Source organism: Arachis hypogaea, chromosome 4 (genome assembly GCF_003086295.3).
Source record: "Arachis hypogaea cultivar Tifrunner chromosome 4, arahy.Tifrunner.gnm2.J5K5, whole genome shotgun sequence".
NCBI classification, from domain to species: domain Eukaryota; kingdom Viridiplantae; phylum Streptophyta; class Magnoliopsida; order Fabales; family Fabaceae; genus Arachis; species Arachis hypogaea.
The window spans coordinates 14,803,193-14,875,281 of NC_092039.1; the positions used below are offsets into that span (position 1 = coordinate 14,803,193).

Consider the following 72,089-nt stretch of genomic DNA (forward strand, 5'->3'; position numbering starts at 1 on the left):
AGAATGGCTGCTGATTTTTTCATTGCCATCATCAGCGAAACTTTACAAAATTAAAATTTGAAGACTAGAGATAATAATTTCATATGTCAGTCTATTAATTCAGTAAATTCTCATATTAAAAAATTTAATTATTATATATGTCAATTTTATTACTAATATAAAAAATAGAGGATAATCTCTTTCTAAATACACTTTTTTAATAATTTACTAACAAATCTGTCATGCAATGGGGAGCATGATCCTCTCAAAGATTTTGTAAAAAAATTAGTATTTTTTCTTCACATAAAATAAGATTAGTTTAGATGGTTAAGTTCACATATTTTTATCTTATGTATCTATATTTATCATTCACTTAACTTTTTATTTTTGTGTGATACTTGGCTGATAATCTCATATATTTTTATATATTATTTTATTTTTAGAACACTAAAAACTGTAGTATAAATGTATAACTAGTAGTATGTTACATGCTAATAAATAGTCATTATTTTATTTTTTAAATCAACATTGCAAACTACATGTCATTGTAGTATTAGCATTATATACATTAATAGATTTTAATATTTTATTTTATTAGAAAGTTAAAATTTTATTTTAGTGTAATATATTATTTGATTGTAATAGAAATAACAATAAAGATAACTAGTTTTGAGACTTTTGAAAAATATTTTTTTCAAAAGAAAAATTAGTTTTTAGATTAAAAATATTTTTTATGTGCAAAAATTAGTTTTTTTTTGTAAAAAAACCTATTATTTTTTAAAATTTAATGTTTATTTTTAAAACTAATGTATTAATTTTATAATTAATTAATAATTAATTTTATCATTTAAAATCAGTTTGGTTTATTAACTTAAATTAAATTTTTAGTTAACCAAAATCAGCTTTAATTTTTTAGTTAACCTTAATTATATATAGTTGGACATATTAATAACAAATTTAAAAACTAATTATATTTACAAATTTTTAATAAATATTATTATATAATTTTTTAATTGTTTTTGTTAAATTTGTTGGCCCTCCAAAAATTTCTTTAAAGTTCCGCCACTGCTGTCATGTCAACCTAACTAATTACAAACTACAATTAATCTACCTTCTTATAATTAGCCTTTATCATCAGTCTCAATACCTACGATTAATTATTCAGTAAATAAAGTAGAATCTTTCTCATGTAACATTTAAATTATAATTAAAAAAACATAATTAATTATATATTTAAGTAAGACCCTCACTCTTAAAACACTCTAGCAATATTGTGGTATTATATACCTACATTAGTTAAGGCGACGAAATCTAAATTCGTCCAATCCGAAAGGATGAAGTCGAAAAATAGAGAGTAGATACATACACTGACACACGTACATCTCTGCATTAAATAGCTTCCAATTACCATAGAGCCAATTGTTGTCATTTGTCAATGTCTCTGGTCATCATCACTAATATAAAGAGAATTTCTTTTCTTATATATACAATTGTAATTTCAGGAATTAATTTATAAATAGAAGTAAAAATAAAGATATACAATTATATTGTGGTTTGGTGTATATTCCATAAATGTGAATATGTTAAAGTAGTAACCTGTAAAATATAGATTACATTTTGACTTAATCTAAAATCAGAAAGTTGAGTAACCTGCAAAATACAGGATACATTTTATATAAATTAAAAATAAAAAAGTTGTAATAAACTGCAAAACGCAGCTTTTAATTGGCAAGAAAGGAAATAGAGAGCTCGAAACGTGTTTCTGTCTCCTACATGCAAACAGGACCTACTTTGTTAACCATCTTAAAAGTACAAAAAAAAGGTTGTGTTTGACAGCTGGCCAGACCAAAACGCAGATTGCGTTTGGCAGTCTCTCTAGTTGCATGATTGCCACGTATTGGAAGAGAGTGTTGAGGGTGATGTTTAAAACGCAAAACGCAACAAAGAGTTGAAAGTTGCTTAAGAATGTTGTGTGAGGGTTGTGCAGAGAGGGGTTTGGAAGTAGCGGTGGCAATATATACCGTACTCGCAGATACCTAATCCGACCCCAACCGGTCGGATAGGGTTGCCAATTCGATCCGTAGTGGGTAGGGTAGTGTGCGGGTAGGGTTTTCGTGTGGGTCGGGTTGGGTGCGGGTTGAACTTCAACCCTACCCGACCAACCCGCACCCTATATATGTATATATTATATACTTATATAAAAAGATGTTTCAAGTGGATGTTGAACTAAAGATCTCTCACTAAATGCAAAAAATCCTTAGCCACTAAAAGAAGATTATTAATTGATAATTTAATATTTTTTTTTTACATAAAAGTCAGTTCTATTTTAAATTATTATCAAGTTATATAATAATGTTATATTTTTTTTTTGTAACCCATGGGTAGGATCGGGTACCTGCGGGTTAAGAACGGATAGGATTAGGGTTGAGATATTCTCAACCCGCGAGTAGGGTTAGGGTTGGCTCCAAACCCTATCCTACCCTACTCATTGCCACCCCTATTTGGAAGGGTCTGAAGAAGCTTGTGGGAGAAAAAAGAATAGTAGAAAGTTTACGTTCATTTGGTTCTTAAACAAAAAAAAGTTCATGATTTTACTAGACTTAAAAAATCACATTATTGAATACTTAGATCATCTTAAATGGGTAAGTAATTTTTTTTATTTTATGATAAATGAATATATTTATTTGAATTTTATTTATTTATCTTTTAACAAACAATTTTATTATTATTTTCGTTATTATTAATAAAAGTGGAATGAAGCATTTTAAATGAATCATACTTCGTATTTATAGATTGAATTCTTGCTTAAAATATATTTTTTTAAATAAAACGCAACTTACATTTTAGATTTTTCAAAAAAAATTTTTGACGCACAAAAAATACAACCTACATTTTATTTGTTCGAAAAAAAGCTTTCAAAATAATAAAAATACAAGTTGTGTTTTATTATTTTAAAAAAAGATAAAATATAATCTTCAATAAACGCCCGCAGGTTGTGTTTGGACTCAAATAAAATTAAAAAAAATTTAAAAACCTTCAAAAACATAAAACGCAACCTGCGTTTATTTAAATTGCTGAACAAAAAACAAATAACAACAAGATTAAAATGTAGTTTGCATTTTTTTCTGACACCATATACCAGTAAAATTTCTCTGCATATGTCCATTTAATTACCCTACCCCAATATCTTTTTCATAAAAAAAAATGAGCCGTGTAATATATATATATATATATATATATATATATATATATATATATATCATAGTAATTTGGACCAAGTCAAAGATTTTTAGATAATGAAGCAGTGAAACCAAAGCTACGTACCTTTAGTGAAACCTAAAAACAAGGGAACCCAAAGGAAGAATAATGTCGGATCCTCGAGATTTTTTAGACATTCATAATGAGCATGTGAGAATGGGTATAAATTTTAATTTTTAAAATTTATTATATTAATTTTTAAGATTCGATTTTAAGTATTATATTAATTTTTTGACTGTTTTATACTAAGCCAGTAAATAGAGTGCTAAACTTATTCTAATTTATATTGTGTTAGCTATATGATTAAACAATATTATTTTATTTTAACATTTAAATATGGTAAAAATAATGTTATTTAGAGAATAAAATAAAATAAAACAATTTACATATTATGTAATTTTTTTTATTTTTATCTTTTTATTTTTGTCTTATTACAATAATATTTAACTTTATATCCAACATGACAAATCAAAATATGTTCAGCACTCCATTAATCAAATTAGTGCCAAAAACTTTAAACAGTGTGGACAAACATATAACATATAAAAATAATAAAAAATTTTATAAATATTTTAAAACATATAAAAATAAATAATATAAAAATATTAAATATTAAATAATTTTTTATTATATTAAACAATATCATAGATAAATATGGTTATTAATTTTTCTTTTTAAATAATAATAATAATAATAATAATAATAATAATAATAATAAAAATAAATGACATTAATCAAGATAATAAACAAATTATTTTCTAATCAATAATAAAAGTAAAACACATCTTTTTATGAATTATGTATGACAAATTATATTTTAAGAAAAAAATTATGCGCTAAATTTTTCATATCTTCATTATATATTTTATAAATTATTTAATATTTATTTAATTATTTAATAAAAATATCAAAAGTTAATTTCAAATAATAATAATAATAATAATAATAATAATAATAAATTAGTTATTTAAATAGATAAAAGTACAAAATACGGTATTATTATAATTGATTTTAATTTAATTTATACTCGAAAATTAATAATCGAAATACATGTTTAGCTAATACAAAATTTTTCAATTTACTAGTAAATATTAAAGTTGATTAGAAAACAAATTCGAAGATAGAAACTTCAACTAAATAAATTTATTAATTAAATAATGTTATTATAATATTTTTTATTTAATTAATTTAATATATATTTTTATCTTATACTTTTAGATACAAATTAGAGTTTAATTTTGATATATTAATAATGTAAAATATTTTATATAATTATTCAATTACGTCTACTCTTTTAAATGATCATTCACGTAAATACAATCAATGTAAAATACTAGCAGAAGACCCGTGCAATGCACGGGTTAAAAATTTCTGTTTTCTATTTTGATCTTTTCACGTTACTAAAAGTAGCCTAATGTATTGAATTTTTAATTAAGTGTAATAGATTTATTTACTCTATTACAACAAATACACAAGTATTCTTTTCTAATTTTTCATAGTTTGCATAAGTATCTATGTTTTTCGAAACATTCATTTTGACGAGCACTTCTTAAAATGGCTATACAGATTTTGCCTCACGGTACATTGTATCTTGTTCAATTTCATAAATTATACGAATACAACTTAAAAATATAAACAATACAATTCAAAAGATAAACATGAATAAGAATCATAACCAATATAATTTATGTATATTAAAAAAATTATTTGAATTATCGTGTTAAAATAATTTATATCTTGGATAAAAAATTTATTTTACAAAAATATAAGTTGTCATTTTTGAATGCTAATAGAGGTCTATCGGAAAGAGTATCAGAAAGAGAATTCCAAATGCGTAAAAAGACGAAGAATTTAAGGATTTGAAAAAAAAATACTACTTTGACCTTTTATTCTGTTTAAATGTTGATCAAAGAAAGAGAAAAAAAAGAATAGATATTTGGAATATCTCATCAAACTTGTTATTTTTCAAGATCAAAGAAAGAAGAAGAACGATAAGTGTAAAGCTTCTTTTGCCCAATTTCAACTTGTTCCTACAAATCTCTCAACAATCTTTTAATCAAAATCCTAACTTAGACGAGAGAGAGTGCATTATAGAGGACGTTTTTTGGTTTATCTTTTTTTTTTTGCTTTCTCTTCTATTCTTCATTGGAATATGTGCAATGCACGGACAAAAAAATATGCATTGCCAAAATTTACTATGATGATCTTTTTTACCCACAGACCCAATTTATACCCTTCCTTGATACAACAAATAATATTTTACTGTAATTACCACACTCTAATATCCAACTATCAATACATATGATCAAAAACTAATAAATGTTTGTTATTTATTAACCGAAACAGCAGCAGCTGCAGGCAGTGACGGACCCAGAAAATTTTAGGAGTGGGGACAAAAATATATATATATTAAATAAATTTTGTTAAATATTATTAATTATACGGAGATATAAAAATTAGAAAGAGTTAGAAAATACTTTTATTCTTAAAATACTATTCATTATATATAATTTATAAAAAAATATTTTTTTATTTCTAAAACTTAAAATTAAAATATTTTTATTAAACTATAAATAACTTATTATTCTAACTAATTTTTTTATACACATTTAATAAAAAAAGACTGAATTAAGTCAATTAACTGGCATATTAACGCTTAATGATACATTAGTATTTATAATTTGAAATTAGAATTATATATAAATATTAGAAAAATTAAATCTTTATATAAAAAGTATGTTTATATAAAATAATATAAACATAATTTATAATTTTTTTATTTCTTTTTAAAATAATTAAATTTGTTATATATTTTTTAATTTAATTTTGATATAATGTTAGATGAAAGATTTTATACATCTATTTAGTTATATATTATAATTAAAATATTTTTTATTATTATTTTTAAAAATAAAAAATATTTTAAATTGGTAAATTAATCAGTTTATTTTAAAATTTTATATGCAACATAGGTACATATAATAGAACAAAAGATAAAAAAAATAAGTAATAAGGATGAATAGATCGAGAATAAAATAAAATATATAAAGTCACGAAAAAAATATTAAATTAATACCTAAATTATAATTGTTTGAATTAAAAATTATAATTAAAAATATAAAAAAGAGAAATAATAAAAATGAAAGATACATAGAGTCATGGAGAGCTATATAAAAAAAATTGGAGAATTTAAAATTTATCTTTTGATGAAAAGAAGATGACCACTAAATAAGAAATAGAAAAAGAAGGTTGAAAATATAAAAATAAGAAAAGGGTTTAAGAGAATAAAGGAGTAACGGTACAATAATTAAATTTGATTAGGTTAAATAATAATCAAAATGATAGAAAAATAAAAAAATAAATTTAAAACTTTAGCTAATTGAATTTATTTTATTTGTAGTGTGGTCATTTAAAATTTAAAGTGGGGGCATATTATATATAACTATATTTTTAAAACAAAAATTAATAACACCGTGGGGGCAAGTGCCCCCTCATTGCTGTGCTTGGGTCCGTCCCTGGCTGCAGGATTAAGTTTTCAACAACGAAATCTTCAGAGAAACTTCGTAGATCTACAGACATTCGTCTTGGGCAAAAACAATCATTTCACCCGAAACAGCAAACTCAAGTACTATAAAACATGTAGAATAGTGAACGTAAAAAAAAGAATATAAGAAACAATAAAAATTATAAAATTATAGCTCACTCAGCCCGTATTAAGTTAAAGATTATTTAAAATTAAAATGATAACAAAAAAAATTTTCACTGTTAAAAATTTTTATTCTAAATTATTGTTGCGTTGAATTGGGACTACATAAGTTACAATCGCAAAAGTTCAACTACTATTTCTTATATTCTTTTTTAACCTTAATCATTGTGTATGACAACAAAAATAAATTTAGATAGAAGTTCAGTGTATAAATTTTCATAAAAATGGGTTAAAAAATTTTAATGAATTGTTACTCAAAACACACGAGTAAATTTGAAACTTAATTTGGCTGTGACAGAAAAAAAGACAAATGTGAACAGCAGCAGTTGAAATTGAAACATTAAATTTTATAAGTTTTCTCACTTTTTACAACAAAAATATTTTATTATTCCAAAGGCATAAAATTATATCTTTTAAAAATCGAGAAATAGAAGAATCAAAATTAAGAAAAATGGCATGAGTAATCCAAAGATTAAAAAAGTTATCTAATAAAAAAAAGTTATTTTATATATTACACTTTTCAAACACATCTAGATGTCTCAAAATTGAAGTTTTCTAATAATTAATATTTTTTTCAAGAAAAACAGATTTCTTTTTTTTTTTAAATATTAAATAATAAAAAAAATTATCACCTCCTATTGATAAACCCCAATTTGACAGTTTATCTTGTATTGAATTTAGAGTATTTTGTAGACCTTTTCTCACATTTACCCAATGAATTAGCATGGTTTTGTATATTCTCCTTTAATTGTGCTTAAGAGTGAAAACATGCTTTTTAGGTCTTAAAATAAATAAATTTAATTCACCTTGATTCCATTAGATGCCTTGATATGTTTGTTAAGTGATTTAAGATTTATGAGGCAAAGATTGGATCAAAGGAATGAAGAAAGAAAGTGTGAAAAGTTGGAGAACTCATGAAGAAATGAAAGAACCGGAAAGCTGTCAAGCCGACCTCTTCGCACTTAATCGGCCATAACTTGAGCTACAGAGGTCCAAATGATGTGGTTCCAGTTGGGTTAGAAAGCTAACATCCGGGGCTTCGAAACAATATAAGATTTGCCATAGTTGCTATACGTATAAGGATGCGTACGTGCACTGTACGCGCACGCGCTGTTGGTGCACGCGATCACTTCATGCAAACTCATGGCTAGCGAATTTACAAGCCTTGTGGGCCCAATCCAACTCATTTCTAATGCTATTTAAGCCAAGGATTGAAGAGGGATGAACATGTTAGTTACCATTAGTCATAGTTTAGTTTTAGAAGTAGTTTCTAGAGAGAGAAGCTCCCACTTCTCTCTAGGATTAGGATTAGGATTAGGTTTAGTTCTTAGATCTAGATTTTAATTCATCTTCTTCTACTTCTATCTTCTCAATTCTTTGTTATTACATTCATCTTCTTCTATTCTTTTGTTGTAATTTTCTTTATGTTGTTCTTATGTTTTGTTGTAGATCTACTATTGTTCCTTCCATTTTCTTTCAATTCAATAAGAGGTAATTCATGTAGATCTTATTTCCTTTAATTGTTGATGTTAATTCTTTACATTTGATTGTTGTTAGAATCAATTCTTGTTGTTGATTTACTATGCTTTTCTTTTGTGCCTTCCAAGTGTTTGATAAAATGCTTGGTTGGATTTTAGAGTAGAATTTTATACTCTTGACTTGAAAAGGTAACTTAGGAACTCTTGAGTTGCTAATATCCAAGTAATTGATGATTGGGATCCATTAACTCTAGTTCTTACTAATTGAATTAGTGGAGAGTTAGGACTTGTGGACTATGATTGATATAGCTCATTTGACTTTCCTTTACTGCTAGTTAGAAGATGATTTAATGAGATTAATCCTTGCCAATTCTCATATTGTGGTTAGTGATTAGGATAGAGATCCTTGAACACCAACCCTTGCCAAGACCTTTTTAGGCCTTAGTTTACTTTCTTGCCATTTATCTTTCATGTTTCTTATCAAAATCCCAAAAATGACTCACAACCAATAACAAGACACTTTATTGTAAATCCTAGGGAGAACGACCCGATGTTTAAATACTTCGGTTTATAGATTTTAGGGGTTTGTACTTGTGACAAACAAATTTTTGTATGAGAGAATTATTGTTGGTTTAGAGACTATACTTCGACGAGATTTCATTTGAAAAATTCTAAATCGTCAAAAATCCAAATCATCACCTATCAATCCAACAACTAATGGTGTCTCACTGTAATACAAATACATAAACATATTATATAAATACAAACCTAGTTGCTATAGAATGCATTGTGTGCTTCAAAATACAAAAATACGTCTCAAAACACAGAAGATTGTGTTTCAGAAAGACAGAAGAGAGTGTTTCAGATTGCATGTCTCTTCTCCATAACATTTGGGGCAAACCATGCAGCCTTGTATTCAACTTCAACCTATAGAAATCATCAATTCAATCTGATCTCAAAAATAACCAGAACAATCATAATATGTAATTTATCATTTATATATAAAAATTACCTCCTCTTTTGTCTTATAGATCAATTCATGGTTACTTTTTTTTCTCTCATTATCTGGCAACTGATATGATGTCTTCATGTTTGTTCTTTTCTTATTTTTCTTGTTCTTAAATTTCTGATCTCGTCTTTCTTTTCAGACTTTCCAAGATCTTTTAAAAGATTGTCAATAAACATAGTCTCATTAAACATCACTGCGAATTTGGGTATATTTTTTAAGATTTTTAATTCATAAGCCATGGCAATGTGATCACTATCCCATTTCTATGTATAGAATGAAAGGTAGAAAAAATATTAAAAGTCAAGGTATACATTTCAAGCCACAATATGCAATATCAGGACAATCAATTAAGTATATTGTGTGCCTTTTAAGTAAATATGTATATTTTTCTCAACTATAACTTGCAATCCAGTACCTATTATATGGTGCCTTTTAAATTGCAAATGGATATATTTTTCTCAACTATAACTTACAATCCAGTTCTACTTATATATACCCTTAGAGAGAAGTTCTTTCAACTTATAAATCATAGTCCTCCGAACAGTAGTTTGTATCTTGCACCCCTACCAATCAACACAAATTATAACAAATATCTGATAAATGACAAATGGAATAAAGAAAAAAATAAATTTAAATGAAACAAAATTTGAGACCTCGATATAAAAAAAGTAAGAAAAAATACATCTAAATACAAAAAATAAATAGCCAAAAAAATTAATAGATTTAGACTACTATAACTCACAGATTGATCAACCAAAATCATCTCCATAAAATTTGGGAGAAGCTGACCAGTAAAAGTAGGAATAGTCCAAAGTCTAATCACCCTAACTTTGAAGTTCCATACTTCCTTTTCAGGATTAATCTTATTAATCATATCCATGGCAGTTCTCATCTTAAAATGCAATTAAAGGGATGAAAGAGAAAATAGATTTCAGTCAATAAAACAATAACTAAAACACATACAATAGCAACATGAATGTGAGAAAAATGTGACATGATCAAGGGATTCTGCCTTTATTTATAAATACACATCAATTGAGTAATTTGAATTTTGAAATATATAGAATCCTTATTTTTGGAAGGGAAAAAAGAAGCAAGATAAAAATTTGAAAGATATTGATTGACCTTAGATATCAATCGAAAGATATTTGCGGGCCCACTAAATAATCCTATATATAGGCCCTAAGCTAATAACAATTGATACACAAATAAAGTGTATAAATAGTAAGCTATATTAATCCTAAGTTATCCTCTATATAAATTGAGAGGATGAAAGAGAAGAGAAAGATAACAAAAAGAACATAAAGTAAGACAAAGAGAAAAGGGAGAACCAAAATAAAATGAAAATCTATGCATAGATCCAAGAGTAGACTTAGATGAACACACCTTCTAGTATAGACATCATTATTTTATTAGACTTCCTATATTATTAGATTTTCAATGAAAATTATATCATATTCCCAATGAAGATACACACAAGCTAATTATCTATGTAGTTAAATACTAAAAAACAAAGTGGCCATCAATAAAGTTCAAAAATTGTGCTCAAGAAAAAAAGAAATACAATCAAGGAATGAAGATATAAACAAAAGAGAGTAATAAATAGGGATAAATTTCTTATTAATTTTATTTACAAAGATATGACAACAGAATCAAATACTTAAACTTCTCAGAAAAAAAAATAACATAAACTTGATAGTTAAATAGTCCAACTGCTCAGGCCATTCTCTAGATAGCTCCAAGATTACGAATCTCATTAGCTCCATCGGTTTATAAGTTTAAAGCTGCTTGAAAAGTAGCATGACCAACCCAACAAATTGATCAATCCAATAATCTCAACCTCAGAAAACTTTAAAAAAATCATCTGACTAATCTGAGAAATTGTAATATTTGATTCTCATAACACAATGTTCATTACTCAATAAACAAAGACAACAAAAAGAAATTAAAAAAAAGTTTGAATTAATCTTCTGACAACTATAACAAAATCTCCAGCCAAAAGTATTTATGGATTAAAAATTAAATAAATAAAGAGTACTTCTAAAAGTAAAAACCAAGCAAATAAAAACTTAAAAATGAGTGGATCAAACAAAGAACAAAATGCAGAATAGTAAGAAAATACACAACGACTTTTCATAAAACAACTTAAGAAAGCTAACATCTGAAATTGGACAAAAAAATGTATCACTGATAAACATTTTCCAAAATTTTTCAACAGCACTTTATATATAGAACAATATACTAATTATTTTTTACAATCTAATTATTATACAAACGAAATCTAGTTGCCAATAACACACAAGAAAAAAACTAAAACCAAAAAAGGTATAAAGATATATTTGGCTTTCAATTTCTTTGTGTGGGAGAATTACAAAAAATGGATATGTGAACAACTAAAACACAATTTAAGTACTGTAGGATAACCAAAAAAAGATAAACACTTGCTCATCTTATTTCAAAAGAATAGCGAACAAAACTGAAAAAAAAATTTAGCATGAGCTTATCTTTTTTTTTTTTGTTATAAATCATATTTTTGTAAAAAAAAAATTAATAAAATTGTACCCCAAATTTCAGAAAAAAAATAACTAAATCCAAATAATATCGATGTACAATTCAATTGGTGTATAATAATACAAATTAACCTAATCTTGTTACTAATTTTATTTTAGAAAAGAAAAAATAAATGGTGTATTTCTAAAGTAAATAACTAAGAAGATAAAATCAGCACATCAGTAAAATAGAAAAAGAAAAAAATAAAAAATTGCATCAAATCACAAACCAAAAATCTGATTTTCTAATAAAGTCAATATCATTATCTATGAAGTATAAAATATTTTTTTAACAAAAATCAGTACTAACCAAAATAAAAAGACACATATAACACCATCTTCTAAATATACATTATCAATATTCAAGGAATGAAGAAACAATTCAATCAATTGTAACCGAAATTACAAAAAAATAAATAACTAAATCTAAAACAAAATTTAGTTACAAAAATACACACAAAAAAAAAACTAAAAAAATAAAAAAGTAGATAGATAAATTTGACTTCAGTTCCATTGTGTGGAATAATTAAAAAAAATAGATATGTGAAAAATTGAAATATAACTCAAACACCGTAAAATAATAAAAAAAAGATAAATACTTACTCATCTTATTTCAAAAGAATGTAAAACAAAATTAAAAAAGAAAATTAACAAGTACTTATCTTTTTTTGATATAAAAGAGAAATTGTAATGTATAAAATCTCAACGTATAGAATTTCATAGGTTTTCATAGGTTTTTCAAATTTTTAACTAAAAATTTTTTATTAATTTTTTTTTGACAGAAGAAAACTTTCAATTAAGAAAATAACCAAACGGCACTTACATATTACAGAAAACATATCAGATCTGAAACTAAACAAGAAAGTAGATAAGTTCTATGTTGAATTATTGTCTGAGAAGAGGCGCAAAGTTCGATTACAAAGAATCTTATACAAACGAAACAGAGACTCATTATGATCTCTTTTGTTTCTAAATCTTCACAGTAAGTGTTGCACCATAGAAACCTATCTTCTCTTCTTTCCAGAATCGGTCCAAAAGCTTTCTGAAACTGTAAACATTTCCATAAATGAAAGGCCTTCGTTGTATCTTCATCCCGAGCCTACGAACACATCAGTAACACACTCATAGAGGGACCAAAAACACCACAAAAGGGAAGAAGAACACCACAAAGGAGTTATTTAATCTAGATCTGGATCTCAGATCTATATCTCTTGAGACAGAAACCACACAAACAAACAAAAAGTAACAACAAAGGAGAAGGGATGCAAAGGAAGGAGAGAAGGTAGGTGATGAAAAGAGAAAGATAAAGAGAGGATAAGAACTTAATCATAAGACGAACAAACAAAGAACAAAATAAATAATAGTAACAAAACACATAATTTTTTAAAATACAATTTAACGAATGAAACAAATAAAATTGGACCCTATAAATTGGGAGAAAATATTTCTTATAAAAATAAAAGAAGCATAGAGAGAAAATATGCAACAAATCAATTTATACAAGATTTTTCACTGTTGACAACTTATGCTTTCTGAAAATACATGCATAAAAATGTATCACACATCAAAAGTTTTCAAAATTTTTCAACCGCTTTTTCCAGAACAATATTCTAATTATTTTTTAATACACTTATGAACTCCCACATATCAGAATAAAAAAGATTGTATAACCACATAAAAGAACAAAAACATAATTTATGTAAAATTAAGCAGAGGAGAATTATCACTTACATTCATCAAGCAGCTTCATTTTCAAAATTAACAACTCCTTGACAATTGAAGAAGACAAGAGCAAAAAATAAAAAAAATATTCTAAATAGCATCCAAATAAAACTCAAGTGGTGTAACCTTGTATATAAATAAGGCATAAAGATAAATTTGACTGTCGAGATAAAGGGAACAAAAAATGGTACAAAGGTAAATTTGACTCTCAATTCCTTCGTGTGCAAGAATTTAAAAAGATGAATATGTGAACAACTCAAGTTCAATTCGAGTAATCCAGAGTAAGTTAAAAAAAAGATAACCACTTACTAATAATTTTAGTTCAGAAAACACGCAAACAAACATGTATTCATAAAATAAATGCTCAATAAACAATTACAACTCAACTAACACTAAATTCATATACATTTTGAAAAAAAATAAGAAGGTACCTACAAAACAAATATATAATAACAATGATACCAACTTAAAAGCACATGTTTCACAAATCAAATGTGGCAACAAAAGTAAATTTCATCCAAAAATATTCATCAAGAAAGTTCAGACATTTAATAAACTCAATAAATTGTTTGGCATCTCAACTGGTTATAGGATCCAAATAGATAAAAAAAGTTGCAGGGCCATCTTTCTAAATCCGATAACCAACTCAGAAATCAATCGACCAACCACAGTTAAAATTTGCCTAGAAACTTCGCAAACATATATATCACCTAGCAATCTCTACCTAATTTGTCTTTCAATAAAAAGGCAAAAGTAAAATAAAAAATTACAGCTAAATAATCCATAACAGACAAAAAAAAAACTTCAATTAAACAGAATTATCTCTAAAAAAATGAAACAGATAAAAACTAAAAAATAAGAAGAACAAAAAGAGAACAAGATAAAGAATAATAACAAAACACACGACTTTTTAAAATACAAATTAATGAAGCTAACAATTGAAATTGACCATATAAATATTATTTTTATGATATGGTATAACATAATTTGATACACGTACAATTATTTTATATTAACAATCTATCAAAAGTTTATTATAAAAGTTAAAAAATAATTATTATTTTTTTAATATAAGGATAAATATAATTTTTCAATGATTGAGATATATTTATACATATATTTTTTTATATTTTTTCAAATTATTATCGGAGACAATCATCCTCACATGAATCCATTCCTGCGTCGAATCCATGCTGCACCATAAAAGACAGAGGTGAACTAAAAAAGATAAGTTTGATTTTCCATAATTACAAGATACACAAAATTAAGATCAACATCAAAATGACATTTCGAATTTTTGAGATGATTTGTTAGTACACAAATTGACGGCTCATATTTCATCATAGTTGGAATAGATAAAATATTCTGAAAAGAGTAATACTAGCGAGGAAGCTAACTTTTTTCGGCCAATTTCAATTATTTTTTTAAAATTATTTATTTATTTTAAATTTTAGATTCTAAATAATGGTGAAAACTTAAATGAAATCGACTTCATGTAAAGTTGATATTTAAGAGTCGTTAGATGAAAATTTAGTCAAATCAGTCAAATTATCTAAGAACTTTCAGGTATCAACTTCACGTGAAATCCACTATACCTAAGTTTCTACCCTAAACAATACCTCTTTAATTTTAAATACTAAATTCAAAATCTAAATTTTAAAATCGACTAATTAAAAATTACTTCTCCATACTCTTTCTTCCGAAAATTAACGATATGAAATAAAAATTTTGTAGTAGACGATAGAATATCTCTTATTAAATAATTTTACTGCATACTAATTATGAGTGTGAGGTTTTGAGCTTGTTTGGGTGAGCTTATAAGAAAAGATCTTTTTTCGAGTTATCTTTTTTTAAAAGATCTTATAGAGAAGTAGAAGTAATTTTATGTTTGGATATCTCATGTAAAAAGGTCTTTTTATCTATCAATTATGTTTGGGTATAACAATATAAAAGTACTTTTTTGTTTATTTATTACATAAAAAACATCTTTTTTTAAGGAAAAAAGATCTTTTAAAGAAAGATGTAAATTACAGCTTCTCAAAAAAGATCTTTTTTTGATTTTACTAGTGCTTTTACTTTTACTACTAGAAATTTGCCAAACACGTTAAAAAATAAAAAAAGATCTTTTTTCATTGAAAAAAGATCTTTTTTTAACAAAATAATGGCGCCCAAACATACACTTTGTCTTGGACAAACTAAAGAAGAGAAAAACGTTAGGCACAGCAATTATTACTATAACGAGAGATTATTATCGGTACGTACAATATTGCCAATGCATGTATGTGTTGGCAGCACCACGTAGAAGTTTCTCATTTATTATATTTCATCATCTTTCTTTTGAGGGGTACGTACAAATACTCATTTAATTCTTCTATCTAACTCATGTATACTATATAGTATAGTATACACACTACTCTCACCCTACTCAAGTAAGAGCTTCAGCACAACCATATCTTCCACCTTATATATATGCATACCCTTCCATTCGTCAAAACCTAGCATGTGAACCTATTTAATATCTTGTTTCTCATTTGGGTCATGTAGATGTTGACAAAATTCACCAACGATATAACTAGATGAATTTTTAGGTACAACAATCTATACTCATAACATGAAATGTTACTATTACATTTGCACGTGAAAAATGGATGACATACATATATATACATGATGAAGGGTATAACTCTACAAGATTAATAATATATAATATAGATATGCATACATAATTTCTCCAATTTAAATATTTATTATTAGTAGGTTTGAGTCCAACTTCATTCTCAGAACTTAGGAAATTTTCTTTAATTTAGTAGTATTCTCGTAAGTTTTCCACACTATTGTATTATTACTTGTATTAGATATATAATAATTATATATATGTTTTTTTATTAGTTTAAGTTTAATTATACTATATAGTATTAAAATTTCTTTAATCGAAAATTCTAAAATATCATTGATAAACGTAAAAAAAAAGTATAAATAAATTAAAAAACAAAATTATTTATAAAAAAATTTACACGAATCTATAAAAAATTTATTCCGTGAGAAACATATTAAAAATATATATATATTTTAAAAGAAAGAAAGAAATTAAGTCTAGCTAATTTATGATAACAGACTATACAATTATATCACTGAATTTTAATGATTATTGTCCAAGGCCACAGTTAATCCATTATTGGAGTTAATATTTGGTCAACACTAGTTATGGTTTGGACTTTGGAATAAGTTCAAAGATATTTTTACCTCTTCTTGCGGAGGAGAATTTATACTCCATTCTTTCTCTCAATTTAAGATTTTATGAAATGAAAATTAATTAAAATTAAAGTCACTGAAAAATAAGTACGATTATCTTACACTTTTGCAGCATTTGTCAGTGGGAAACAGTAGTAGTCAGGACTATATATATATGCATCTGAATGAGTAAGTTCCAGGTAGAGGATGTTTATTACTGAAAAGAATATATAAAAAGAAAAAACAAAAAATAATGAAGCTCGTGACTCATGGGAGAGATGATGAATTATTGCTGTCCACGAATTTCTTACACAATTGGATTGGCCATTTTTGTCCCCAAATTTTTGGTTGTTTCTCCAATAATAATAATAATAATAATAATAATAATAATAATAATAATAATAATATTGTAGTCATTTTTATTGGCTAGGAATCATAGTATTGTCTCCATCAACCATATATCTATAAAAGCATGCATACAACATACTAATAACATTAACATTAACCCCTTCGATTCTTCAACATGCAAGTTCATAGATCTGATCTTTAATATTCTTCTAATACTAAATCTTCTAAAAGTAGTAATAAAGATCAATGTTTAGATTTTTATCATATATATAAGATTTCCTTTAATATTATATAACAGTGTTCGTTGTCTCCTCTTCATTTTAGAAAAGTAATATCATAAGGTCAGAAGACAAGCTAAGAACATATTAGGTATACTGAACAAAAAAGGACAGAAACATATGCACAATAAAATCACGTTTCAAGTTAAAAAAAAAAAAAAAAAAAGTCTTATATAAAAACATATTAGACATATAATCATTCATGTATATCAACTTAAGACTTTTAAAATAAATAATTTCATAACATATATTAAAAGTTCTATGACATATTTTGTATTATTTGATTTTTTTTAGATATCGACTGTATCTATGTACAACTAATAGTCTTTTAGAATGGGAAAAAACAAATATTTACATTACCACACTTGTTGTCTATATCAAGATTAGTTTTTTTTTTTTTAGAAAATCAAAACTTATCTTATTTAATATTTATTAATTATTGTTATTAGGATTAATGAATCTTAAATAAGACAAATTCTTACAATTTTTGACAAATTTTTTTGTTACTAAATATTTCTGAATGAAAAAATCCAACTAAGCAATCAATGTTTTAAAACTAGGTTAATTAAAATAGTTAAAATATATACCTAATAGATGAAAAGCCTAAGAAGGAAAGGAGCATGCATGTAACCAAGTAGGCACAGGATTCGGTGGTCCAGGAACCTTTGGAACACTTAGTGGTCCAAGTAGAAAACATGTTTTTAGAGTTTTTTTATCAATTGTTACGTAGTACTTGAACTAATTTTAATTACAAATCAACCCCATATATTTTATTTAATTATAAAAATAGTTTTTTATTTTATAAATTATTATTTTATCAATTATCTATTATATTTATTAACAATCAAATACAAAAATAACAACCAATTATATCCTCCATTCATCCTAATAATTCTAATTGATTAAATAATTAACTTTGATCTCGTTACGTTCGTCCATGGCTTCCAAATCGTGTTTCCTTGAAATTCAATCGATTGGTTTTTCAAAACAATCGATTGAATGATAACTCAATCGATTGGTTTACACTATATCACAAAACAATCGATTGAAAGTTGTAAGGTAGAATGATAAAAAGCTTATACCAATCGATTGTTTATACTTTCCAATCGAATGAATGTCTCAAAACAATCGATTGTTGTTGTTACTCAATCGATTGAATTCACGAAAACAACATGGATTTGCCAAATACAATCGATTGGAAAGTGATGACATTGAAGTTTTAGCCAAATTCAATCGATTGGTAATGTAATCCAATCGATTGGAAGGTGATGAAGTTGAATGTTTTGCCAATTTCAATCGATTGGTAATGTACTCAATCGATTGAAATAAAACTGTACACTGAAAATTTATAAATTCACCTTTGCTTCGCATGCTGCAACTAATGCATGTTACATACAAGAAACTAAAAAGCACATAAAATAAAAACAGACAATTAATTACATGATTGTTCTATTTTAAATTTAATCTGTTTGTCCTTTGGTTTTGCGCCACTGAAAGAAAATAATCCATGTTTAAATCAAACGCAGGACCAAGATGCTCAACATCCATAATGCCTAATGAAATAAATTATAATACATGGATCACAATAAAATAGCAATAGTCCAAATAAAGTAGTATCAAATGAGTAGTAGCAGAATAAAAGAAAGAACCAAAACCAACATTAACAAAAATATAAATTTGATAATAAAAATAAAAAATTATAAAAAATATTTTATGGTTAATCTTATGTACTCCTTATGTACTTTTGTTATAATTAATTATCATCAATATTAAACTAATAAAAAAATAATCTAAATAACAAGCTCATCCTTTCTCTTCTTTCAGTATTTTGTTTTGGACATCTTGCTTAAGAATGAATTGAATAATCAAGAGTTTCAAACCATATAATAAAACAAAATTGACATAATAAAACAAAAATTGAACTTGCAAGTAACCAACAACGTAATCAAAGAAGGAATCAAAGCAAGGCTGATGAATTCCTCCTCATACAAGTTCATACCATATAGATATTCCTGCTACTACCCATTTGATACTACTTTATTTGGATTATTGCTATTTTATTGTGATCCATGCATTATAATTTATTTCATTAGGTATTATGAATGTTGAGCATCTTGGTCCTGCGTTTGATTTAAACATGGATTATTTTCTTGATTGTATTTCAGTGGCGCAAAATCAGAGGACAAACAGATTAAATTTAAAATAGAACAATCATGTAATTAATTGTCTGTTTTTATTTTATGTGCTTTTTAGTTTCTTGTATGTAACATGCATTAGTTGCAGCATGCGAAGCAAAGGTGAATTTATAAATTTTCAGTGTACAGTTTCATTTCAATCGATTGGGTACCATTACCAATCGATTGAAATTGGCAAAACATTCAACTTCATCACCTTCCAATCGATTGTATTACATTACCAATCGATTGAATTTGGCTAAAACTTCAATGTCATCACTTTCCAATCGATTGTATTTGGCAAATCCATGTTGTTTTCGTGAATTCAATCGATTGAGTAACAACAACAATCGATTGTTTTGAGGTATTCATTCGATTGGAAAGTATAAACAATCGATTGGTATAAGCTTTTTACCATTCTACCTTACAACTTTCAATCGATTGTTTTGTGATATAGTGTAAACCAATCGATTGAGTTATCATTCAATCGATTGTTTTGAAAAACCAATCGATTGAATTTCAAGGAAACACGATTTGGAAGCCATGGACGAACGTAACGAGATCAAAGTTAATTATTTAATCAATTGGAATTATTAGGATGAATGGAGGATATAATTGGTTGTTATTTTTGTATTTGATTGTTAATAAATATAATAGATAATTGATAAAATAATAATTTATAAAATAAAAAACTATTTTTATAATTAAATAAAATATATGGGGTTGATTTGTAATTAAAATTAGTTCAAAAACTACGTAGCAATTGATAAAAAAACTCTAAAAACATGTTTTCTACTTGGACCACTAAGTGGTCCAAAGGTTCCTGGACCACTGAATCCTGTGCCAACCAAGTATAGTAAAATTACATGATAGTAGGTTTAATGTATGTGATGAAAATAAATCAACATTTATTACTATGAATGAGAAATAGGCCCCAAATGATAGAAATGCATATATCCTATCCAATAACCACAACAAATAGGGCTTACAAGTTGATCTTGTGGTGGGAATAGTAGAACTAATTAAACTCACATAGTAATTTGTGTATGTACACTGCAAAAAGTTACAAAAAGTAACGTACTTCACACTGCAAAAAGGGTACCCTTTTTTTCCTTCCTGGCTGAAAATTCAACCCTTACCATTATTAATTACCACCTACTCCACTTATATATTGTGCTACAGTGTTGCATATTCTTCATGCTTGCTACTACTATACAACCTAGCTCCTCTAATAGTTAGTGTCCTTGTATCATCAATAATGGGGAGAACACCATGCTGTGAGAAAGTTGGGCTGAAGAAAGGAAGATGGACTGCTGAAGAGGATAAGATCTTGACCGATTATATCCAAGAGAATGGGGAAGGATCATGGAGGAACTTGCCCAAGAATGCAGGTATATAATAATATATATTATTCATTATTCATAGATTAATTGGAATTGTAATATGTTAATTTGATTGAATTTGTTGGTGAAGGTTTGTTAAGGTGTGGAAAGAGTTGCAGGCTGAGGTGGATAAACTATTTGAGAGCAGATGTGAAGAGAGGGAACATCACTCCTCAAGAAGAAGAGATCATTGTCAAGTTGCATGCTGTTCTTGGTAATAGGTGAGCTTTTCTGGGATTCATTCAACTTATTACCATGCTTCACCATCATTAGTATAAAATAATTATTTTGTAAGAGTATTTTTATAACCAATAATTATGTCAAAAAATGTTTAATTATATTTGTCAAAGAAAAATATTCAAATGTATTTCACTTCATGTCAAAAATTCTTTATTGACGTTTGAGTATGGTTAGAGATATAATTATTCTTTTTAGTTTAAATTAAAAAAATAGCTTTATGATATGGTATAATTTTTTTTAACTTAAAGATATAGAGTTTAATTCTTAATAAAAAAATTTCATGATAATTATTATTGATTGAAAAAATAAGTATCAATAAAAGTATTGTTAATAAAGGTTTTATTAACAATTAAGCGATTGTAAAAAATACTTGTAAACTATTTTCTAATAATACTAAATATATTTTTTTAATACCTAAAAACAAATACTATTAAAATAACTTTTTCTTGTAGGGTATTTTGGATTTTTTTTTTTAATAAAAGGAGCAAATATTCCTTAATAAGTTTGGGACATTCATTCTTATTCTTTCTGTAGGACCAAACTGAAGGTATAGATAGGAGAGAATATATACGTTTGTAATGCAAACTTTAAAAACATTTGAATCTGTAAGGTTGGCTTGTACAGCCCTTCTTCAATACCTCACCAACCATAATAATAATAAAATATGCCGACAATAATAACGCAAACTTATTTATTAGCTCATTTTACTTTTGATTTTAGGGACTAATAAAGTGTATATAATCTATCTATTATTGTTTGTATTCTCAAGTTATTCATTTTGTTTTAGCCTTTTTTTTTTTTGGGTTATTAATACTCTAATAATAATAGTTCATATATAATACAAACAATAATACTATATTATTTACAACGCAAATATACAGATAAGTACTATATATATAATAACCAGCATTTTCCATCATATATGTATATATTTCTCCTTAAAAAAGAAAACAAAATCAAGGTGGGGTTCAGTACCATTTCACATTTAGTAATGCCGTGAAATGTAGTTTTCCTTTTGGGGTAGGTGCCTCCATAATATTCCACCAAGCTAAGGTGGACCTATATACTCCCATAGTTGGTACACCAACTTGTATGTAGATATATTGTATGTAGATATATAGTAGAAAAATTTTAAGTGTATCTGTTTTAACCGTTAATTTTAATTAATATATATTATATATATTTTTTATAATTTAAATCAACAGTTAAAACAACTGAATATCGATATTTTAAACAAGGGCAGAGTTAGAAGAAATATTATGAGAAGTTAAAAATATTTACACAATAAAATAATATTAAAATAAATTTTTAAAGAGAACTAAACTGAAATTTACATCTAATTTACATGTAAAATATTAAAATTAAGAAATCGTTGTCCCCTTTTCGCAATATTTAGCTCCGCCTCTAATTCCAAGTATACTTGAAACTCTTTCTATACTATATAGAAAAACTCAATTAAAAAATTAGGTAGTATCTAATAATAAAAATAAAAAAGATAATAAGTGACATTGGTGATGATACGAATCATATATTAAAAATTATAAATTTAAATTGGCATTGATGACAAAAACTTATGAAAAGATCCTTTTTAATATATAACCCTATTATATACACTACATGCATGTATATAAACATAATTATAATTTTCAATTATTTACTGAATTTGTATAAAAGCTAACCATTAACTAAACATGTTATTTTATTAATTATATATATATATGATAAACTATGATTAAATTAAAATGTATCAAAAATAAAATTGTTATTTATTTATTATAAATTCAAATATATAATGTCTAGGATGTGGGTCTAGAAAAATTTCCAGTCACTGCATTTGGTACTTTCCGCCACTGTCTGTACTAAATTACAAACGGGAAGTGGGGTATGTATTTAATTGGTCGTACATGAGCTGTTATATATATAGGAACTTGGATATATTTTTCACTTACACAAAATTTATACTAAAAATTAAATTTATCTAAATTAATTTAATTATTTTTATTTTAAATATTAGAATTAAATTCAATTTCCATTTCATAAGATTTCTAAACATCCTGTTAATTTTACAAAATTATTGTACAAGAATTGTACTCGTGAAATAAAAGTTACTAACCGATGATGGATTGCTATACAGTAGGATTTTATGAAATTCGTCATTTAATAAATTCAAATTTAATTTAGTGTCCCAACAATTATTGTATGTATAATTCATAGTCATCCTATTGGCCGTTATTTTTTTCCATTCTCGTATTTTATTTGAATACATTATTATTATTATTATTATTATTATTATTATTATTATTATTATTATTAAGAAATTTAAAATAAAAAATAAAAAATAATATAGTATTATACGATTTTAATTTAAAATAAGTTTAAAAATAAGTTTTTGCTACCCATAAAATACCAATTTTTCCATCTCTATAAATTTTTCTTTTTAGCCCCTATCGTTAATTTGTTTTATTAAGTAATGACAATAATAACATAACTGATTAAATATTGATGTAACTAATTTGAGATGATTGAGTAGTTAGTTCATTTGTCTATTTAAGTATGTCGAGAATTCAAATTTTGCCTTGTGTATGCAGTAACTTATTAGCCAGCAACAACCTCTTAAATGAAGCTTAGGTCTGCTTTAACTTATCAGACTAAGAAATACCGTAGGCAACAAAAAAAAAAGATTAAATGTTGATGTAATATACTTAATGTAACAAATTAACAATAATAACCAAAATACAGAAGTTTAAAATTTTATAGGAATTGAAGAAAAACTTTATTATTATTTTGGTGGGTAATTAAGTTTATAAAAAATAATGACTTTGGTTGTAGGTGGTCAGTGATAGCAGGACATTTACCTGGAAGAACAGACAATGAGATAAAGAACTATTGGAACTCTCATCTGAGAAGAAAGATTTACTGTTTCATGAGATCACTCAATGAATCTCTTCCTCCAATTGACATGGCTGCTCTCAATGAAGCTGCATCCAAGAGAAGAGCAGCACCTAGAAGATCATCAACAATTCAAGAAACCAACAAGACTTCATTGCCTAAAAGAGAAGCAATCACAACAAGTTCCCAAAATTGTTGCAACATTTTAGGAGATCATGATCATGATGATGATGATGGCAAGGGAATTTCAATGATGGATGCTTACTTCCAAATGGAGTTGGGGAACAACAATAATCCTAGTAGCTTCATGAATAACAATAATAATGGAGATTTTGATGAGGGTTTATTGGGAGCATATGAATGGCCAGATGAAGAAATCATGAGACTTACTCAAATGTTTGAAAATGGGGTGCTTGTCAATAATAATAATAATAATAACAATATAGCCCTTAAAGAGGAGCCTAATGGAAATTATTATTATGATGATGATGAGTGTGGCCAAATGATAGATATGGATATGGATTTGGATATGGATGTAATTGGAGCAACAAGAACAACAAGTGAAGAAGAAGAAGAAGAGAGCAAGAATCATAAGAATAATAATATTGCTGCCTCCATTAGTGAACATAATTATTGGTACAACAACAATAACAATGATAATAGTTGTTCATCATCCTCAGTTGGTGACTATCATCAGTGGCATGATTGGGATTTGGCTCATCAATCCAATAATAATAATAATAATCATCATCAATGGGATCTTTCTACTGAAGATGATCAAATGCTGATGATGAATTCCTTGTGGGGTACCACCACCAATGAGGTTAATAATACTACCTTTCATCATTATTATTAGTTATGATTTTAGGGTTTTGGGTTGGAAGAAAAATTCATATGAGTTATATATGTTGTTCATAGTAATGCATGTTATTTCATCTTGCTTCATTTTCATGAGGTTGTTATAAGGTGTAAGCTAAGATATGTATAACAGGCAAGTGCCTAGTTATTTAATTAGTTGTTTTTTTTTTTTTTGATATTGTTGTTATTGTTTTAATTTTGTAGCAAAAGCAATATATAAATAAATGTATCCGATCCTTTCAAGTTAAATGTACTACTTTGGTAAAATGTTTTGATTGTTATATATATGCTTTTCTGTTCTTTATTTTGATCTACAGGAGCAATGTTAGATAGTCAACAATATAAAATTATTTATTTAATTTAGTATCTGTAATTTTATATATATAATATTTATAATTATATAAAATTATTTATTTATTTTAATAATAATTAATAAATATAAAATAAAAAATTGAATCACTTTGAACGAATTTTTATTGTTTTTGAAATATTTTTTATATGTTATTAGCATTATTATTATTTAATGGAGTGAGAAAGATCGAAAAAGTGCACTAATAATATAGAAATTCGCATTAACTTTGACTTTTCAGCTAATTATTATTTAAGCGAGGATAGCCGCAGATAATTGATCTTTTGGGAGAATGACTAAATATTTTTTTATAAATAGATAGATTTATTTTTATTATATTATTTTTATTTATTCTTTTCTTTTTAAATTACTATAAATTTAATTAAATCCTTATTAATACTCTTTTATCTATAGCACAAAAATTAAATTTATTGTTACAAATCACTAATTTACCATTAATAAGTTGTTTAACTTTAATTTAATTTTTTTTATCATCATTATAATAAGATGTAGGATCCATGTGATTTAAAATTTTCTTTACTTGTTCATGGCTGTATGATTTGAAGCTATAGGATCCGGTCATTGTTTGAAAGATGTATGTTATCCTAAGAAGGTTACCAAAGATATCACTATCTCGTCGTAGACAAAGAAAACTAATTATTATAAATTAAATGAGAAGAATGTAAACAATAATCTCATAAAAGGAAAATAAATCCAAAAGCATAAACTAATGATGCAAGACACCAAAGTAATAATTTCTCATCACAATTAATTTTCATAATTACTCATTACATTATTTTTTGTTTTTTTACGGTATTTTTAAGAGATCTGCTATACATACAAGCATTTTTGGCTTACAAGCTATATAAGTTTGCCCAAATCCAAGAAAAAAATATGCGCACCACGCTTTTAAATTGAGTGTCCAACGCACGCGCCTTACAACACATTCATTATGCCCCACTCTTCCTCTTCTTCCTCAATCAAAACGCAAACCATCATGATTCAAGTGACATTCAAAACAAATTAAACTACGATTCTGCGAAAAGTAAAAGAAATCAAGAAGGAAAGATACAAATCTTCATAAAAAATTACCAGAAAAAACGAAGAAACATTATTCAAGGTACTGTTTTACTGTTCTTCTAAATTTTCTTTCTAGATTGTTTTTGCTGTACCTCATCCTTAACCAACAAAAGATTAAAAGATTTCAAGAAGAAATATACTGTCTCCTCCTAATATTGGGTATATTTCTTAAATCCTTTGAGTGTATTTCTATAATTCTTTGCGTGTATTTCTGTAATCGTTTGGTTTATTTCTGTAATCTTTTGGGTGTAGTTCTATAATCCTTTAGGTGTATTTCTGTAATCGTTTGGGTATATTTCTAAAGTTCCATTATCTTCAAAACAATTTTAAAGCTTGATTTCAGAAACCATTAAAATCGAAAAAAACAGAAGGAGATCAAAGGCAAAGAGAGAACGCACGAAGGAGATCGAACAAAATTTGGCAAGAAACTCGAAAAAAGAAACAAAATCTTTTGAAAAATGGAAGTTATATATTCACGCGTTAATTGATTTGGATTGATTTAAAAGTTTGTTAAAGAGGCACGTAATATAAGCAGCACGTTTTGGGGTTTCGTTTTCTTCAAAACTTCTAAAGCTTGTAAGCGCAAAACACTTGTATGTAAAGATTAATCTATTTTTTAATTCGACAAATTAAAGATTATTTTATTACGGATTTGAGTTTCATTTAAAAATTTGTTATTGGCTAATGTATTATGTAACACCCTCACTACCAGAATGTCACGCTTCCGGCTGCGCCACTCTGATAGCAAGAAGTATTACGACTACTTTACATACTAAATATTAAAATAGGAGCTTGTGCCTCAACACTGTATCGCTGATTTCTTTGAAAACCGAAAACAAATACTTTATAAAAAAAAAACAAGCAAGCATAGATTCATATTCAAGACTTCTTACATAATATCTTATAATATAATACATATAAATCTTATAATTCCTATCCCTCTTGTAAAAATTGTAATAACAAAGACGAGGGAAGAAAATAATCTAATCAATACAATAACATATAAACCAAACGCAGTATAACTCTTCTTAATGCCTCTTCATCTGGTTCCTGAAAAGGTAAAGCTGTAGGGGGGTGAGAACCTAACCACACGGTCTCACCACGGAGTTTCAAAGTTGTCATAAGATATTTCAATAAGAAAACTGCTTTCAAATTCAGTCATTATCATTGCCTTATGAATCCTTTTAAAATCCAATAGCTAATCATTCAAAACCTTTTCAAAGAAACAATATTCAATATTTTCAAAAATCTAAGGTCTTTCTTTTTACATAAGCAAATCTCAATCAGAAACCAACCACGCAATCAAACCACACAATCATTAATTTAGCACCAAAGTCCATTCTCAAATGTAACACGCCAGGACAAACACAGGCAAGACAGACAAGTAAAACACAAGTAGTAAGCAGTTACAGCAAATAGTTCAAGTAGCAGTTAGGAACAATTTAGCAATTAGGCAAACCAAAACAAGTTCGAACCCAAGCAAAGCATACAAATGCATATGATGCATGCCTGTCCTATGGCTGATGAAGCTCATCTGTCAGTTATCCAGCCAACCCGACAAGTCTGAATTGTCCTTAGACTGTCCCCCGACGTGCATCCCCAAGAGTCTATGCATAGCTTTTTCTCAAATAATCAATATTACTCAATGGGGGTAACATTTCCGGGAATTTATATAGTGCCCGGTCACACTTACGTCGTAGGGTCAACAGTGTATCGAGTTTTCAACCTGGTACACGTGATGGCTCTTGCCACGGTAATTAATCCAGGGAACCTCGTATCTCAGATATTTCAAATTAATAAGCCATGTGAATAATTCAAAGATCACATCTCAACATTCTCAATATCATAATCATTCATCAATCCAAATCTCATTTCCAAGTTCATTTCAAAGCCATATTTCAAATAAAATCCTCATCATCCTCTTTTTCATTCTATTCGTTAACAATCTCAATTCTAAAACAAAATTCTTTCTTTGATAGACAAATAAATCTTAAAACGTATAATGCTTAAAAACAAATCCTTTTAATTAATTACTTTAAATAAAACTTTCAAATTTATAAAATTTCGGCAGCATCTCCTCTAAAACTCGGACACTGCCACCCTTTTCGGATCCCATCCAAATATTTCTCAATCCTTTTCTCAACCATTCCCAAATCTCAAACATTTTCCAGAATTGAACTAGTTCCAATGTCAAATTATTTTCAAATCAACAAATTCTAATAATAAAACTCTTTTTAAAATCGAATCGGCTCAAATATTAAATCATTCATAAAATAAAACCAACTCACAATCAAACCGCTCCCAGAATTAATTTATATCTCAAATTATTTTTAAAATCGTTTCATTTATATTACTAAGTAAATTCTACAACCAAGAAAATCCATCTTTCTTAATAATCAAGTAAATGACATTTCAAACCGATTTTCATTCACAGCCACACACCACTCACGCAATCAAGCATCCAATAATTCAGTCCAACAAACCATCACACCCATAAGACAAATATAATCACAGAAGTAAATCTTTTTGCATCGATATCTATTTATCACAACTCTGTAATATAAAATAGATTTTAAAAAAATTCCTACCTCGAAAGTTGAACCCATAAACTAAAGGTGTCACAAAAACCATTCATCTCCGCCCGGAATCAACAGCAGCTTCAATCGCCGGTCTGCTCACTTCTGCAATAGCAGAAACGGCTCTAATTGCAACAGACAATCCCGGTAACTCAATCCTAAAACGTAAATATCGCGAAAACCTTAATAACACATAACAGAAAGCTAACAGCGTGGGTTCGCAATAAGATATACCTACAGTAAGAACAAAATGGAACAGCCGCAATCCCGAGCTGACCCGGCGGCAGCTCCGACAGCGACCAGAAACTCCAATGGTCCAACAGCAACCTTAACTTTGATATTAAATCATCGGAACTCAATCCTACAATACCAATAGCCCAGAGCCTCTAATAACTTATATTGGAATATTAAAAATGCTTACCAAAAAGGTAGAGGCTCGGCGGCGGCTTCCGGCAGCCAGAACGGCGGCGGTTCGTGGCGGAGACACGGCTCTGGCGACGAGACAGCGACGGAAGGCGTCTCCCTTTCCCATAATGTTCTGACCCTTCCTTCCATAGCTCAGTTCGGCGATAAAGCAGGTCCACGGCGGTGACGAGCTCCCTCAACGGCGGCGCAAGACAGATCTGACGGCGACGGGATCCTCGACGGCGTCTTCTCTCTCTTCCTGCGAGCGTTCTCCCTTGGTGTGACTGTGCGGCGACTTGGCGGCAAGGCTGGGGCGCGACGGTGGCGCAGGGAACAGCAACGATGATGGGTCCTGGTCGGCGATAGCGACAGCTCGTGATGACAGGGACGCGGTCTGGACGGCGATGCAACAAGGCGCACAGCGGGCTGGGCGCGGTGGCGAGGTCTCCTCCCCTCTCTTCCCGTTTAGCTCTCTCAGATCTCCCTCTCTTCTCCTGGCGACAGCGGCAGCGACGGCGGCAGTGACACCCATCGCGCCGCCTCCCTCTTTTTCCCCTTCCTTTCTTCCCGCGATCTTCCCCTCTCACTTCTCCCCTTTCTTTTCTTTCTTACTGCAATTGCTGAGTGTATTGTGTGTTGCTGATGGGGGTTCGGTGGTTTTTGGGAGAAAGGGGTATGGCGCCTAGGGTTAGGGAAATTAAAATTAGGGTTAGGCTAGTATTTTGGGGATTTAGGGTTTAATTTGGGACAAATGTGAAATTAGAAATTTTTGGATAAATTAAAATTTTATTAAATTTTAATAAAATTAAGAGGTATTATATTAAATTAAATATAAATATCTATTTTTAAAATATCCTTTCAATTACAAATTTATAAATTAGTTTCGATTAAATGCTAATTAAATAAAAATTGGAGACAAATAAATTAATTCTCCTTTATTTTATAAAATAAGGTTAAAAATATAAATATTTAAAATGAAGGCATATAAAATATTTACTATTTTTCAATTATAAGAACTTTAAATAAAAGATAAGAGTTTACTCAAGTTTTATATAAAAATCTCCGAAATACATCTTAAATAATTATAATACATCGTAAATAATTAATTAATAACTTTTAAAAAAGTTAGAGGTCTTACAAATTACTGCATGTATAAGACAGGATTCAAACTCTCAACACTTATTTAAGCGAATAAAAACTCGGTCAATCCAAATCAATTTCATACTCATTATTATTACTTCTTGTTAAGGATAGAGGAGATAGTAGCATTATTGTGCCTAAGCTTTCAGGAAAGGAAAAAGGGTGAAGTTGTGAAATAGATGGTTAGTTAAGTCTGTTATATTTGTTATGAGGTGAATTCCATCCAATCTTATTTAAATTAGTGGATAAGTTACTCTAGTGACATATCTTTTTATTATTAACTGAAATAAAATTAATTGACTTATCATAATTAATTTTAACTCTTAATCTAATCTAAATTTTGTTAATTTAATTAATTAGTCATGATCTAATTTTTTTTGTAAATTATAAAAATTATTAAAAAATTTAAAATTAATAATGATGTAAGTTACTCCATTACTGGACTATTTAATTAGTTCATCCTTTCCCATCAAAATCTTAATATATGTAATCTTGTGATAAGTTATTTTACTTAGGACTCATCATATTATTAGCGGAGAGTAGTGTGTGAATCACAACAATAGTGCCAATTTTATTTTATTATCCTCATCATCAACTCGATGGATAGTATAATGAAACATGAAGTCGATGAAATTTGAGGTTAAATTACAGTATATAATCACATCATTCATTGCTTAAATCAATTTTTGGGGGAGGGAGAATTGAAATTGGAAAATTTTTGCTTAAATCAGTGATGTAACTTTTGTTATAAAAATTTCATTTCATTTTATTTAATAATAAGAAGATATGTTACAAGAAATAATTTATCCTCTAATTTAGATAAGGTTTGGTAGAATTCACCTTGTTACGATAGATTAGAAAAAATGTTAGAGGCAGTTATGTGTGGTGTGTACCATTATTCAGTATATATATAAAGGAAATAATTGTCCCTATTATTGTATCATTATACTTAACAAATACAAGATATAATTTTGATGCATATTCAGATACTTCTCTCTTGACTCTCATCTGCTTGCAATTCCTATTCTTGATATCTGCATCAAGAAGCTATATTCTTGAACATCAATCTGCTTAATATAGTGCTGGCTGTGAATTAAATTTTTGTTACACAAATAATTGTTTACAAAATCGTCCGTAACATTACATATAGTAATAACATTTGAGCGAATGCAAAGTTGGTGGAGAAAAGGAAGCAGTCATGGATAGAAAGATTGGAATGAAAATATTGGAGACAAAGAAAAAGAAAAAAGGCAAATAGAAAGAACCAAAATGACCAGAGGAGGTGTATTAGAAGAATTCTTAGCTTAGACAAAAGGATCATTTTATTATTTTCATCTTTCTTCTTGAATATTATACAAATTAATTATTTTTAATAATTTTAGTATAAAAGGTTCTTCTTAAATATTATACAAATTAATTAATTTTAACCAGTGTTTTAAGAAAAGGTTTGAGTTAATTGGTTGAACACAATAACTAAATTTTTGTTTAAGATGAAATCCGAATACCTAAATACCAAAAGCAATAATTGATTAATCCTGCTAAAATTCTAGATTTATGGAATTAAGATAAAATGTTGCAGCAGAGCAATACAATTATGAAGTGGCTTAACAAGCAAGAAACTAAAAATAAGAGAAAGATATTGTGTATTGAAAGAACCGAAAAATGTGTATTGATTCACTTAAAAAATTATTAGAATAACGACTAATTTTAGCGACTTAAAAAACTGGTTGCTAATAGCAACCGATTTAATGATCGATATAAAAATTTTAAGACTAAAAAAATGTTGGTCGCTAAATCAGTCGCTCAGTTACATTCAGCGACCAACAAAATCGATCAACCGAATTAGCGACCGATAAATTTTTAATTCAACCAGAATAAAGTTGGTCGCTAAAATCGGTCACTATTTTTTAATTTAGCGACCAAATTAGCAACCAAAATAAAAAGTAACGTCTTTGGGACTGTTGGTCACTAAATCAGTCACTAATTTTAGCGACCGATTTTGCAACTGATAGTGAAATAAGGTGAACAACTGTTTGGTTGCTAAATCGGTTACTAATTGTTAAGATAGAGATGATTTTAGCGACCAACAGAATCGGTCACCAATAGCAACCAAATTAGCGACTGATAAGTTTTTATAACACCAAAATAAAGTTGGTCACTAAAATCGGTAGCTATTTTTTAATTTAACGACCGAATTGGCAACCAAAACAAGAAAGAATGTCTTTGGAACTCTTGGTCACAAAATTAGTTGCTATTTTTTAATTTAGTGACCGATTTTGCAACCGTTAAAAAAATAGGTTGAAAATTGATTGGTTGCAAATTCGGTCGCTAAAAATATAGTTGCTAAATCGGTTGCTAAATTTTAAGATAGTAACTAGTTTTATAAACTAATCAGTCACTAAATCAGTCATTAATTTAAATTAAATAAATTTTTTGAGTTACCCTCACTAACCCTAGCTCATCCACACCATTCTCATCTTCTCTAAATAATTATTAAGTTACCATTGTCATCTTCATTAGCGCCATTGTCATCTTCTTTGTCGCAGCGTCGTTTCCTGAGGTCTCGTCGCCGTCGTTTTCTACAACCTCGGCACTGTCGCATTCGTCTTCTGATGTCTTGGCGCCACAACCACGCACTCCCTCCCTCTCATCTTCAATCTCGTCGCTTGTCGTTGCTACTTGTTTGTCGTTTGTTGCTCACTGCTCTTCGCTCGTTGTCGCCGCTCGTCACTCGCCCTTCTTCGCTCGCCGTCGCCGCTTTCTGGTAAATGTGAACCCTTTCGCTGACATATCTTAGGTTTTTTGAAACTTTCAATTTCTTACTCGATCACTTTTCTGCTTTCGATTTCTTCAGTTCTTCTCTTTCATCTCTGGCGAAAGGCGAGCTACTTCTTCTTCCGATCTTCATCTCTAGAGATCACACCATCTCAAATAGGACCTCACACTTCTCTCCCTCACTAACGCTAACATACTACCGGAAGAACCGCATGCACCTCTCCATTTGCGTCATCGTCCTCTCAGCTCGCAGCACTGTCGTCTTCTGAGTTCATTCCTCTCTTTTAATCCATATTCTCTCAAAAATTGTTGAAATCTAGCTGCGATTTAACAATTCATGAAATGATTCACGTGATGTTTATGTGTATATTTATTTTGGTGAATTAATCCGTTTTTTAAACCTCGATTTTTTTGTAGTATAAGCTGTTTGATGAAAGTTCTGAAATGCTAACTTTATATTTATGTGTATATTTGTGTTGTAGGATTACAGGATTGAAAATCGAGCCTCTTAGGGGAGACTTCTATTGCATCTACCATATCATATCTTGATAATGCATTTGTGTATATAAGTCCAAGTTACGGAGATTCGCAAGTGTGGTAATAAAATAGATACTTGTTTTAAATTGTGTTTAATTTTAGAATCCTATGCAATAAGTTCATCTGGTAGCCATGATATCACCATTATTTGGCTTAGTTTCTTTTCTCATTTGGTTACCTTGGGTGGGAGGCATATGCTCTCTAATTTTCCTATTTTTTCATATAGGCAAAGTGAAGGCCAAATTCCTTTCAGATTTGGTTTTTAATTTTTCTGTTTTTCCTCACTTTTCTGGCTTAGTTATTTCTCTTTTGGCTATGATTTAAACTTTAAAAGTTTAAAGCATGCAAATTGTATTGATAGTCATTTGATCTTCTTATATATTTTATGTTCATTTCAGGAGCTTAAGAACATGAGGCCTCAACTTTATTCTGCTGCAAAATACTGTGAAAAATCTTATCACAATAGTGAACAGAAACAAATATAAGGATATTTGTTTTGTTGATGAGTTCTTTTTTCCTATTTTAACCTAATCTGAAGGCAGTCTTAATCTCATTTTTTCAACTGCTTTACTATGTAAATGATTGAAGCTTTTTCGGACAAAAAAGTTAGTGGTTGAGTTTTTTCTAACTGGTTTTTACAGGAGATGTGAATAATATATGAACGAACTTTTTAATTCTATTCTCCTAGGTCATTTTGATAAATGCTAGTACTGTATGTTAGGGATGAAATGCCAGCAATAAGCTTTGACCTTTGGAGAGAGTAAAACCATTAAATAACATGAGTAATTTGCATTATGTAAATTTAATGAAATGAAAACATTGACAAATGTATATACATGAACTTTTTAAGTATTTCCAGCTCATGTAAATGAGTAGCAACAACATGTTGTGTCCATTCTCCTTTGTGTTCAAATGTTGAAGGGAACTTTCATCATTTGTGCATTATTCATGCATTAGGGCACCTGACAACTTGAAAGATTATGCTGACAACTTGAAAGATTATGCTGTAACTGTAAGAGCTCTTGTGAATGCTGTTGATCATCTGGGAACTGTCGCATACAAATTAACCCATCTTCTAGATCAGCAAACATTGGATGTATCAACTATGAATTTGAGGGTCTCTACTGTAACTCAGGTAACTACAAGCTCTTCTACAAAATTATGTTCAATTAGACCAAAGATCAATTAAAGTAACAAATTTGGTGTCATGCCTCTTTCAAGGATTTTGAAGTGAATAGTTTTATATTTGTGCTGTTAGTTTTACTTCTTTCTTCATAAATATTGGATATTAAGTTATTCACATTTTATAATTTGTGATGGTTGAAATATAGCTTATAAAGCTGAATCAACAACCTGATGCAAAAAGTTCATATGTATAAGTTTTGGAGAGGTATGCCAAAGTATCATTTATAAATGATTCTATGAAAAATTCATTGGTTTCATCTGTCCTGACATGCATTTTTGCATAGTTGTTGTCTGGACTTACATTTCATCATTTTTTATAACTTCAGGTGCATAGTTTTCTACTGTCGTAATTTTTTCATTTTTGGCAAACAATTGATTTTGTTGTGTTGTTGCAGGATGATGCTAAAATCATTTGGTTTAGAGAGAAAGTCTTAAAGAATGGTGGGATCTGAAAAGATATATATCAGACCGATGAAAAGAAGGTTGCCGAAATGATTAGAGAAGATCAAGTTGATATTTTAGTAGAACTTACTAGCCATACTACAAATAACAAATTGGGGATGATGGCATGTCGACCTGTAGGTATTTTTTACATTTATATAAGACCGATTCAGGTGTTTTTTACATCTATATGTAAGCATAGAGAAAAGAATGTAATATATTTTAATATAATTTTCATTTGAAAATATATTATTAATTATTATACTTCTCTTTCACGATTTGTATGATCGTCCAAAAAATATAATAATACAAATTAAAACCGTTCTCTTAGATAGTTTTAGATAACGGTTTTATATAGTATTACTGTTGAATTCAATTTCATTATTTTATAGCAACAAATTAAAACCGTTCTCTTTAACTATTTTAAGGAACAGTTTATAACCGTTACCATGATTTGTTTTTAAACAACGGTTTTTTTATTATTGTTTAAATAATTGTACCAAAGAAACACATAAAAATCATTGCTAAAATGCTATACTTTAAAATTGTTCTATTAGATGGTCTTTTACAGTGTTACTGTTGATGTTCAATCTTTCATTACATTATAGCAACAAAATAAAATTATTCTCTTTGACTATTTTAAAGAACGATTTTATAACTATTACAACAATTGTTTATCAAACAATAATTTTCTAATTTTATTTAAATAATTATACAAATTAAAAGATACATATTAAAATAATTATAAATAATCATAAAAATTTTAAAAAAATTTCTATAAATACTAAATTTATAAAATACTCAAAAACTATTATTATAAATATATAACAAATATTATTTTTAGAAAAAATAAAATTAAAATAAATTTATAATAAATATTATATATTTTTGTTATAAATATATAACAAGTATTATTATAGAAAAAATAAAATTAAAATAAATTTAGAATAAATATTATATATTTATTGAAAAATCTCCCTTTAAATTAAACCCTAACATAAACAAGGAACTCTCTTCAAAACAAAACAACATCAGCGCGCGCGATCTTTCTCCTCCCTACTCACTTTACCATCAACCCCAACCCACACCAACTTGTAACATCCCAAATTTTTGGATAAATTTATTATATTTATTGAGGATTTTATTTTAAGAAAAATATTTTACTGAAAGTAATTAAATAAAACTATATGATGCTTTGTCATGGCATCCTTTTACAAATCTGTTTTCATTGATGGAGCTTTTTTCTTCCATAAGAGTAATAACTATGATATACTAATGGAAAAATTACGAACCCCCATACTAGTGAACATATCACTAAACCACACACATAACAATTAATACAGTCATGAGTATAGGTGAGGGCGGGAGCAAGGGGTTAAGGGTGAAACACAGGGATATCGACGATCATGCCATCAGAAGAGATAAGGAGAGAGTGAAGGTGGGTGTGCATCCGGTGTCAAGGAGGATTTTTTTCGAAAGGATTTTCAGGCGGCTCGAAAGGTCTCTTTTAGAGATAAAGTCATTGTTACAGAAAATACTAATAAGGCTTTTATACTCGTGGGATCGTTATTGGGATATGGGATTACAAAGGCGACAAGAAAGCAGGGTAATTCCTAGCCACCGTGTGTCAGTTTTACGAAAGAGGTGAAGATCTATTTGGATGAACCTTACTAAGAAGCTTTAGTGATCAAGGTATTGGGCAAGAAGTATAGTTACACATCTCTTTCTCATAAGTTACAGATAGTCTGGCGCATCAAAGGTGGTTTCGATATGCTAGATGTGGGGTTCAGGTAATTCCTGGTAAAATTCAATGCCACTAAAGATCGTGAGAAGGTCATACTTGGTGGCCCTTAGTTGATTGAAGGACATTATGTTGCAGTAAAAAAATAGTATGTAGATTTTCTCCCTTGTGAACAATCTTTTTAGATCAAAGTTAGTATGGATTAGGGTATTGGAGCTTCCAATCTGGTGCTATCAGGAGCAGATAATAATGGTATTGCATTTGCAATTAGAGTCCCGGTCAAAGTGAGCTTGGCCACCAAAATAGCAGAGAGAGAGAGATATGTCCACATCTGTGTTCAGATAAATCTGAAGTTGTCCATGATAAAAAAAAATACCATTGTGGAGGGTGTCACTCATAAAGTGAAGTATGAAAGCCTAACATTGATTTGTGATTCTTGTACTCAATATGACCATGATAAATCACAATACTTGGAAAGAGATTCCTTAAAAGGGAAGAGGGATGATTCTGGTGAAGGTGAGCCTCCGAACGGTGCATGTTCGGCACCAATTAATGATCCAAAAATTCAAATTCAGAGAGAAATGGAAACTGGTGAGACGGGCGGGGTTATAAGCAAAAATAAAGGAGCAAAATTGCATGAGGATACTACGGCTGTTCCTTTGCATGGGACCAGCGTTAATAAAAGTGAGGCATGTAAAGAAGAGGATGCGGGTTGGCATCAAGTGCTAAGAAAAGGGAAATTCAAATTGGGCCATAAGCCTTCACCAAAGACCCAAGGAAAGGTGCAGCACAACACCAGCTCGGGTAGGCAATCAAAGCCCAAACTGCAAACCTCTCAAACATGCGGACCCAGGGCATCAAGAATCAGGGTCGAGCAACGAGGAATCCATGATGGTGTGACGTCATCTTCTCTACAAACACCAGCGACACGCATAGTGACAGACCCAAAAAAATTTAGCAATGGGAAAAAAATATAATAAAATTTAAGTATAGATATTTTTTGGTTTTCCACAATACTCAACAAGTTAAGGACTAATCCGTCGTGAATTTGAATTTCATTTAATAGTCTGCAATTGGGCGGCAATGAGTTGCTACACATACGAGACAGAATTCGAACCTCAATACTTATTTAAGCGAACGACTAAGCTGATCACTTGACCAATCTAAATTGGTTTAGATATATTTAAAATTTTAAATTAAAACTATTTATACATATTGATAAGAACTAAAAATATACACACAATCGCTTATTATAGTATTTAAAATAATAAAAATATAATTTCACACTTATAGTATAATATTCAAAATAATGAAAAAAATAATTTATAATGACTTTTTTTATTTTTAGCAAAACTAAATATTATTTTTCTATATATCTTCTTAAACAATTATTTTAGTTTTTATTATCTCATATTTAATTGTCAAATCTACTTATTATAGTTTTTATGGTATAAATAAAATTTTTAACCAAAATAATTATAATATATTAATATATAGATAATATTTTTTATCTTAAATAATTTTTAAAAAATCATTAATAATTCAAGTTGTATTTAATTAAAAAATTAAGTTTTAATTTAATTATCAATTAATTAACTAATATAATAAAGTTAATTATCACTTTTTTTTAGTTTATTTGTTTATTTTTATACTAAATCAAATTTAACAATATGATTATTATTATGTGTTAAGTTTAATAAAATATTTTTTTAACATAAAACACAAAAAAAATATTTATATTTTATTTTGGGACAAATATAATATAACAAGTGGTATATATATATAAGTATTAGTTTCTTTAAAAAAACTTTGTCCGGTGGCAGGGGGCAAATTCCCCCTCTTTATTGAGTATGGGTCCGTCCCTGGACACGCAGTTCTTCCATCAGGAAATGACTGCGATCATCCTCCTTGCAAAACTTGCCGGTTGAGAGGAGTAGAGGTACGGTGGGAGATGCTTCTGTGAAGGAACTCGTAGTCGATATACCATCGGGGATAGGAGTTACGACGTTGAAAGTCTCTGTGAATATTGTCAGAGAGGAGGGCGTTTCAACTGGGAAAATGACAGAAGCCATGCATGGAGGACCGAACCTATCTGAACTACATGGCAAGCGTTTTATTGTGGTTGGTGATGCAATTTAGAATCACATGTTCTTATATTATCATGTCGTTATTTTTAATGGATAGTTAAAATATCATAGTTTGGAATATTAGGGGTGCTTCTAATAAGTTAGGTCGGGTGAATCGCAAAGAACTTGTTAGAAAATTTAGACTTATTTTTTTATTGTAGTTGAAACTCATTCTCCCTTTCAATACTTGAAACTGTTCTAGAAAAGGATTTGGTACTATTTTGTTGGTATAGTGGAGGCAACTAGCATAAGGGTGGTATCTGGTTCTTTTGTACAATGCGAAGTGCTTCTTGCAAATGGGTTAATGCTTTTAATCAATGTGTTACAGTCGAGGTTCGGTTTGAAAATGCGGTTTGGAGATGTAGTGATATTTATGGTAGTCCTCAATATAATATAAGAGCTCTTCTTTGGGATTATCTTGTAACTCAATCATCGACTTTTCAGGGGCCCTGGATTGTCCTCGATGATTTTAATAGTTTTTTTTCTCTCATGAAGTTAAGGGTTGTCATTTTTTGAGTCAACGCGCAAATCTATTTGCTAATTCTTTAGGGGATAGTGCTCTGTTTGACCTGAAGACTATCGGGAGACGTTTCTCTTGGTACAGGAGGATGAAAAACTATATTCAGGTGGCAAAAAAGTTTGACCAGGTTTGTATCAATAGTGGATGGTTATCTCTTTTTTCAGAGAATTATGCAGAAATTTTATATAGACTACAGTCTAATCAATGTCCTATCTTAGTGCGCTATAAAGGTCATCCTTAGCCAAAATAGAATAGACCTTTTTGTTTTATGGCGGCTTGGGCTACTCACCCTGTATATAGAGATATTATGAAACATTGATGGTGGTTTGACAATAGAGGGGTCCAAGTAAGGTAAGCTTTCAGAAATATAGAAGAACTCTCTAGAATTTAATTCTATAGTGTTCGGTAACATCTTCGTTTGGAAATGCGAATTGGAGTGTCAGATTAATTATTTTCAAAAGCATCTGGAAGTGATGAAAGACTACTCCATGGGCCAAAAAGAGCAATAGTTGATTGAGGATTATAATAACACTCTTGTGCAAAAAAAACTTCTATGGTATCAAAAATCTAGAGAGCAGTGGGTGAAATTCAGGGATAGAAACAACAACTTCTTTCATGTTCATACTCTTGTGTGGTGGAAGGATAATAAAATCCATGGCCTTTTTCTCAAGGATGGTGCATAGAAGACGGACCCAGAGGTTCTTAGTCAGAAAGCTGAGTCTTTTTACAAAAGTTTATTCTACCTGTCAGAAGATGCTGATTTGGGATGCTTTGGTAAAGTGCCACTTCCTTCTTTGAATGAGGAAACTTCTTGTAGCCTTACAGCACCAACTACTATTAAGGAAGTTAAGACAACTATTTTTAGCATGAATTCTTTTAGGGCTCTAGAATCGGATGGATTTCAAGCTTTCTTCTTCAAGGAATATTGTTAGATTATTGGTTCTGATGTTTGAAATATGGTTAGAGAAGCTTTCTCTGGGAGTGCTATTGATCCGAGGATGATAGAGACTGTGCTAGTCCTTATTCCAAAGGTGTAATCACCGGTATCAATGAAAGATTTTAGACGAATTAATAGCTGTAATGTAGTTTATAAGGTTATTATGAAGGTTCTGATAAATAGACTCCGTTCTCATCTCAAGGATATTGTTAATTCCCTTCAAGGAGGGTTTATTCCAAGAAGGGGAGCACCTGATAACATCATTATTTCACAAGAGGTTCTCCACTTCATGAAGAAGATTAAGTCTAAGAAAGGCACCATGGCTTTCATTGAATAGCTTTATTCCTAATCGGGGACTTAGGCAAGGAGATCCTATGTCGTCATATCTTTTTGTGTTGTGTATGGAGAGATTGTCCTGCTTGATTACTCACCAAGTCGATATGGAATTGTGGAAGCCGGTTGCTATTTCTAGAGGGGCCCAAGAATATCCCAGTTAATATTCGCACATGATTTACTTCTTTTTTATAAAGCGGAGAAACGGCAAGTTCAAAATGTGATGCATTGGAGATTTACTGCAAAGCTTATGGGATGAAGATTAATGTGGGAAAGTCTAAAATACTGTACTCCCAGAATGTTTCCGTCCAAAGGAAAAAGATCTTCACTAGGGTGTCCTCTATCATATTTGTGCATAACTTGGGCAAATATCTCGGGATTACTCTTAGTCACTCTAGGGTGGCCCGAGCATCTTTCAATTAGGTTCTAGATAAGGTTCGGGGGAGGCTGGCCGATTGGAAAAAGAGATTACTTAATAGGACAGAAAGGCTTTGTTTGATCAATTCAGTAGTGGTGGCAATTCCTACTTACCGTATGCAAGTTTCTCTCTTTCCTAAAGGGATAACAACTATGTTAGAATCTATGATGAGGAATTTTCTATTGAAAGGTCAAGCTAATGATAGAGGTTTGAATCTTGTTAGTTGAAAAGTGTTGGTCACTCCAAAGAAGTTTGGAGGTTTAGAGATTAGAGATTTATTTTGTGCGAATGTTGCTCTTCATGGAAAGCTTGTTTGGCAATTCTTTCATTATCCTCACAAGTTTTGGGTTCAATTGACGGCAGATAAATACCGCTCCTCTCTGGATGACGGTTTTAGTCGGTCTCGGGACAAGGAATCTTATGTTTGGAGGAGTCTTTGTAGAACTTGGGATATCTTGAAGAAAGTTTTGCTTGGAGCATCAAGGATTTGAACCAGAACTTTTACTTTTCTAAATGGAGAAAAGAGGGGCTGCTTTGCAATGTACACATTTTTTATTCGAATTTCTAAATTTCGGATCTTTGCTCGGCTGGAGAGTGGCACCTTGAGATTCTCTATTCTCATCTTAACCAGGTTTTGTAAGACAACATTCTCCCTTACAGCCCAGATGTCCAAGCAGGTTCAGTGAAGGGTTGGTTTTGGTCCAGGCGGCGTGAAAGGTTTATGACTTACATAATGGTTACTTGCGGCTCTGTAAGAAGTTGTTTGGTTGGAAAAAGTGGGAGAATTATGTTTGTCTTTAGCGTCAGTTTGTTAAAAAAAATTAAATTTTTGGCTTGGCTTTGTCTTATGGAGACTCTTCCGGCTGCTGTCTTTCATTTCAAGAAAGGCTTGTCGCCCTCGGATAGTTGCCCTCGATGCTTGTCTTGCCAGAAATCGGTGTCTCATTGTATTCGGGATTTCCCGAAAGCCCAACTAGTTTGGCAGCATTTGGAAATTTTCTGTCACTCTCTGGATTTGAAGAACTGCTCCATAGCAAAGGGCATCCTTTCATATTCTATTCGGAACTTTGATGAATTTGGTGATCAATGAATAATGAGATTTTTAATCTTCACGAGCTTTGGTCTCAGTATAAAGTGGCTCGTATAGCTTTAGCCTTGGAAAAGGAGCTTAGGAATGTGTTTAATCTGCAATGAGTGTCTATCCCTTCTACAATTAGTGACTCTTAGATTTTTCCTTCGATGGGTACCTTTAAGATCAATTGTGATGCTAGTTATTCGGGTAATGGTAATCGGGTTGGTTTTGCTTGTGTTAGCAGAGACTGGAATGAGAGTTGACAAAGAGGTTGTTTAGGAACAATTGAGAGTAATATTATTCTGTAAGGAGAGTTGTTTGCTATTTAGAGAGGATATCTTCTAGATTGGGACTTGGGACAGAGAGATGTTATTTGTGAAACAGATTGTGTGAAGGCTTTTACTCTTGTTAATAATCTCGAAGATAATTTTGTTTTTGTAGATTTTCTGGTGCTTAAAATCAAAGATATTATGACTTGAAAATAGCGAGTTGATCTCCATTTGATCTTGAGAAATACAAATACAGTAGCGAACATCATGACAAAGACAGCGATGAAGTTCTAATTCTCAACAAATGGAGCTTTCATTGTCTTAGAAGAAATTTGAGTGTAATATTCAACGAAACTACTCTATGTATTGATAATCCCTTAAACTTTGTTTTTTCTTTTCTGGTCGTTAGTTTAGTCTTAAAAAAAAAACATATCATTAAACTACAGAGACAACAAAAAAAAAAAAAACATCACTAAACCATACCGAGGTAGTTAATCCAGTTTTTTTCTTTTTATTTGCTACCTTGGAGAAGGGGGGGGGGGGTTGTATTGTCTATTTGCTGTGAATTATTAAATCAGTTCTTTTTTTTGTCATGATTAAATCAGTTTAGAAACCAGTTGGTTTTTTTTTTTTTGTCAGAAGAAAGAAACAGTGGTTGGACTTGAGAAAAAGGTTAATTGGATTTCCAAAAGAAATTAATATGGGGCCAACGCTTGACTCTTTCGGCTGAATTAAAAAACAAGAGTTGTGTCCATTCTATCCATTTTTATTTATGAACTGGGCCAACCAAGATTGAGATTTGCCTTTGTTTTTTTCTGAAAAATAAAATGCAAAGATAGTTATTGGAGAAGAGAAAACATTCATTTTCAATTTTTCATACATAAAAATTTAGAATACTAACAAATATATTCATTTTATATTCATAAATGAATGAAATTTGAGCTCACATCTATCCATTTTCATTTATTAATGGGCCCAATTCAAAATGAGATTAGCTTTTTTATTATATTTTATTTTATTTTTAAATAATTTAAAATAAAAAATATCCTTTCTAATTACAAAAGATTGGACTCAGACAATACAGATCATGAAAGATTTAAATAAAATTAAATAAATTATTATTTTTATCAATCAACTTGGACTAATTTAATAATTAGTTTACTAGTTTGTTTTAATAATTTATAAATTTATAAATGATAAAAAGATTTTTTTAGTGTGACAAAAATACCTACATGTTAATTATATTTATAGTTACATTTATCAATATTTTAATTTTTACGTGTAAAAATAATAATTTACTCATTTTTTATTACAAAGCTAGTTTCATTCATTTATTTTAATCTTTAGTTTACTCAATAGACTTTTTACTTGCCAAAATTTTGATCCCTTTAATACTTGTAACCAATTGTCACTTTTGAGCTCACACAGTTAGCCGTTGTTTCTACAGACTAGAGGGCAGGTGAGTGTCCAAAAATACCCATAAAAAATTTATGAGAAAAATACTCATAAAATTAAAATTCATCGGACAAATTTACCCTCCTCCTCATATGCCTCCGTCAAGTGTCAAGTACAAATTCGAAGAAGCCCAAATTCCTAATAATCAAGTTGTTGAATTTATTTTAAATAAGAAAAATTCTGAAAATACACATGACACAACCTTGTTGTAGATGGATACAGCAAATGTTTTATTATCAATGTGGAGTTAACCAATGTAGACTAGGATTATTGGGTTTGACAAAGCTTGGATCCACAAAGTTTTTAATAAATTTGCACAATATATTGAATCCACTAAAAATATAATGTGTAAGCTAAGTAGCTAACAAATAGTATCCCATAGAGCAAAGGTGTAGTATCCAAAAGAACTGAGTATTTATCATAGAACAAAATATATAGTTACACAGATTTTAGAGAAGATTCATAATCGACAGAATATAACACAGACAATTTAAGCTTAAGTGATGGATAATCATCATAATTATATATCCATATCCGTTTCTTCCTATAAAAAGGATAAGCACATACATACATACATTATACATATATACATATATGGTTTTTCTTTGTTCCAAAGTCTAAAGTTTGGAAGCTCTATATTCCATAACTTCACCTTGGAATTGGAATAATAATAATAATAATAATAATAATAATAATAATAATAATAATAATAATAATAATAATGGTAGTAGCTATAGCCTCAAGTTAAGATCAACATCATCATCACCACTATTCTTGTGTACTTGTTCCACAAAAAAGGGTCCTTTTTGTCTTGCACCATCACCTTCATTTGTTTTCATCATAACAACGGGAATTAATAGATCTTTTTCATCATCATCAGGATCAGGTTCTCCGTTAGAGATTACTGGATGTGGGGCCCTTCCATGCGGAGAAACTACTGATCCTGATGATGAAGGAAAAAAGACAAAGGGCATCGAATGTTGGTGAAAGCGCGCTAAGGTGGCTCTTCGACGCTCTTTCTTGTGAGCGTTTTGATGGCCACCTAGTGCCTGTGAATTTGCAAATTCGCGGTAACAAAAGTCACATTTGAACCTCTTACTAGCCATGGATTCGCAGCTTGATGAAGTTGTGGTTAAAGGGAAACCGAAGAGCTTGGGTGTTGTGGATGAGGGAGAGGGAGAGTAACCTTTTCCCACTGAATAAGGGTTATGATGTTGAAGTCTAGGGTTTTCTGATGCACTCATCATAGTTTAACTTAACTCTTATTCAATGTTAGTTGCAAGATTTCTCTCTCTCTCTCTCTCTTTATGCACGTATATATAGCAAAGGATGAAATTTTTTTTGTAAGAATAATTTTATACGTCTAAGTCTTTTACGAATAAAATTCAACTAAGTTAAATAATAAAATTTAAAATAATACTAATTATAATTTATTTTTATTATATTAGACTAATTTAATTGAACTTATTAACAAAAATACTTAAATATATAATATTATTATTATTCTTTTTGTAAAGGGTAAACTTATTTTTATGTTTAAGTTATATAAACAATTCCGACCATCACAATATATACTTTGCTATTATTTATTATTTGTTTTGTATATTTGTGTTAGAAAATTGTACTGTTAAATAAAATATACCTTATATAAATTAAAAAACAAATATCAAATCAGTTCTAATATATTTATGTATAAATATAATAAGTTGAATATTAGATATATAATATATATTTTGTACTAATAATTAATTTGATAATTGATTTTCAATGTACATGCATAATGATTACTAATATAAATGCTTAAATGCCATTTTTGTTGCTTTATAAACAAAACATACTCATGATTTTCATCAAGTTTAGTAAAGTTAATTCATTTTTTTGGTCTAAGTGCTAGTGACCTTCCTTCTAAATTAACGTATCTTATATATGTTTTTTTAAGTGTTTAGCGTAATCATTTATAGAAATTAAAGTTATGAAAAATACAGAAAATATATTATCTTAATATCCAAAGGAGTCAATTAATGTGTGTTCTAATATATGAAACACAAATACTTTGCTGAGTTGTCGTATTCGCGTGTTAGATATATTTTAGACATGACACTTAACGATATTTATCTAATACGCGTGTCTGCTGTATCCAATCGTGTCTTAATAAAAAATAAAAAATTCTTTTCGGACACGTTTTGATATACCTAAATACCATCACGTGTCAGCGTGTCCAATCTTATTCTTAACATGTATTCTTAAAATAAATTTAGAAATAGTATATATTATTATTTATTAAAATAAAAAATATTTTAAAAATAATTAAAAAGATTATTTATTTATTAATATCAAGAAAATATAAAAACATCATTATGATTTATTTAAAAAATATTTTATATTTTATATGTGTACATATTTTTGTTATATAAAATTTTAAAATTTACGTATCGACGTATCTCGTATCGTATCGTATCTCATATTCGTGTTAGTGTCGATGTCAGTATATCATAGGTTCTAACAAAAAATAGAATGTTAAGATGGATTTTGTGTTTAGCATTTGTTTTACGTGTGAAAGAAAAGTTTACTATTGTGTAAATTTAAAGTATTTTCATGCAAAAATTAATGAAATATACTATTGGTAACCGCAACTTTTAGTTTTGGTACAGTTTAATTATTAAAATTAACAATAAAGTAATTAAAGAATAAAAAAAATTCATAATTTTAATTTCAGTTTAAATATTGAATTGACATAGACTATATTAATTTAGAAATTAAATTGCGCGTATATATAATAATTAAATTTTAACCAGACTATTTATAAACTTGTTGGTTGGAGAGGGAAAAAGGGGGAGGGGTTAGGTTTAAACTACAATACTGCTTTAAAATTTTGAATTCTTAGACTTAACTTAGTAAATTTTTTTGAAAAAGTACTTATGTATGTATTTTAAAAATATAAATATTTTATTTTATATTTAGTAAATCAAAAAATTTATGTGTTTATATATATTTATTGCTTTTAAAAATTAAGAGTAATTTTAAAGGCACTTAAAAGAAAAATTTTTAAAATTAGTTTATACTTATTAAAATTAAAAAGTTAAATATAACTTGATTCATTAATTAATATTCAAATTTAATTCTTATATTAATGTCTATTATAGTATTTTTATGCAATAACTCATTAGCCAACAACAAACCCTTAAATAAAGTTTAGTACCGCGACGGATTAGTTATTGGTATGTCGGTTGGAGAATACTGTAAAAAAAAAGCTATTTTATCAAACGCTTGTTGTTGTTTGTGCTTATTATCATTTATTTTTAAATTAATTTATTAAATATAGATGCTATAACTTTTGAAAAGTGAAAACTTTACCAAATTAAATTTTAGTATAGTTTGATTTAAGGTGACTATCATGAAATACAGTTTTGCTATTTTTAATCAGAAAATACAAAAAATTGAAACTTCATTTAAAACTTAATTTATATAATTCCATCAAATATATATTATTGTTATTGATAGATCTAAAATCAAACTACTTGCTTATACAATTTAGTAGTAGTACAGACAGTATGAATCAATTTATTCCTTTAGAGGGTTTAAATATGGTCTATTTTTATTTAATATAACACGAATTTCTTAAAAACTATTGGCATTACCATGTATTGATCTTGGCTTAGCCAGGCCAATTTTGTTAAATTTAAAAAAAATTAAAATTAAAAATAAAAAATCATATAATTGCATCCATCACCTCTCTTTGCAAAACCATTTTGGCATGTGATAAAAAGTTGTTTCCCTTTTCAACCAAAAGAAAAATAGTGACCCTTTAGATCTTATTCTTCAAATCAAGTTATTAAGACTTAAAAGACTATTCCCATCATAAAATCATTTCTATCTTGTAAACCATTTAAATTGTGAAAAAAATAAGAAAGATGTGTCAATGAGAGAAATAATAAATGAATAAAATAGTATTAAAAAATATGGTAGTAAGATCAAGAACTCAACATATGCAGAAATATATAACATGTAATATATTCCATTATTCATTAGATGGTTGATTCATGTATAATATAATTATGAGAATATATAATTTGTGATGTCATAGATGGTTGTAATTATTTTTCCACTTATTAGGTTAAAAGTTTTTACTTTTTCACCTCAAGAACATGTACTAATCTAAAAGTTCAGCAAAAAAATAGTGCTATGTACTGTTAGGAGGTCTACCAATAAGGTTGAATAGCACAAAGCCATAAGCAAATCATGTCTAAACCACAGTAGAGAGTCTATTGATGACAATGGGCAACTGAATGACAAAGAAAAATGAAAAAAACATGTTAAAGACCATTTTTTCATTGTCACACTTAATTATTTATATATCTCTTTCTATTTACTTGAATTTAAAGGTAAATGATTTTTTGATGATTATAATTATAGTGATTATAATAGTTATAAAGTTTTATTAATACTTAAAAAATATAACAGCTAAAATTGAATTTATATATTTTTTATAATTTGACAAATTTTTTTAATTAATTTAAAAAATATAAAAAAATAAAAACTGTGATCGATTTAAAAAATATTGTCAAATAATAAAAAGTACGATCCTAGCCATTATAACTATTATAATTATATCCGCCATAAAATTTTCAGTATATATAGTGTTATCAAATTGATGGTAGCACATATAGTGTTTTCTTTTTTGTTCAGGGTGAGAGATTAAGAATTCTGTAACATCATAGATAGATAGCACATATATATAGTGTTATTTAGTGATGGAATCAAGGGATCAGCCTGTACTATATGGTCTCCTCCAAAAAATATGAACATCTTCTCTCTCTCTCTCTCACACACACACACATATATATATATATATAATTGCTATTTACTTTTAGATTTTTTTTATGTTTATTAGACATAATTTTTAGCGTTTTTACTAAAATGCATTGTACCTTATTTCGTTTACCATCTAAACAAAATATAAAAAAAAATTTAAATACGTATTACAGTAAAAATTGATATACTCTATATATTTTATTTATACTGTAAACAAAATATATAAACGAAATACAGAGTACCTGTAATTATGAAAAATTTAATTTTTATAGATATAAAAATATCATTTTTAAAATAATAAAACGGTTTCAAAAATATAATTTTGACCGATTTAAAAAATAAAATTTGATATATGTTTATTACGGTTTAGATCTATTTTAATTAATTTATATCTTATTTATATTTTTCACGTAATACATATTTAAAATTTTTTTCATATTTTATTTACAGTGTAAATAAAAATACGTTCAAAATTATTTTGTTTACAGGTATGTATTTTGGTAAAAACGCTAAAAATTATGTAAATCGATAATTAATAGAATTATTTAATTTATATAAATAAAAAATCCTAATTTTATAGATACTAATAAATTAATTATAATAATATTTAACTATTTTATTAGTTCTTATCATTTTATTAAATTTTTAATTAAATTTTAAAAGTTTAAAAATTTGTAATTAGATAAATATTTCATAATACGCCTTACATAAAACACAGAAACAATTGTTTCCAAACATATTTTGTATATTTTAACAAAAAATAGCTTGAGAGGACATAATATTTTTATCTAATATAAAAATTTATTTTTAAATTTCTAAATTATAAAAACCTAATTAATAATTTAATAAAATTATAAAAATTAACAAAATAATTAAATCACACCAAAAATCTTAGGTTAAAAATATGGTAAATTTTTTTAAAATTAAGAATAATTATAAAAACTTGATTTTCTAATATTAAAATTCTGATTCTGCTGTTAGTGTTATCAAATCTGATCTCAAAATTAAAACTTGAAACACTTAATTAAATATCACCAAAAGAATATCTCACTCCTTTAATTTGCAAGTTGCGTTATAAAAATATGATATATTCGTTAATAAAATAGAATAATTGTTAAAATATATTAAATTTCTAACAATGGAGTATATATCAGTAATATTTTCTTACCCCATTAAGATATATATACAGAGCAGTATATAAAACAAAATGCATTATCAAAATATTCGATATGATCCGAAACAGAAAAAAAAATCCAATGTCATGTTTCACTTTATTCTTTCAAATGGATCTGCTTTTAGATGGATCTCACTTTAGAAAGAAAATATATGAAAATGTGTATTATTTCTCACGTATTAATCGGTGTTATAAAGACACAAAATGACAAATCTAGGAACGAGGATGTTCAAAGAAATTAACGACAATCAAATTACATTAGTAAAATAATTAATTTATTAATTTAATTTTATTTTATACATATAATAATTTATTAATAATCACTAAATTTTAAATAAAACTCTAATTTACGATGAATTAGTCCTCATGAGACCAAGAGAAGTTAAGGACAAATAAAGGAGTTTGCACGTAGGAGCAAATATAGAAGAGCATGTAGGGGACGCCCCTTCATCATACACCGACCCCATGGAATAAAGATACCACAATTATTATTCATTGAAATTGTTTGTTTCATTTGATCCCATCACAACCTAAACTGCTACAAATTAAATATCATTTTTTTCCGACAACATTTGTGATCACCACTAACATTTGTAATTGTTAAGAAAAAAGACTTATGTACCAATAAAATAAATAAATGATGCTATATATACATATATATATATATATATATAAATTAAAACCAACTATTTAATCTGAGATTATATGCTATATATAAATTATATTTATAAAGTTTTATATGCATCTAACATTGTTTTATAGATTTTTTTAATAAAATTCCAAATAAATATTATACGCATAATTTTTATTTTACAAAAATATTATTTGTATATACAAAATTAATTACCAAATCAGTGAATATATGTTTATGTATAAATATTTATGTTATTTAATTTATTTTTAATATATATTTTATATTTTTATAATATATTTTTTAGATTTAATGGCTTATTCTTTATAAATATATGTGATCCATTCGATTATATATTGGATTGATATGAATTATGATTTTTTTTATTTACAATTTTAGAAAAAAAAATTAGACATGGATTTACAAATGTTGCGTATTCATTATACTTGACATTATTTTTTTCACTTGTTATATATCTTCACATATTACAAGTTTATTTAACATTTTTTCACAAAGGTTAAAAAAATGATAGATGTTGGTATATGTCATAGCTAGTGATGAAAGATTACGCTTCTATTTAGGAGTGCTAAAATATATTTTTAGACTAATTCACTTAACACTCTTTAATCTATAGCAACGTTTTAGATTTTTAGAATTAAGGTAAAATAATTCAAAACTAAAGTTTAATGTATTTAACTAAGTTAGGTTAGTGTAATAGTTAATTAATTAGTTTGCTTAAGTAAGGATTAAATTAGTCTTTGACCTATTAGAATGAAAAATATTAAAAAAAACTAAAAGTTCAATGTATTTTGTATCTTACAATCACATCATGGGTGAGAAAAGGCAGTGGTACCTACTGTACTTTTTTAGTGTATATGCAATTAAGACATAGTTAATTGTCAATCATGATTAAAAGGAAACAATATGCTAATCACAAAACTCCAAAACAAAAGTATGTTTTAGTTGAGGGAATTGTTGGACACATTCATATAAAATTATAGGTGCCATTATTATTCTTTTCTCAGAGTTTGATCATGACACACGTTGACTATGTGTATTGGCTTCAAACTATTGTTAATTAATTAAGGGAAGATATCGCTAGTTTTATAAAATTGAGCGATCAGATAAAACTATTAAAAATATAATTATTTATATACTTTTTATTTTAAATTTTGAAATAAATAATTTTAGAGTTTGATTTTTGTGAATCTAAAAAAAAATCTAACTTAAGCAGATAAAAAAGAAAAACTATAAAATTTTATATAAATTAAAAAAAATCATAAAAAAGGTTATTTATATATTTCTTTTGTAATTCTTCTTGTCAATTTAGATTTTTTAATTATATTAGAGATAAAGCAAAACTCTAACAATTCAACCTTAATTAATATTAGATTAAGAGTCTTAGTTGGATATATGCACATACCAATCCACTTAACTAGGCAAAGATAATATTCATGCCAATAAGTGTGACATTTTATAATGTGTCACTTTGTGGTTGTCATGATCAATCAAATTGATACATGAAGAACAATGCAACGTAACTAAATTTTCAACCAATTTTTTAATTATTTTATTTATTTTAAAATTTAAATTTTAAATCATAAAATTTTAATCTTAAATTATAAATTATTCTCTCTCTTAATCTCACCAATAACGTATAAAATTTTTTCATTGTGATATAATTTTTTGTTCTTATTTTCTGTTAGAGATGATATTAAACTGATATCTGATGGTTCACAAAAATAAGCTATAACTAATTATAGTTGATTATTTTTTGATAGTATTTATTTTTGTAACTTTAGAATGATAGAAAAGTTTGTTTTAGTTAGAGATCAAAACTAAGAATACTAATAGTCTCATAACTATAATTAATTTATTCTAATAGCTATAACTAATGAATAATAATAGGTACTCTAATGTACTCAGTTGTTCGTTTTCAATTTTAAAATTTATATTTGTTTATACTATAAATTCACTTTTTCTGAGTCGTTTCTTCCATTTTAATCTTTTTTTTTACTAAAATCATATTTAAACAACGTCTTTTAACACTACACCAACAAAAAATAACCCCACTCATAATCAAATAATAAAAAATAATATAGTAAACTTTAAAACGTTACTATCATCAAATTTAATTTAATTAAATTTATTATTAACTCATGATTAATATAACATTTTAGACATTATAGTCACCACAAACAAATAATATAACCATAATAGAATTGACCTTAAATTAACGAAGGAATGAATGGACATATTAGAAATACCACACATATTATTAATTTCTTTAAAACTTATTTAAAAAATTTTCATTATATTACGTGTACGTTAAAATTAATCATCAGTATAAAATATACCAATATATTGATAACTAATTTTAGTGTACAAATAACATTTTTAAAAACTACTCAACTTTCGAATATTCATGTACGAGTGTACGACGCCATGCATTTTTCACGAGTGGTGGAATTTATTAGACTACGCACTCATAACGGTAAGAGTGCGTAAACTCTAATCTTTGAATGACACTACAATTTTAAATTAAACATAATACGACATTAATATTCAAATCAGATGCGTAAACAAAACAAATATAAGTGCAGATTCATATGTCATATATAATTCATAAGTAACCATTCATCCACCACCGCCGTTGGCCACTACTGCCATCCGCTGCCACTTTCAGACTCTCCAAAATTTAAAATTATTTGTTCTAAATTTTAAATTCTATATTCTTTATACTTTAAATTTTAAATTATAAATTTTAAATTAGTATTACTTGGTTTCACTTTTAATTTTTAAATGTTATTTTTACTCGAAATTTGCATGGTTTTATTGTTTTTTGTTTGGATTTTTTCAAGTTAAAATGTTAACTGATTTTTAAATTTGTTAGTTGAATTAACGGTAGCTCCCTATACTTGTTATTAAAATAAATAAAAAATTACAAGAATAAAATGAATTGATAGAGTATTGAATGATTCTTGTGTTGAAGAGTATTGAATGATGGGATCGGAAGCAGCGAGAAAACGACGAAAGACACTAAGACCGAAATGTAGCAAACATGGTAGGGGACGGATACATAAACTATATCCCTTATAAGAAAGCTATCTATCTATAAGCTCGTGCATATTTTAATTCTACATCAAATCTCTAGGCAAATTCAAACACTCTGTCATGATGGTATTGCTAATTTTGTCTTATATAAACATATATTAGCACCTACACCGGACCCTGTTTACAAATTTAATTTCTTTCTCATCAGATCTACGTGTGTTAGTGAGACAATATAAAATGTCACTCAAACGATGTAAAAGCACTAAGCAATCTAATCAATTAATGGTCACTAACATATATATATATACAGTGACGGATCCAGAAAATTTTGATAGTGGGGGCGAAATATATATAACATTATAATAATTTTTATAATAAAAATATTACGTTTACATAAAAAATTAGCTATCAAATTATCTATTATAATTTTGTGTATAAATACATATAATATTTAACTTATTTTTAATATGTATTTTGTATTTCAAATTTATATTTTAAGATTTATTCTGTACAAGTGATTATTTTATGTATACGTAGCATAATTATTATTATTATAATTATATTTTATTATTATAAAATATGATTAAGTTTCAAAATATCTAATTACAAATTAAAATACTAAAATAGTAATTTAAATAATAACATATAATTTAAAATTTAATTTTTTATATTTCATATTTTGAAACCTTGAAAATATAATTAAAATGTCTTTTCTTTTGTATATGTCGTTAAACAATCATTTAAAACTCAATTTTCATACAAATTAGCTCTTGATGATATTCATAGTTGAAAAAGTTCATTCAATTAGTTTAGTTATTATGAAAAACTAAAGCTAATTTTAAAAGAAGAAACACAAATGGATAGATAATATTCTTTCGAGTCAATTTCTAAGAAAGAACACAAATCTTATTTAAATTTGAAAATTGATCATTATAATGGACATCTAATATGAAGTTCTCAAATTGGCTATCAAATATCGAAAGTTAAATAAAAAATTATTGTGGGGTCAAATTTAATAATTTAGTGGGGGCAAACAAATATTATTATTATATACTACTCAATAAAATTCCAAATTATAGTGGGGGCGCTTGCCCCCACACCCACATGAGTGGATCCGTCCCTGTATATATATATATATATATATATATATATATATATATATATATATATATATATGTTATTTTTCGTTTGTACAGGCATTATTTCAACTTGACGTATGAATGACTAATTTATTATAGATTTAAGTTTTATTTAAGAGTATATTATTAGCCAATAAATTTCTGTATAAATAAAGTAAAATTCAAATGTTCGACATTTATTTAAACATTAGATGATTATTCGACCAATTTAAATTGATTATATGTATATAATTTTTTATAAAAGTAATGTTACGAATCTCTTGGACTAATATTCGAAAAATAATTTTATATCAAAGAGTTAACATCTCAATTTTTTTTATGAGGTTTGGATTCTCTGTAATAATAATTAGTTTTTATAATGGTGGTTCTTTTGAAGTCTTTTAGACTATGATTGGTGATGTCATTAAGAATCAGCCAATCCAAAAAGACTATGTGCGAAAGATTCTGGTTGATCCCTTTTATAGAGGTGCTATACTATGAATCTGAAAATTTCATAAGATTTTTTTGAAGTGTTGGACTCCAATGTTCTAGCTATATTATTATGAAATCATTTAATTTGCGTGAATCTTACCTTTTTTTTTGTTTGTCGTACATTAATTTCTTTTAATCAATAAAAATTAAATTCTAAAATTATTAAGCTATAAAAATTTTGATCTTATGTCATAAAATTATTTGTTTAAAAAATTTCAAGTTGATAAAGAAATACATATATTATTATTATTATTATTATTATAATAAGTACATTCTAATGTTTTAACAAATTTCAAATTTTATAAATTAATAAAATATTTTATGGTATTTTAACCTAAACCCTATATATAGAAATTAAAGTAAATAAATCAAATGAAAAAGAAAGATATGTTTACATGAGATCCAGGATTGTATAAATTAAAGAAAACATAAACAGGAGTTAAGTTTTGAGGGCAAATCCAATGGGGAAGACATGTTTGTTCTCATATCACATCAAATTAAAAAGATAGTTTGCTGTTCTTGCCGACACAGAAAGAAAAATAAACTACTATGTCTTGTTTAATGCATGCCCCTAAATTATTCTAAAATATTTAGTTATTATTTATTTATTTATGTATTTAATGTGTATATTCTATTGGAAGAACAAGATTGTTTCTTCTTCCACCTCGTTTTTTAATCAACTACAAAACACTTGATGTTTGTGGAACCTCTTATATGGTACCGTATAAATAACTAAGTTAATTAGTGGTGAATATACTAATATACTAGTGAGAAAATTTACTACCACATAATAAGCAAAAACCAAATTCTCAATAAAACGTTTTGTATTGTTAAGTCTCACCTTGAGATTTTTTTTTTTTTTTTAAAAAGCACCAGCTTTAAGAAGAATTTATCATATCTGAAAAAAAATGCCCTCACAATTACGACCCACCAGAGTCTTGTAAATGAGAGTTGTTCTAATCAATTTTTCAACTCAGAAAAGTTATTTAGTGTATAATAAAATTTTATTTTCTACTTTTATTTTTTACAGAATTATTAAAAAATGAAAGGTAAAATCAAATTGACCCTTAAATTTTAGAGAGAGTAGTTTTTTTTTTTTTTGGTTTCATTTGCAATTGCAGGCCTAGTGTTGTAAATTTCTCAAAATATGAATTTAGTCATTTGCTATTGGTTTTTGTTTTACTTTTTCCAATTAAAAGATGTATCCAAGTTTTAGCGGCTGTAGGACTTCAACAATATAAGGTTTTTGGTTATCTTTCTGTAACTCCATTTTGGACTGATTAGGTATTTATTTAATCCATTTAAAAACGGCCCAATAAAGCCCATTAGCTCCAATTATCCATTTTCATCTTTGTCGTTACCATGAATTTTTGGACTATTCGTGGAAGATGTCCTAATTAATTTTTTCAAAATCTAAAGGCTATTTGGTATTTTGGTTTATAATAATAATAATTTTTGTTTTTTAAAATTAGGCGTGAGACTCTAACCCGAGATATTTAAGTGAGAATAGAAAGACTCTGCACTTTGAGCTATAGCTCATTAATTTATAGTAATTATTTTTTACAATTTCTAAAAATAAAAAATATATAAAACCAAATTGACCGTTAATTTTTACAAACATTTTTTTTTTCATTAAGTGATTCCCTACCGATTGACTATTCCTATGGAGACCTCTTCAAGAAATGAAGATAACAAAAGATCGTTAAATAATTTAATATAGTTGATTAAATAATATGTAATAATATTTTATTTTTTTATTGTTTAATTTAATAGATCAATGATTGATCCATTATAAATTAAAATTTTATTTAAAAATTTATTATTAACTAATAAATTATTACATGTGTTACGGTGGGTAACCGGAGATTAGTAGAATAGATGACGTTTGTTGGCCCAATCACTCGCAGATGGTAGTCTCCGAGCTGGTTCGCACGCCGGAGCCTCCTTCCGACTTGTGTGTGAGTGAATGGGGGGTGGTACCTGCAAAGACACTCCGATGCCTAAGTTAGCAAGGGTGTTAGCAGGTCTAGAGAGTATTGGGCTTAGAGATACCTGAGGGGTGTCAGTGTATTTATAGTGGTGGGCCAATAACCACCGTTGGAGTAGTGCCGTATCTTTTGGGTGTTAACCGTCCCTCTATCTTAGGGAGGTTGAGATATGGCTCGATGAAGCGGTTAGAGAGATTTTTGGGGCGGTTACTCATTTAAATGAGTGTTTATCCGCCAGCTAACCTCATGTCCGACTTCTTCGCAGTAAGTCGTAGTCGACACCGACTTCTTATATGAAGGTCAATGCTTAGCTAGGCTTAATTCTTCGGATTAGGCCTTTCTACTTGGACCTGGGCCTTTATCATTGGGCCAGGGTATGAACAGTGCCCCTACTTGAGCCCAAGATCTCTTTAGGGCTGGGGTTCAAGTATTTAACTCGGGTTCGTAGCCGACTTTCTTGGAGGAAACACGGGTTTTTAAACCGACGTGATTTTCGCGACCTTTTGTTTCTGACAGTTACGTCTATTCAAGCGTCGTGTCCGTTAGGGATGCACTTAGGGATTGATGGCTTTGGTAACGGTGCACTCTCATTAATGACTGCTCCGTTTTTACCATTATGCCCCTTAGCATGTTTATAAATACTTTCCCTCTCTTTCATTTTTCCGTTTCTGCAATCTTTCAAACTTCTTCTTTCTTTGTTCGTGCTGTATTCACTCGTACTACATTCTCGTGCCCCGGAGACTTCTGCTTCTTCCTACCTTCATTTCCAGAAAGAGGTTAGTTTCTTTCTCCTTCTTCGCACTTTTCGTATGACTTTACTTTGTAGAGAAATAGGTTTGTAGACTTTTGCTTGGTTCCTTTTTCTCCTCTCTAGAGACCTTTGTTTTTGATTTTTCCTTTTCTTTTTCCCTTTGTAGGTTTCCTCATTTTTCTTAGAGAAAGAAAATGGCCTCCGTAGATTGGGTCGATGTTACTGTTCTGGGGGAGGAGCCGTTGGTTGATGCGGAGTTTATTACTCATCTTCGCACCCACCACCGGCTCTGTATTTCAGATGAGGATGAGCCTAAGTATGAATTGCTTGTTCCAGGTTCAGAGGACCGAGTTTGTCATGGGAGAGCCAACGAAACGGCTCCCCATTTCTTCTTTATGTATGAGTGTATGATCACCCGTCTGGGCGTCTTTCTGCCCTTTTTCAGATTTTGAGATGTCTGTTTTGCAGCATTGTCGGGTTGTCCCTACCCAGCTTCATCCCAACTCTTGGGGTTTCTTGAAAATTTACCAATTTATTAGCCATGCTCTGGATTTCCCGACCTCTCTGAAAATCTTTTTCCATCTTTTTCATATGACCAAGCCTTTTAGTGGGCTGAACAATAAACAACAATGGATTTCCTTCCAAGCCATACAAGGTCGGAGGATTTTTACCCTTTTTGATGAATCATTTCATGACTTTAAAAACTTCTTTTTCAAAGTGCAAGCTATAGAGGGTCATCACCCCTTTTTTCTGGATGATAATTCTTCTCCTCGCTTTCCTTTATACTGGCTGGAGGCCTCCCCTTGTGAGAAATATGGTCTGGATGACCTGGATGAAGTAGAGGCTGCCGCCGTGGGGTTCCTCCGAGAAGTGTGGGGGAGGGCCCCATATTTGGATACTAAAAAGTTTCTCCAAGGGTCTCCGACCTTTATCCAATCACAGCTAGGTAGTTTTTCCTGGTCTGTTAGATTCCCGACTTGTTAACTGATCATTCCGACTTGTTTGATTCTTTAGCTATTGTTTTCTTTTTCAGAAATGGCAAAGACAAATGCTCAAGAATCTTTCCAGAGGGTCCAGGAGGCCAAAGCTAAGTCTCGCGCTCGGTCTGGTGGTGCCAAGGTTATCTCTCCTCCTCCTCCTCCTCGGAACGTTGGGACTCTTTCCAATCCCATGGTGATTTCTTCTTCAGCTCCCTCTCAGCCGCCTCCCGTCGTCCGACCTTCCCCTGATCCCAAGAAGCGCAAGACCTTAGAGTCTGGTTCTTCTGGGGAGGTTAAAGCGGATGCTCTTGCATTCGTCCGAAAGAATATCTATCCTCATGCTCGTATAGGCATGGATGATATGTCTGTTCGGGGCCACCTTACCACTATGATCGAGGAGAGTCTCAAAGCGGCGGGGGTCTGCGGCAAGCTCTTGGATATCTTTGAGAGGGCTCCTCTCAGCTCTTTAGGGACGACCTTGAGGGTCGAGGAGTTGGAAGGAAGGATTCGTGCATATCAAGAGCATGAGGGAGAGTTGAGGAAGGAAATTGCCAAGCTGAGGGAGGAGAGAGATACCCTCCGGGAGAAAGGGAAGGCTTTGCAGGCCCAATGCAACATGGAGATGGATCTGAGGAAAACAGCGCAGGCCAGCTATCAAAGCTTATTCAAAGATCTTGTGTCTGTGAAGACTGACCTGTTGAATTCTCAGAAAGCATATGAGGAGTTGGAGGACTCCATTGCCGATGGTGCCGAGGAGTCTTGGAGGATCTTCCTGGAGCAGGTCAGAGTTATTGCTCCCGACTTGGATCTTTCTCCTTTACATCCTGACAAAGTTGTCATTGATGGTGCCATCGTAGATCCTCCTGCCCCCGTGATTGTTTCTGAGTCAGAGTTGAAGACTCGGGGGCAGAGGATTATTGAGTCTCCTCCTCGTTCTAAAGACGCTCCGAGTACTTCAGTGGTTCCTCCGATCTTTTCATCTTCCATGGATGCTTCTGGTGGCGCTCCTCCTGACTCTGGTGGTGGTGATCCGTCTGCTCTTAAAAAGTGATTTTTGGCTATTTGGGGGTCCGGCCTGTGGGCCCCCCATTTTTAAACTCTTTGTTTATTTATTCTTGGTTGTGTGGTTTGAACAATTTCTCCTGGCCTTCCCAGGCCGTAAACAAAATATTTAAAAAATACCCTTTTTTGATAAGGGTTTTTAAGTTAACAAAATGGATACCCTTTTGGGATAAGGGTTTAGATTACCTTATGCGTGCATGCTTTTTGGTTTTTATTTTTGAAGTTCCCTTGATCTTCTCTTGCAAACCTTCCCTTTTGGCTTGTTTGTTTTTCTGAGCTTCTTGTTTAAGGACCTTTGGGACAGCCTTTAAACTTTTCCTAGGCTTTCCAATCTCTTTTTGTTATCCCCTATACTCGACTTTGTTTTAGCGAGTTCTTATGACTTAGGTTATTTTTGCGATACGTTTCTCTTATACTCGGTTCTTCGCTCCGATTTACGGGTCGGAGTATTTCCGAGCTTTTCTACTCGGGTTCTCCTTTCGACTTATGAGTCGGATTGTCCTCGAGTTTTCACGTTCAACTCATATAACCTCTTTACACCGACTTGTACCTCGTCGTTTTATCCTGACGACCATCTAGGTCGGTTCATGGGATTTTCACGTTTTGTCGAGCTTAAGTCGGCGCGTTTCGTAGAAAGACTTAGAAAAAATAAAAAGGATTTTATAAGAGATATTGTAGATGAAAAAGATCTTTATTTATTGGGGAGGTACCTTCTTGCTACTAAGGGTTTTTATAGCCTATTTTCCCTTAGCCTCTACTATGATGCCTCATTAAAAACCCTTCTTCAGAAAAAACCCTTTTTGGGAAAAATCCTGAAGCTGGGAAAAGAGTACATCAGGGAGTAGAGTTCGCTTTTAACTGTAGTACCTTTTCATATTACAAGCATGCCACGACCTTGGTAATTCAGTGCCGTTCAGGTCGGTTACTTTATAATAACCTTTTCCTAAAACTTCATTGACTTTGTATGGTCCCTTCCAATTTGCAGCGAGCTTTTCTTCTCCTGATTTTTTGACTCCAATGTCGTTTCTGATTAAGACCAAGTCATCAGGGGTGAATGTTCTTCGAATGACTTTTTTGTTGTACCTTGTAGTCATCCTTTGTTTCAATGCTGCTTCTCTTATCCGGGCGTCTTCTCGGACTTCGGGGAGCAAGTCGAGCTCCTCTTTGTGTCCCCGTATGTTTCCGACCTCATCGTGGAGAATTACCCTTGGGTTTCGCTCATTGATTTCTATTGGTATCATGGCTTCTACGCCATAAACTAGTCGAAAAGGTGTTTCTCCTGTGGCGGACTGGGGGGTTGTCCTATAGGCCCATAGCACCTGAGGGAGCTCTTCTGCCCAAGCTCCTTTTGCTTCCTGCAATCTCTTTTTTAGCCCTGCCAGTATGACTTTGTTGGCTGCCTCGGCTTGCCCATTGGCTTGTGGGTGTTCCACCGAGGTGAACTGATGTTTGATTTTCATACTGGCTACTAAGCTTCTGAAGGTAGCATCGGTGAATTGGGTTCCATTATCTGTAGTAATGGAATAAGGTATTCCATATCTTGTGATGATATTTTTGTAGAGGAACCTGCGACTTCTTTGAGCGGTGATGGTGGCCAATGGTTCTGCTTCTATCCACTTTGTGAAGTAATCTATCCCCACGATCAGGTATTTGACTTGTCCTGGCGCTTGGGGAAAAGGACCTAATAAATCCATTCCCCATTTTGCAAAAGGCCATGGAGAAGTGATACTGATGAGCTCTTCTGGTGGAGCTACGTGGAAATTTGCATGCATCTGACATGGTTGACACTTTTTCACAAATTCTGTGGCATCTTTCTGCAAGGTTGGCCAGTAGAATCCAGCTCGGATTACTTTCCTGGCTAGTGACCTTGCTTCGAGATGGTTTCCGCAGATCCCACTATGTACTTCCTCCAATACCTCGGCAGTTCTTGAGGTCGGTACACATTTTAACAACGGTGTCGATATCCCCCTTCTGTAGAGGATATTTCTCACCAAGGTGTAGTGTTGTGCTTCCCTTCGGATCTGTTTAGCTTCTTTTTCTTCTTTAGGGAGGATGTCGAATTTCATGTATTCGACTAGGGGGTTCATCCATCCGAAGTCTAGACTGACTACCTCAAGTACTTCTTGCTTATCTTCTGTTTTTGCTACTGAGGGTTCTTGGAGAGTTTCTTGAATCAGGCTTCTGTTGTTCTCTCCTGGTTTGGTACTTGCTAACTTGGATAGGGCATCCGCTCTGCTGTTTAGATCCCGAGTTATGTGTTTGACCTCGGTTTCTACAAAGCGCCCAAGGTGTTCCAAAGTTTTTTCCAAGTACTTCTTCATATTAGGGTCCTTTGCCTGATATTCTCCGCTTATTTGGGAGGTCACCACCTGTGAGTCGCTGTATATCATCACCTTTGTAGCACCGACTTCTTCTGCCAACTTTAGTCCGGCGATCAAGGCTTCATATTCTGCCTGATTATTTGAAGCCGGAAATTCAAATTTTAAGGAAACATCTATCTGGGTTCCTCTTTCATCTACCAATATTATGCCTGCGCCACTTCCCATTTTGTTGGAGGATCCATTTACGTAGAGTTCCCATGTAGTCGGCTTTTCCTCTTGATCCCTTGCGTATTCTGCCACGAAGTCGGCGAGGCACTCGGCTTTAATTGCTGTTCGAGTTTCATATCTCAAGTCGAACTCGGAGAGCTCTATTGCCCATTGAACCATTCTCCCTGCAACATCCGTCTTTTGGAGGATTTGCTTCATGGGTTGGTTCGTACGGACTCTTATTGTGTGAGCTTGGAAGTAAGGTCGTAGCCTTCGTGAGGCTATTACTAAGGAGTAGGCAAACTTTTCTAGTTTGTGGTACCTTAGTTCAGGGCCTTGTAGAACTTTACTGATAAAGTAGACTGAGTGTTGTCCGACCTCGTCTTCTTTTATTAGGGCTGATGAGACAGCCTTGTTCGCTACGGATAAGTACAAGACGAGGTCTTTCCCAGGTACTGGTCGGGTTAGGATAGGAGGTTGGCTTAAAAACTTTTTGAACTCCTGGAATGCCTCCTCGCATTCAGGAGTCCATTTGAACTGGCATCCCTTTCTTAATAAGGAAAATAGTGGAAGGGATTTTAGCGCCGATCTTGCCAGAAATCTAGAGAGGGCTGCAAGCCGGCCATTGAGCTGCTGGACTTCTCTCAGACAAGTCGGGCTTTTCATTTCTAGGATGGCTCTACACTTATCGGGATTGGCTTCAATCCCTCTTTGTGTTAGCATAAACCCTAGAAATTTTCCTGCCTCCACCGCGAAGGCGCATTTTGCGGGATTTAGTCTCATCCCATGCAGCCTTATGGTGTCAAAGACCTGTGAGAGGTCGGATAAGAGGTCGACTTCCTTCTTGGTTTTTACTAGCATGTCGTCGACGTATACTTCCATTAGGCTCCCCAGGTGAGGGAAAACACTTTATTCATCAACCTTTGATATGTGGCCCCTGCATTCTTCAATCCGAATGGCATGACCACGTAGCAGAAATTGGCTCTGGGTGTGATGAATGATGTTTTCTCCTGGTCTGGCTCGTGCATCGGGATTTGATTATATCCCGAGTAGGCGTCCATAAATGATAAGTATTGGTACCCCGAGCTGGAGTCCACTAGGGTATCAATACTTGGTAGGGGATAAGGGTCCTTAGGACATACTTTATTTAAGTCGGTATAGTCGACACACATTCTCCACTTACCATTCTGTTTTTTGACTAGCACTACATTGGCTTTGTGAGGGGATACTACTCCATATCTAAAGTTGGCATTTTCTCAAACACTTGGAGAGCAAGAATGAAAGACATAGTGAAATGGAGAGAAGAGAATTAGAATCAAAGCAATTCAACACAAGAAATTAACAACAATCAACAATGAACAACAATGAAAATGAGATCTTCAATGAATCAATAGAATCCAAAACAACAAAGCTAAATCTAAGATCTATAAGAATTGAACAATTACAAACACTAATTGAGATTAGAGAAGAGGATCTACAATATGAACAAAGTAAATTGAGAGTTGCAATGGATCTCACCAAGGAATGGTTGAGAATTGAGAAAATGAAGATGAATCCTAGAGAGAAGTTGGAGTTTCTCTCTCTACAAATGTAACTAACTAAAAATATCTACCTAAGGATCTAAAATTAGTCTATGGATATGAATGTATATCAATCCCCTTCAATCCTTGGCTCTTATATGCATTTTGGCGCCAAAGTTGGTTACTAAAGCCTTCCAAAATCGCCAGGCACGTGTTGCATTAATGGAGTCATGTGCGATCACCAACGCGTGCGCGCACGGCACGCGTGCGCGTCCCTGGCCGATTTTGCAATGTGCGCGCGAGCGCCCTGTGCGCGTACGCGTGCTTGGCCGAGATCAACTCTTTGGCTTTTTGTGCTTCTCTCCCCTTGCATGCTTCCTTCCTTGCTTCCTTTGATCCATGCCTAGCCTATTTCAATCCTGTAATTACTAGCAAACACATCAAGGTATCTTATGGAATCAAAGAGAAATTAGAATTCATCAAAATAAGGATTGAAAAGCATGTTTTTACACTTAAGCACAAATATGGGAGAGATAACAAAACCATGCTAATTCAGAGGCTAAATGTGACAAAAGGTTATCAAGATGCTCTGAATTTAATACAAAACAAACCGTCAAATTGGGGTTTGTCAGCTAGCCACGTTGGGTACTTGACCTCCTTAATGAAACCAGCTTCCAGAAGTGCTTGCACTTGATCTTCTACTATTAGGGCTCATTCTGGACCGAGTTTGCGTCTTCTTTGTTGTACAGGTCGGGATCCTGGATAAACCGAGAGCTTATGGGACATGAGCTCCGGGTCTATCCCTGGCATGTCAGAGGCCTTCCAAGCGAAGAGGTCGGAATTATCTCTTAGGAGCTCAATCAATTTTTGTTTTAGGGTTTCCCCCAAGTTGGCTCCTATATGAGTGTTTTTCCCTTCCTCTTCGCCGACCTGTATCTCCTCGGTTTTTTCTCCCGGTTGTGGTCGCAATTCTTCTCTGGCCCTTGCGCCGCCGAGCTCTATTGTGTGAACTTCTCTGTTTTTCCTCTCAGATTTAAGCTTTCATTGTAGCATTTCCTCGCCAATTTTTGATCTCCCCTCACCGTTGCTATTCCCGCCGAGGTCGGGAATTTCATGCAGAGGTGGGGAGTGGATACCACTGCTCCGAGCCGATTAAGGGTAGTTCTGCCGATTAAAGCATTATAAGCTGACCCCACATCAATGACTATGAAGTCTATACTCAGAATTTTTGATTTTTCCCATTTTCCAAAAGTGGTGTGAAGGGGCAAAAATCCTAGTGGTTTTATTGGCGTGTCCCCTAATCCGTATAGGGTGTCAGGGTAGGCTCTTAACTCCTTCTCATCTAACCCTAGCTTGTCGAAAGCAGGCTTGAAAAGAATGTCCGCCGAGCTTCCTTGGTCTACTAGGGTTCTGTGGAGATGGGCATTTGCTAGGATCATAGTTATTACCACTGGATCATCGTGTCCAGGGATTATTCCTTGCCCATCTTCTTTCGTGAATGAAATTGTAGGAAGGTCGGGTGACTCTTCCCCGACCTGGTAGACTCTTTTGAGATGTCTTTTGCGAGAGGATTTGGTGAGTCCCCCTCCCGCAAACCCTCCTGAGATCATATGGATATGTCTCTCTGGAGTCTGCGGTGGTGGGTCTCTTCTATCCATATCATATCGCTTTCTCTTTCCATGACTGTCTGACCTTTTTATGAGATATCTATCAAGCCGACCTTCTCTAGCCAGCTTTTCTATCACATTCTTGAGGTCGTAACAGTCGTTTGTGGAGTGACCATATATTTTATGGTACTCGCAGTAATCGCTGCGGCTCCCCCCTTTTTTATTTTTAATGGGTCTAGGGGGTGGCAGTCTTTCAGTGTTGCAAATCTCTCTGTATACATCCACTATAGAAACTTTCAGGGGAGTATAAGAGTGGTATTTCCTTGGCCTCTCGAGACCGAGTTCTTCCTTTTTCTTGGCTTCCCTTTCCCTCTCTTTAGTTGAGGGAGGGGGTCCAGGTCGCCAACTCAGGTCTCTTAACTTGGCGTTTTCCTCCATATTGATGTACTTTTCAGCTCGTTCCTGTACATCACTTAAAGAAATGGGATGTCTTTTAGATATGGACTGCGAGAAGGGTCCTTCTCTAAGTCCATTGACTAGTCCCATTATGACTGCCTCTGTGGGCAGGTCTTGAATCTCCAAACATGCTTTGTTGAACCTTTTCATATAGGCTCGTAAATATTCTCCGACCTCTTGTTTTATTCCCAGGAGGCTCGGTGCATGTTTCACTTTGTCTTTCTGAATTGAGAACCTCATCAAAAACTTCCTTGAGAGGTCTTCAAAGCTAGTAACCGATCTCGGGGGAAGGCTATCGAACCACTTCATCGCTGCTTTCAATAAAGTGGTCGGGAAAGCTTTGCATCGCGTAGCGTCGGAAGCATCAGCTAGGTACATCCGACTTTTGAAGTTGCTTAGATGATGCTTTGGATCCATGGTTCCATCGTAGAGGTCCATATCAGGGCTTTTGAAGTTTCTCGGAACTTTTGCCCTCATTATGTCCTCGCTGAAAGGATCCTCTTCACCCAAGAGCGGCTCTTCTTGTTCGTCACGGGAGTTGCGACTCTTGAGGGAGGATTCCAGCTTTAAGAGTTTTCTTTCTAACTCTTTCGTCGTTCCATCTCCTCTTTTAGGTTCTTTTTAGTTTCCTTTTACCGCTCCCGCTCTTGTTCTAACTGTTCCAGGCGGCTGTGGACTAACCCCATGAGTTCAGTTACGTGGGATGATCCTCCTTTTTCTGACTCGCGCCCATCTGAGGAATTTACCTTCGGGTTTTTTACCCCGGAGGTGCCCTCTCTATGCTGATTGTCAACTTCCTGGTGGAGGGCGAGGTCCACATCGTTATTGCCTGTGTCCAGATTCTCTTGTTCAGAATCTGTCTCCATATGGCCTTCTTCGTGGGATCTGTCCGCCATCGATGGATGATCTCTCGGGTCCCCGACAACGGCGCCAATGTTACGGTGGGTAACCGGAGATTAGTAGAATAGATGACGTTTGTTGGCCCAATCACCCGCAGATGGTAGTCTCCGAGCTGGTTCGCACGCCGGAGCTTCCTTCCGACTTGTGTGTGTGAGTGAATGGGGGGTGGTACCTGCAAAGACACTCCGATGCCTAAGTTAGCAAGGGTGTTAGCAGGTCTAGAGAGTATTGGGCTTAGAGATACCTGAGGGGTGTCAGTGTATTTATAGTGGTGAGCCAATAACCACCGTTGGAGTAGTGCCGTATCTTTTGGGTGTTAACCGTCCCTCTATCTTAGGGAGGTTGAGATATGGCTCGATGAAGCGGTTAGAGAGATTTTTGGGGCGGTTACTCATTTAAATGAGTGTTTATCCGCCAGCTAACCTCATGTCCGACTTCTTCGCAGTAAGTCGTAGTCGACACCGACTTCTTATATGAAGGTTGGCGCTTAGCTAGGCTTAATTCTTCGGATTAGGCCTTTCTACTTGGACCTGGGCCTTTATCATTGGGCCAGGGTATGAACAACATGTATACGACAAAATTCAAATTTTTAACACTTTATCAAAGAGAAATAATACTAGGTCAATTCAAGTTAGTTATATGTAAACATTTTAACTATTATTTCACGTTATGTGAATAATTTTTTTTGGTAAAGTATTATTTTTGTTTCTAATATTTGGACCAAGTGTTAATTTAGCTTTAACATTTCAAATTTTTATTTTAATTTTTAATAAATTTTAAATGTCTTATTTTAGTTTCAAAAATTTTTAAAATAATTGAATGTTGTCTCACCGTTAAATTTGATCTGAACAATTAATCTATTAAAGAATTAATATCATTTGATTTTAGAGCATAAGTAAAACAGTCTAACTAAACATCTAGCAATTTTCAGCCAAAAATTGCACATGCCATCATACAAGCACAAATTCATGCAGGGGAAGACAAGATCAAATGGAATAAAGAGAAAAAAGGGACTTACACTGTGAAATCGGGATATAAGGTGGGGTTCCATTTCTTCCATGCCCCAACTGAAATGATGCCAGCATATTTTCGAGATAAGCGAATCTGATAAGCACTTTGGGACCTCAAATGCCCAATGAAGATGAAGGTTCTGCTATAGAAAGCTTTGCACGAAGGCCTCCCTGTTAGAAAAAAGTTAAATACAAGGATTCCAAACATAATCAGCACATGCCCACAGTGTGACCAACACGAAAAAACAGTCAACCACTATTTACTTACCTGTATTCATTCAAGACAAGTTTGGAACCTAGCCCAAATTCCAGCAGCTGACCCGAAAGAGAAAGACAACAATAATCTGTTTTGCAAATGGTGGAAGATGATACTTGACAGAACAAATGGTGATAGCCATCGAAGGAAACGAAGAAGCTTGGTAGCGTGCTTGATCTGGAGCATATGGACTAGCTGCAACAAATGGATTTTTGAAGGTAAGGTATTGACACCAGAAGAGATCTGGAAGGTAGCTGAATATTCAATTGATGAATTCTTGTAAAAAATTTCTGGACCCTAATTTCTCGCTTAGCTCTCACTCTTTCTTATTTGAGTTTCAATTATAATTGGGAAGCCATCCCTCTTTTGCCTGTGACTGTCCGATTTTGGACATTTGTATTTCTTTTCTTTATTTGAATGAAATGCATCTATTGCCTTGGAAAAAAAAATTACACATCCAAACATTTTTATATCCAAGTCCAACTAAGAAGGCCCAAATTCAACAAAAATCACTTTCATTACACCAGTGTGTACACACGCGCGTTTCAATAACACTTCTTTGTCTTGGTCTTCGCATTCTTCCTTCTTCTTCGCTTTCCTCCTTTCTCGTCTTCGCATTCTTCTTCTCTCAATCATCATTCTTTTATTGTTGCTATTGTTACTGCATTTTTTCTTTTCCTCCTTTTAATTGAGGTTCATTTAGATTCAGAAATGAATCAAATTTGATACAAATTTGGTGAATAGTTAACAGTAGTATCAAGTGAACCTAACTCAATTCACAAATGAACCAAATTCAATTCAGATTTGAATAAAAAGTGATAAACATTCAATCAGTAAGAAAAGTACATTTCAATTCATTTCTGCATGCAAATGAACTCAATTAAACTAAGAGATGAATCGAATTTCTTAAGAAATAACAGATTTAGTGAATACTTAAAAGTAGTAACTCAATTCACAAATGAACCGAATTCGATTTAGATTTGAACAAACAATTAAAAAATTACTTAAAGAATAAAAGAATAACATTGGGGAAGAAGGAAGAAAAGGAGAAGGAAAAAGAAAAAGAAAAAAAGAAGGAGGCGCGTGATTTGAAAAGTTGTTATAATTTGGTTAGACTTGGTTAAGTATTTTGTTTGGATGTAGAGCTTTATTCTAAGTAAAATACTAACGGTCACCAACGTAACAATTTTTTTTTTAGAGGAGTGCTACACATACAAGTCATTTTTGTTTACATGTCTTACAAGTTAGGCCTAGCACGTGCGTTAAGAAGAAGAAGAAGAAGAAGAAGAAGAAGAAGAAGAAGAAGAAGAAGAAGAAGAAGAAGAAGAAGAAGAAGAAGAAGAAGAAGAAGAGTTGGGCCTAACACATGCGTTACAGAAGAAGCGTGAATATAAATGACTTGTATGATTTGTATAGAAAAGCGTTCTCTCTTTACCTCCGATCTCTTTCTGTTTTTTTCGATTTTCATGGTTTCTGAAATCAAGCTTTGAAATTGTTTTGAAGATGATGGAACTTCAGAAATACACCCGAATGATTACAAAAATACACCCAAACGATTATAGAAATACATCCAAAGGATTACATAAATACACCTAAACAGTTACAGAAATAAACCAAAGGATTACAGAAATACACTCAAAGGATTTAAGAAATACACCCAATATAGGGAGAGATAGTATATTTCTTCTTGAAATCAATACACCCAAAGAATTATAGAAATACACCCAAAGAATTACAAAAATACATCCAAAGAATTTAAGAAATACACCCAAAATTTGTTAAAGTACACCTTATGCATAATTCAGAACTCTTTCTCTTTTTCCTCCTCATCTTCTGCTGCTGCTTCTTCTTCTTCAAAAACGATTTTCAGAGCTTGATGTCAAAAAATAATAGAAACCGAGAATAACGAAGAAAGAAAACAAAGAGAAAAGCACGTAAATGAAGAAGAAGAACAGGAAGAGGAAGAAGAACGTGTAGCAAGAAGAAGAAGAAGGAGAAAGAGAAGGCAAGAAACGTACCTTGAATAATGTTTCTTCGTTTTTTCTGGTGATTTTGATGAAGGAGAAAGAGAAAACGAAAAGAGGAGAAGAAATTTCAATAAAAAAAGAGGGAGAAAGAGAAGAAAAAGAGACACAGAGAAAGAAGAAGAAGAGGAAGAGGAAGTACGGAGAAAGAAAAAGAAGAAAAAGAGGTACAAAAAAAAAACGTGAAACGACGTATTTATAAATGACTTGTATGACTTGTATGGAAAATCACTTGTACGTGGAGAATTACTTTTTTTTTTTAATTCTAGAACATTAATGATTGATAGCTAAAATTTAGGATATTTTGTACCAAAAAAAATCGAAAAAATAAGATATTACAAAAAAAATTTGGTTGTGTTTTTTTAATTAAAAAAAGAATATAACTTAATAATTATATTATTAATATCTATGTCATTCACTCTATTAATTATTTATTTAAATTTAATTGTGGAATAATATTAAATTTATTTAAAATTATTTAAAACAAAAATAAAATATTTAAAATATTAATAATTAAATTAAAAATTAATTTAAATATTAAAGATTAAAATAGTACTTCATTATTTTTATTTTTGTCATTAGAAACAACAGATGTTAAATGTAACAACTTCGGCTAAACCATCGAAATGTTCTTTATTGCAGGCCTAGGATTGTACATATGTAATACATTATCCACAATTCCATGGAGATCAGGAACGATTTTGGTCATCTATTATTGCCTTTTTTCTTTGGACGTTTCTTTTTTTTTTTTATTCGAATTAAAAAATGTTTGCAACTTTTGAAGGCTGAAGTAGTTGAAGAGTGTTACTGTGTTAGGCAGAGGTGTAAGTGGGCACGGGTAAATGGATTAAACCCGACCCGACTACTATGGGTTCTACACCGTTAGGTTTTAGCAAAGTTAGATGCGCAGTGTGCATCCCCGCGGCGCACGATAAGGTTATCGTGCTTGCAAATCATTATCCTTCTCCCTGGGATGCGCTTTACTCCTCCTACTCCCCGCCACTTCAATCTTCATTTACTACTTCGTTCTTTTGTTTTATTTATTAGTTATTAATATTAATTGTTTTAGCGCAAAACATATAGAACCTTTGAGTTTGTTATCGACCGTTGAACTCAGTTTGCTAACCCTTCCTCCTGCTGCCACCCGCCACCGATCCTAACCTGGTTAGATCTCCTAACCATTTTTCATACTCTTTTCAAGATTTTTCATTTTTAGAAAGTTTATTCCTTTTTTGCAATACATCATCATTATTATTATTATTATTG

At 30.5% G+C, this 72,089-nt stretch overlaps 4 protein-coding genes across 7 annotated transcripts in view; 2 read left to right on the forward strand and 2 right to left on the reverse strand.

The window, feature by feature from the left end:
- Window positions 1–20,621: 20,621 nt before the first annotated feature.
- Window positions 20,622–25,350, forward strand: LOC112794220 (uncharacterized). The gene is made up of 3 exons (XM_025836327.2): window positions 20,622–21,123; window positions 21,206–21,335; window positions 24,184–25,350. Exons 1-3 carry the CDS (start codon window positions 20,991–20,993, stop codon window positions 25,097–25,099), a joined length of 1,179 nt encoding a protein of 392 aa, XP_025692112.1. The 5' UTR covers window positions 20,622–20,990; the 3' UTR covers window positions 25,100–25,350.
- Window positions 25,351–27,347: 1,997 nt separating this feature from the next.
- LOC112794678 (uncharacterized) lies at window positions 27,348–30,740 on the reverse strand. The gene is made up of 5 exons (XM_025836663.3): window positions 30,737–30,740; window positions 29,528–30,118; window positions 29,345–29,438; window positions 29,119–29,264; window positions 27,348–27,594 (listed from the first exon to the last, which is right to left on the reverse strand). Exons 1-4 carry the CDS (start codon window positions 30,738–30,740, stop codon window positions 29,162–29,164), a joined length of 792 nt encoding a protein of 263 aa, XP_025692448.1. The 3' UTR covers window positions 27,348–27,594; window positions 29,119–29,161.
- Window positions 30,741–45,191: 14,451 nt separating this feature from the next.
- On the reverse strand, window positions 45,192–45,566 carry LOC112794680 (zinc finger protein 6-like). The gene has a single exon (XM_025836664.1). The coding sequence runs from the start codon at window positions 45,564–45,566 to the stop codon at window positions 45,192–45,194; it is 375 nt and encodes a 124-aa protein (XP_025692449.1).
- Window positions 45,567–71,514: 25,948 nt separating this feature from the next.
- Window positions 71,515–72,089, forward strand: part of LOC112796371 (protein FAR1-RELATED SEQUENCE 11) — a 4,359-nt gene continuing 3,784 nt past the window's right edge. The window contains exon 1 of one of the 4 annotated variants that reach the window (XM_025838800.3): window positions 71,515–71,987. The gene's annotated coding sequence lies outside the window, so the exon portion shown is untranslated. The remainder of the gene's footprint in view (window positions 71,988–72,089) is intronic. The other 3 variants (XM_025838797.3, XM_025838799.3, XM_072235177.1) reach the window with 3 other exon arrangements.

Excerpts from the sequence above, each read along its gene's own strand:
- LOC112794680 (XM_025836664.1), bottom strand. The coding sequence starts at position 45,566 with ATGGCTAGTAAGAGGTTCAAATGTGACTTTTGTTACCGCGAATTTGCA.
- LOC112794220 (XM_025836327.2), top strand. The coding sequence starts at position 20,991 with ATGGGGAGAACACCATGCTGTGAGAAAGTTGGGCTGAAGAAAGGAAGA. Across the intron at positions 21,124-21,205 it reads GAACTTGCCCAAGAATGCAG|GTTTGTTAAGGTGTGGAAAG; the intron begins GTATATAATAAT and ends TTGTTGGTGAAG. Across the intron at positions 21,336-24,183 it reads CATGCTGTTCTTGGTAATAG|GTGGTCAGTGATAGCAGGAC; the intron begins GTGAGCTTTTCT and ends CTTTGGTTGTAG.
- LOC112794678 (XM_025836663.3), bottom strand. Across the intron at positions 29,439-29,527 it reads GCCGAGCCTCTACCTTTTTG|TTAAGGTTGCTGTTGGACCA; the intron begins GTAAGCATTTTT and ends TTAATATCAAAG. Across the intron at positions 29,265-29,344 it reads TGTTCCATTTTGTTCTTACT|GATTGAGTTACCGGGATTGT; the intron begins GTAGGTATATCT and ends TTTACGTTTTAG.